At 35.8% G+C, this 72,089-nt stretch overlaps 5 protein-coding genes and 1 pseudogene across 6 annotated transcripts; 1 reads left to right on the top strand and 5 right to left on the bottom strand.

Annotated features, from left to right (window-relative positions):
* Positions 1-29,654: 29,654 nt before the first annotated feature.
* On the bottom strand, positions 29,655-33,344 carry LOC114535738. Its single transcript, XM_028557046.1, has 2 exons — positions 33,290-33,344; positions 29,655-30,465 (listed from the first exon to the last, which is right to left on the bottom strand). Exons 1-2 carry the CDS (start codon positions 33,342-33,344, stop codon positions 29,756-29,758), a joined length of 765 nt encoding a protein of 254 aa, XP_028412847.1. The 3' UTR covers positions 29,655-29,755.
* A 5,008-nt stretch (positions 33,345-38,352) lies between these two features.
* LOC114535758 lies at positions 38,353-39,542 on the bottom strand. Its single transcript, XM_028557067.1, has 2 exons — positions 39,357-39,542; positions 38,353-39,141 (listed from the first exon to the last, which is right to left on the bottom strand). Exons 1-2 carry the CDS (start codon positions 39,460-39,462, stop codon positions 38,432-38,434), a joined length of 816 nt encoding a protein of 271 aa, XP_028412868.1. The 5' UTR covers positions 39,463-39,542; the 3' UTR covers positions 38,353-38,431.
* Positions 39,543-43,168: 3,626 nt separating this feature from the next.
* On the bottom strand, positions 43,169-44,836 carry LOC114535759. Its single transcript, XM_028557068.1, has 2 exons — positions 44,561-44,836; positions 43,169-44,449 (listed from the first exon to the last, which is right to left on the bottom strand). Exon 2 carries the CDS (start codon positions 43,986-43,988, stop codon positions 43,188-43,190), a length of 801 nt encoding a protein of 266 aa, XP_028412869.1. The 5' UTR covers positions 43,989-44,449; positions 44,561-44,836; the 3' UTR covers positions 43,169-43,187.
* A 714-nt stretch (positions 44,837-45,550) lies between these two features.
* Positions 45,551-52,165, bottom strand: LOC114535757. 2 transcript variants are annotated; one of them, XM_028557065.1, is made up of 2 exons: positions 52,014-52,165; positions 45,551-49,535 (listed from the first exon to the last, which is right to left on the bottom strand). In XM_028557065.1, exon 2 carries the CDS (start codon positions 49,525-49,527, stop codon positions 46,003-46,005), a length of 3,525 nt encoding a protein of 1,174 aa, XP_028412866.1. In that variant the 5' UTR covers positions 49,528-49,535; positions 52,014-52,165; the 3' UTR covers positions 45,551-46,002. The 2 variants fall into 2 exon arrangements, with proteins under 2 accessions (XP_028412866.1, XP_028412867.1); XM_028557066.1 differs by lacking the exon at positions 52,014-52,165 and adding an exon at positions 49,957-50,033.
* A 4,250-nt stretch (positions 52,166-56,415) lies between these two features.
* On the bottom strand, positions 56,416-59,665 carry LOC114535737. Its single transcript, XM_028557045.1, has 2 exons — positions 58,058-59,665; positions 56,416-56,421 (listed from the first exon to the last, which is right to left on the bottom strand). Exons 1-2 carry the CDS (start codon positions 59,663-59,665, stop codon positions 56,416-56,418), a joined length of 1,614 nt encoding a protein of 537 aa, XP_028412846.1.
* Positions 59,666-65,353: 5,688 nt separating this feature from the next.
* On the top strand, positions 65,354-69,184 carry LOC114535736 (annotated as a pseudogene).
* The last annotated feature ends 2,905 nt before the right edge of the window (positions 69,185-72,089 follow it).

Below are 72,089 nucleotides of genomic sequence, written 5' to 3'. Positions count from 1 at the left end.
TAATACTATAACCCTACTTGAATAATTCTACGAGAAAGTGGAAATGAGCCGTCGACAACAAAAAGAGCAGATAAACGAACAACCAAAGTCAAAACTGCTTTCTTCTTAGCGTTTTTAGCAAAGTAACAGTGCCGGGTCGGATAAAACCGGTTTGGGTTGCTTAAATTTCGCGCCAAAAGATTTAAAGCCCCTTTGAACGTATTGCCCTTGAACGCCATGCTGATCGAACGATCGACAGATATTTTGATAAACATTTGTCGATTTCAACAAGCGAAAGAATCCGCACAAAATACTCGATCGTTGTGAAATTACTTTGTATACATCGAGCAATGGCATGCACGCATTTGTAGGTCAAAATGGTGGGATGTAGAATGCTTGCGAAAAGTACTCACCTCAAAAGGACAAGAAGAAACGTCCTCTTAGAACGTATTTACGAACCAATTTTCCGCTCCCTCTGTTGTTCGGTGCACATTTTTAAGCTCATTTTTGCTTCGATTGCAATGCAATTTGAACAAAACAAACTTTGCAGCATTAGGAACACGTCGATGTATTAAAAGTTAGCAAATGTTGCGAAAAAAGCGTATTAAAAAAGCGATACTTCTCGCATGCGAAATGCTCGCTTCGATGGCGGCCATTTCGCCTGCAAGACAAGGTTACCACATTTCCCATGATGCTTTGCTATAATGGGAAATGCCTATTGCAGTGAAGACATTTCAACGCGCTTCCGCAATCCGTGTTCGATGCACAAGCTATGAATAGAAGTATATATTAGAGTAAAAATAGAATAGAAAAATAGTAAGAATACAGTTCGTTTAGATGCGTAGCAGCATTGACCCAGCTTGCAAGTAGAGAACCTTGAATTGAACGATAATCTCGACCGCGGGCTTTATCGCTTAGTATCCACTATTCAGCAAAATATATCAGACAAATTAAAGAGCCTACACGTGCACGTGTCACACTCTCGAAAGTTTTGCATGAAAGTGCGTGAAAAATATAATGTTTTTAGCTTTGTCAAAGACTTTCGGTAAATACCCAAATGAAATCATTGAGTTTGTTAAGAAAAACGTACACGTTTTTACAGATAATCTTTTGTTGCAAGATTCATTTTCACTCGAAGCAAGACCGATAGTGTACTCGGTACACACGGCTAATTCACACAAATCCGTTTTATTATTGTTGATTTCTTTGAATGACCATTCGGTTTCATCTGCTTTTTTATAACAAACTAAGTAATGCATGTCATCGTCCACGAATACTGTCATCGTCGTACTTGTTCGTCTAATTTTGGAAATGTTTGGATCCTTCGTGTCGCAAGCTAAAAGCAACGAATATTACCATAAGGCCATTTCTACGAGTGGGATAAATAGGGTTTTACTTGAAATACTTCAAATAATTAGTCATTTCTTGAAATAATTAGTCATTGCATTGCAAAACAATGCACGTGTGTAATTACGTCTGATATATTGATAAATTTTAATAAATTATTGGATATATGGTATTTAAGGGTACATATCCGACCGGGTTTTACTCATCAGTTCTGCTGATGACAATGCCGGGACGCAGATTAGAAAGTCGCATAAATTACGCATGTTTACTTTAAAGGAATTATTGGCATACCAATAAAGAATTTATTGCTTCCTGCACTTGAGACTTTATAATAAAGTAGATTAAATACTTTAGTTTGACGCGCAGGTAATTTCCCTGGAATTCTGATGACATATAGGTAACGTGTGGGAAAGCGGAGATGAGGGTCAGTATAGATAAAGAGCAGAATGTGCTGCTCATATCACTATTTTCATATTGGCGACTCAGGTTGCAGATACTCGGCCGGTCAATGCAGGGGCACGACTGGTTGGAGATCTGTACCTTTTCCTTGCTGCGATTCTTATATGTGGGTTTCTTATATGCATGTTTTATATATTATTTGTTTTGCTGATTTTACAAGTCTGTCTGTGGATACCTTGTCATGACGGGGTGGGGTTTGTCTCCTTTACCCAAGGAGCCTTGTGGCGTTTAAATTAGCCCCACCTTTTCTGTGCAAGTTGTTTAGTAATTGAATTTATTGTTTGTTGATTAATAATTAATTTGTTGTTAAGTAAAAATTAATAAATCGGCATGTGCGTTAGACAATTACGCACATTGCCAAAATTATTCCAACTCTGTGTCTGAGTTGTTTTTGTACGAGATCTAGAACACAGAAAACAGAGCTCGTCATGACAAGGTATCTTTTAGATATGAAGGGAAGCGATAAAGGAATTATTGGCATACCAATAAAGAATTTATTGCTTCCTGCACTTGAGACTTTATAATAAAGTAGATTAAATACTTTAGTTTGACGCGCAGGTAATTTCCCTGGAATTCTGATGACATATAGGTAACGTGTGGGAAAGCGGAGATGAGGGGTCAGTATAGATAAAGAGCAGAATGTGCTGCCAATTCATTCTGCTCCTCGCTTCGACAAGGTCATTACAGATCAAATTTGAACCCGCCCTCCTCCCCGTTTTCTCACGCGAGCTTAATGTAAAGGTATATTAGTATATTCGGTAGGGCGTTTAAATTAGCCCCACCTTTTCTGTGCAAATTGTTTAGTAATTGAATTTATTGTTTGTTGATTAATAATTAATTTGTTGTTAAGTAAAAATTAATAAATCGGCATGTGCGTTAGACAATTACGCACATTGCCAAAATTATTCCAACTCTGTGTCTGAGTTGTTTTTGTACGAGATCTAGAACACAGAAAACAGAGCTCGTCATGACAAGGTATCTTTTAGATATGAAGGGAAGCGATAAATAAGAATTTATTCAAAACTATATAATGAACTAACAATGTGCGAGATAAGAAATTTACATTACGACTGGACAACGTCTTTATGATATCACGAGTTATCACGGCGAGGTAAATGTAGTGTAACTGTAAAATAATTAGGTTCCGTTTCTCATCTTTATTTTTTAAACATATTTCCTGCTTTCCGCAAAACGAGTAAAAGAGATTCCAAAACCGATGTAAACCTAAATTACTTTTAACACAGGGTGTGACAAAAAATTGCAACACACTAGGAATTTCCCAAGAAATCTTCTTCGTTCTTATGCAAAAATCATTTAGATTCTTTGGCATTTTAAACAGCTTATAATTGTATATTCAGTATTATTATATGACTAGTGTTTGTTTTTGTAAATCCTGCAATTTGATTGGCTGCTGACGAGGCGGGATTTTCCCATATTGCCCACGGGCAATACGCTCAATTTTTATTGACCAGATGTAATGGAAATGAATTATTATTCGTGTTTATGGTTTTCCCAAATTCAGTCATATAATAAATAACTTACTGACTTCGATTGTTCGGTCTGTACGGTAAAATATCAAACCTCGGTCGTGCCGTATTGACCTCGCTATCGCTCGGTTTGATATTTTACCGTACAGACCTCACTCTGTCAGTAAGTTCTTATTACTATATATTATATTCATGAGTGACAATACACATGAATTGAAACACCCTGTAAAACTCGACAAAATTTTGCTAACACGCTTTTAAAGAATTATCAAAAACCGCCAAAATAAGGTAATGTTCACCTGAAGAACTACCAGCATCTTTAGTATAAATCTGATTAGCCCCTCCTTTTCTTTCAGAAGTACATTCTATACATAAATATATAGTTCAGTTTAGTAAAGAAGCGAGTTAAAGTGGCGAACACCTCAATTTAGAATGGATGGCTTCCGTGCTATCGGACATTTTCAGAAAAGGCATACTAAAATTGGAATTTTTTTATTTGGAATTCGTTTCTTTTTTTGTTTACTTACCCTGTGGCTTGATTCCTGTCACTGCCTGACATACGATCCAGACTAAGACTACAGTTGCTTTCATTATCAGTGATCTATCTAAAAATGCAATCACTTAGTTTTTTAATTTTTAAATTCCGCGACATTTTCCACTTGGGATTGACCCTATTCAGGCTACAATTGAAAACTATTATAACCCAGCGTTAACAGTATTCTTTCGGCAGCACATATGTATACAATGCTATTCTACACATCCAAATAAAGGCCTCCACAGACAGCTAGCTAGACCGCTTAATTGAGGGGAGTGTATATTCATATATTCATGTTTATCTACCGCAGGAACAATAGCGACACAAAAAAAATCAGTCGGGCATAAGATCACATTATGAATATACACCCCCCCCCCCTCCCCCCCCCCAATTAAGCTTTTAGCTACAACCATTGAACTGTAAACAAACTGGAATGATAACCCAGGGAGGAAAATTGAAGCCAGTGCTTTTAACTTTTTCTGAGTTTTGAGCCGAAATACTTAACGCCTAATGTTGAGCCGTATATGAAATTAAAGCTATTAAACAGTTATATTTCGTGTAGAAATTTCGAGACTTGAGCTTAAAGGGAAATATCTAAAAAATATTTTAAAATTTTCCGGTTTTTTGCCGATTTGTAATTGTTTTTGTTTTTTTTAAATATATTTCCTTTGCAGTTTAAGTCTTGAAATTTCCACACCAAATGTAACTTCTCAATAGCTTTAATTTGACACACAGCCCAACGTCTGGCGTCAAGTATTTCGTCTCAAAACTCAGAAAAACTATTTTTGGCTTCAAGCTATAAATAGGGATGTTTGTCAGGAGTTATCGTTCCAGTTGTATAGAGTTCACTGGCTACAGCCCTGTCCATAGACTAAGAATTTAGTTGTCTACAACTATTTGTGATCGGATAAATGATACAACACATTGACGCTCAAATACTGATTTAGTAACCGAAATAGCGCGGAGATTAAAAGTAGTCGACAAATAAAACAAAAATTTTCACACACTATAGAAAAACGCCAAAAAATGAGGCCGTCGACAACTACGCAGTTTCCCTTTTCGAAAAGGCCCTAAGATTGCTAAAAAAGGTTATTTATGGAGGTTAGATGATGATCTTTTGCATTCGAGTTAGCGAATTTGAACGTCGAGGTACACGGTAAACGCTTGCACGTAATGACTGTGAACCAGGATATGTGATCATGAATTTACAAAGAAATGATTCTTTCTATTGGGGGCTTTCCGTTTCGGACTGAATTTTTTAACGATCGAAAGATATTCCTCGCTTGATTTTCTTTTCAATAGTGGTCGGTTAACGGAATCCGCTACGGTCGAATTCTTACAATTTCCAAAGAAGATAAGCTGAAAATTTTGTTTGATCAATAAATTCGGGCTGGCCATGGTGGAAAAGCCAAAAAGCTGGTTTATATACCAACGCGGTTTTTATATACGCACGTACACGAACAGAAACCTAAAATGCTTTTAAATTTTTATCATTTAACATATAGATCAACAAGTGCATAGGAAAATAGGCATGCAGCCACCAAAGCCACCAAATTCTTTCAATTTTACTACGTACGTACGTGCGTATAAAAAGCTTTAGGGCCTGTTTATATGATCCCGACATCCCGTCTAGCCGGGACGGGATGTTTTCATCCCGCTTAGCCGGGAAACTCGCCTAGGCGGGATGGCGTGTTTATTGGAATTCATTTTGTAGTGCAGGTTCCTTCGACGGCATGTTTTATTGTAGAAAACGAATATGCCAATATATACACATGCTTCTAATGTATGTTAATCGCGAATCATCCCGGCCAAGCGGGATGGAGTGTTTATATGGCAATTTCTCGTCCCGTCTAAGCGGCATCCCGGCAAGAAGTGCCGGGATCCCGCCTAGGCGGGATGGAAAAGTGGTCATATAAACACTAATTAGTGTTTGTATTACAAGCGGGATCTCGGAAACAGTCCCGTCCCGGCTAGGCGGGATCATATAAACAGGCCCTTAGTACGTGCGTAAAAAAGGCTTTAGTACGTGCGTATAAAAAGCTTTAATACGTGCGTATAAAAAGCTTTAGTACGTGCGTATAAAAAGCTTTAGTACGTGCGTATAAAAAGCTTTAGTACGTGCGTATAAAAAGCTTTAGTACGTGCGTATAAAAAGCTTTAGTACGTGCGTATAAAAAGCTTTAGTACGTGCGTATAAAAAGCTTTAGTACGTGCGTATAAAAAGCTTTAGTACGTGCGTATAAAAAGCTTTAATACGTGCGTATAAAAAGCTTTAGTACGTGCGTATAAAAAGCTCGTAAGTGGAAAGCAGTTATAACACAAAAAAACATTTCTTAATCCGACTACTGTGGTTAATTTCAGTTAGAAATACAGATGACTACAAATTTAATTTTTAAAAGCTTTTAGGAATTGAAAGAAAACGCTCAAATTCACTGACGCAGTGATTTTTTGTTAGCAGCTACAAGAACCAAAAAACGAACTTTAATTCATTTTAATTGATCGCCAAAATATAAGAGATCTAGAAAGATCGATAAATCAGAAAGAATCTGCGGTATATGCAAAAAAACATTACGCGGTATGGGGTGATGATACATATCACGAGATAGTCTATAGTTGTTACCAGGAGAAAATATCGCAAACACTTTCAAATGCTCTGTAGATAGTCACAAACATGCAGATGCTAAGAAAAGTGTGAACAGGAAACATATTTCACTGGGGCCGTTTGTTCAAAATTTGTTTTATTTGCTTAAACGGCGGATAGGTTCAAAATGGAAGACAAGATTATCTGCATGTTTATTGAGCAACTGAAAACTTGATTTGAACAGCCGATATTTCGATGTAAAAACTTTTATTTCAAATGGAATTACATATTTAATGCATAAAATATAGGTTCAGTCATGAGTTCATAGATTCAGTCATTATTGTATTACATACAAATACGCACTAATCATTTTAGAGATAAAGATTTTGCTCCGCATGCCCCAGCGAGATAAGATAAGAAAAAACATGCAAACGAAAGATATATGTTTTAAAATGTTCTTTCAGATGGGAGAATGAAGTTTAATTATCGCCCCATAAATGCGGGCAGTTTCTCAAAATGCAGCGCCAAAATGCCACTGAATATGAATACAAAATTACAATTACAGGAATTCAAGCCTGAAAGTCTAATTAAAAATAGCTGGTGCGACATTTGTCGACAAGAGAAAAAACAAGGATGGCAGCTAGTATTACAATTGTTTTGAAGTGATACTACATATATACAAACAGTCACGCAATATTTTATGTAAAGGTCCTGCCAAATTTCCTTCCAATTCTGCTGCAGAACAAATGCATTAAGCTTTGGCAAAGTAAAAGTCATGCAGTGATACTTTTAAACGTCTGATGCAAATTGTCATGCAATATGATTTTGGTCATTGCAAGGCATGTTATACGGTGCGAAGACTTGTACAACTTCTCGATATGGCGGATATGTCAGACGAGTTACATTCATGAACAATTGCACCGTACAACAGGGTCTTAAATCATTTGAGGTTATTCTTAGGTAAATACAACATACTCCCTTTTTGACACTGGAATTTATCGCTAGCAAAATATCCAATATCTTTTATCAAATATAGCAAATAACTAATTGCTAGGATTTGCACAAGCATATAAAAAAAATTACTTGATTCAGCTGATCGAGCGGATAATTGTGTACTACAGCGTATGTATATAACAAAGGAAAAATTAAGTTGCTACATTTCACAGAATATACGCGAATATTTAATATTGCAAGTAAACAAAAAATTTCGCAATGATATATAAACTGACATTTCCTGACCCTGCATCGTATTTCCCAGACACCAGTCATAAAATCTGCTCAGCCTTGCATTGGGTAAATACCATTTATAAATCAATTACAAAAAGTTTAAAGAGTAAGCTGGTATAGCGCTGTTGTTTACATAAGCCCGACTAGCGGTGAAGCGTAAAATTACTTAGTGAAATAAGTAAATAATAATAATATGAGCCAGGCAATCGTCATCCTGTTTGGTTTCAGAAAAACTTCTTTAATACCTCAAAATCATCTCATGCTTCGATCGTTAAATCTGGGGTAACCCGGCTCAGGAAATATCTTTGGAATTTACACGAAAACTACCGCTGTTTCAACGCATTATTGACAATTGATTGTAGGTTTCAAATCCTTGTTTGGATTTATACTTATGGTTATGAAATATGATTCCAATGAGCTCAACTTTAATTGTGTAAATAATGGACGAAATCTAAGACAACTTAGTGTAGTTTTAGTTTTGGTAAATATATCCTTGAATCATGCTTCACTTATGAGTTTTACGGCGACATATAAAGGCCTAATATACTTATACACCACACTCAGTTCACCTGAGGACCGGACTAAATTGAGAAAACACAAGATTAAATACAAACCTGGATTTTATGACGTCTATAGTATTGCCCACGGGCAGTTATAATTGAGATGCCAGATGTTTCAAGAAAATGTTTTAAGATTGCCGAAAGTTTTGATAACTGAGTAGCTTGTTCAGTTGTTGTTGATAACGAGGCCAAGACAAAAACAATGCGGTGCGGTGTTTCCACATATATTCACAAATTTTCCAGTTTTCATAAATCATACTCGAATTTCCTGTAATCTTGGCTTTGTACGCGCGTGCAATCACGGTCAATGGTGCAATCATGGAGTTGATGCATGCTTGATGGCAAAAGCGGGTTTGAAGGTTAAAAATAATCTCGATCTTTTAAACGGCTCTCGATCTTTTAATCTCGATCTTTTAAAAGGCTCTGTTCTGTTATAAAGAGGGAACAAGAATTCTCGGAGCGTTTTTTTACATAACAAGAACGCCAAAATTCACACAAATATTTTCCCCTGCTTTTTATTTATCTTATAGCCATTTTTAGCTCTAATTGGCCTTTAGTGTAATAGTCCAACTAAGATCTAGGCAACAAGAAGGAATTAAATCACCACAGTTTAAAAGAGCATACAGAAATTAGTATAATTGCCATGCAAGTTTGGCTGCAAAATCTCAAGTATTACCGAAAATATAGCCATGCAAAGTAGCCAATTTAATAATAAAATTGGGCACGGGTACCCATTTTAGCCGTGCCGTGCCGATAAATTTACTGTAGTGTAAACAGGGCTTTTGTGTCTTGTTTTTTAACAGCTCATGTCTTGAGTTTACAAGATGTTTATTTTCGGAGTATTTTTTCTCTTATATTTTATGTAAAGGTCCTGCCAATTTATAAAATGTTCATTTTGGTCATTGCAAGGCATGTTATACGGTGTGAACACTTCAACAACCTCTCGATATCGCGGATATGTCAGACTAGCGAGTTACATGCATGAACAATTGCACCGTACAACTGCAGGATCTTAAATAATTTGAGATTATTCTTATGATATTTCTGTATTCATTCTCCGTCCTACTCTCAATACAACCTACTCTCTTTTTGCCATTGGAATTTATCGCTAGCAAACATCCAATATTTATTTTTCAAATATAGCAAATAAATAGTTGCTAGGATTTACACAAAAATTTCGGAACGATATATAAACTGACATTTCCTGACCCGGCATCGTTATTAATGTATAATTGAAATTCCACATGTTTGAGGAAAATGTTTTAAAATTGCCGAAAGTTTTGACTCATTAGTGATAACTGAGAAGCTTGTTGTTGACAACGAGGCCAAGATCTGGCCAAGACAAGAACAATCCGGTGCGGTGTTTCCACAAATATTCACAAACTTTCCAGTTTTTCATAAACCATACCAGAATTTCCTGTTATCTTAGCCTTATACGCTCGTGCAATTAATGCATGGTTGATGGTAACATTTGGTAAAACGCGCAGGCGGGATGGCGAAAGCGGAGAAAGGGGTAAAACGCGGAAGCGGAGAAAAGGGTGAAACGTGGAAAAGAGGGTGAAACGAGGAAAAAAGTGCAAAACGCGGGAAATGATTATCTTTTTTGGAATAACATAATTTATGGAACAGTATATATATTTAAGAATGTTATGACTTTCTGTTTATGTACTTGTAAATTCGATAACATTGAGTGATTTTTTTTACGTGAAAACACTTTTTCGCTGCTAATGGTTGCTTTCCACTTACTTTATTTTTCATACGTACGTATGAATTAGAATGCTTTCAAAATTTTTGTGAATTTTTGTTATTTAACATCGATGTCAAAACGGAAAATAGAACGGAAGATTTATACGTTTACGTGGTTAAGAAAAGCATATGTGCAGGGTGTATAAAAAACCCCAAAAATATTCATGAATTTCAGTTATTATTTACGCTTTCCAATTAATTACACCTTTCGTATGTCATCAAAAAATGAACAAATTATCTTTAAATAAAATTGACAGTGCATTCAATGAGTCTGACGACGGCAGACGCCCCATTTTCCGGGCAACATGTCAGGCAACAAGGGATTTGCGCGGCTTGACTTTGGGAAATGGTTAATGAGTTCCGTATTACTGATCCATGCGTTTGGGCACATGAGCTTACTTCAGTTCACCTTTTATTCACTGTACTCTGGTTGTTTTAATTTCTGATATTTAGAGTTATTTTTCAAATAACATAAGAAAGGTAGCATTGGAAATCTGAAAACCCACCAAACAGAATATCCTAATTAAAAAAAAGTATGTCCTATCAAAATGAACAAATATATGTTAATAGCTTGTCTAGCCTCGCTGCGTCTTTCCCAGACTGTATTCCAAAACAAATACAAGGCAAACAAAAGACGCCATCGAGATACTTCGAGTACACAAGCCATGGGAATTGAGCTAGGCACTCGTGTCTACACTTTCGTAGCTTTCCTGTGTTATTAAACACATGAGGGAAAACCAAAACCCAAAGTAGGCTTCCAAACACTGCTAATGAAACGATACTTCTCTGCTGGGGAAGCCTTAGAAATATTGGAATAAATAAGCCCAATTTCCAAAGAAGAACAATCTTCCTTTGAAAGCACAGGTACTGTGTATGTCGACATGACATTAGCATTTCGCGCAAATATGCATATATTAAGAAATGTTCGGTGTATTTATAACTTTCACCAGTGCCTGATTAGTTTCCGTGGACTTAATTAACGGCCTTAAACCAATGAAAGCACGCTCGATCTCACTAGAGCACAAATAATTTGATTTGCAATTAGCCAATGATGGGCGATTTTGACTAATTCGCGCGGAAAATTTCACGCCAGCTGACTAGTGGACACGCGCAAAGACATAATTTATAAATTGCGCACGCAGTAGCTATGGTTACAATAAATTTCACTCCTTCTAACGCTACACGGTTGGCTCACGCGTGCATTAACCGTTATAACATTAAATAATTGCTTCTAGCAAATAGGTTATAGCGAGAAGAAAATATTAAGATTGTCATAAAGTTATATACATGGGTGAAAATGGTACTGGACAATACTATGCAGATTAGAATCCAGTGTCTTACCAACCATTTACCCATGCAATATTTACAATCGAATCACGATTTCCGTTAAAGTTACCTTAAAAATTAGAAATTCTTGACCTAAATCTTTTGACTTGCAACAACAAATTGTGGAAATTCGGTGATATGGTAGCTCATAAATAGTGCGTCTAAAAGCCATGTGCAATTTTTCTTGCAACTTGCAACGCAATTCTACTTTTGAGAGATGCAAATTAGTGAAGAGTTCTCGAAATGTAAGTGTAGGAAACGCTATGGAGTATAATAAAGACAAAATTTCGGTAGTAGCCAAATTTACATCTCTCAAAAGAAGAATTGCATTGAAAGTTGCAAGAAAAATTGCACCGTGTAATAGAGCCTTAACTAACCGTACCGGAAACAAAGTTCGTCTATTTGTTTCCAACATTTTAAATTAAAGTTCAAGAACCACGTACATAAAAGCATTATCGAAGTTTATCGATGTTTTTAAGCATTTTCACAGCATCGAAATTTGTCGATGTTGTTCAGCCAATCGGCACCAGATCCACGATAAAGACCAGTGATGTAATAACCTGCCTTGGAACAGTTTGACCATCCTTCTTGATCAAACGATGATCCAACATCTTCATCATAACACGATCCATACCTGTTAGGATGATTGTGTGGTTTGCAGCAGTAACCTTTGTTGATTTTACTTAGTCTTTTGCCATATCTGCGATAAAATCCGTTTAGGAAGTGACCCTCTGGGCAAAGATTCCATTTGTCATTCCTATATAAAAACGAGCGATGGTGGACTTTTATTGACTTTTATTTTTTGCAAGGATGAATCTGAATTCAGAAGAACTTCAGTTAATTATAATTGATTTGGATATTAACTTCCTTTTAGCAAATTTCTCATACTAGATATTATGTTTTTGATATAAAAAGGATCGCCACGCATGATTGATGTCGTTGTAGCACGCACGCTTTCTTAGCCAATCTATATTTAGTTCTGTACACAGTTGTGAATAGATTATTTATGATTTATCACTTGCATGCCCATAAAAGTAGTTTTTATGCTGAGCTTCTAGTCAGCTTTTCAATTTCGCTCTGTAAAAGATCACACAGGTTTTTTGCTTCAGACGATGTTCTAGACAACGTTGCTCTCCTATTACAACATTTATAGCCCTGTGCTGATTGGTTTCTATCTATCCAGAGGACAACCCGGACTATCCTCAAAACGCGTAATACATTAATTGTTCAAACCATGCAGCACCAATTTAAAGCATTACCAGAAATTGGTGACAAAATGGCTGTCACTTGTGCGCTAATAATGGCCTTCAAGTTTTACTATATAAAGTAAATTGAGTTAAGATATTAAATGCAGTGGTAACGTCAGAGCCATAGACTTTGAGCACTGTTTGCTGACCTTTATATATAGATGGATAGAACAGCTGTTTAGAAACATCATGGTAACCGAATCTTTTACCTTGGGTATTTCTGCAGTCCGCCCAATTTAAAAATATATTGCCTAAAATATTGGCCGTGTTCTCTCAACGAACTGATAAAATCGCTCACAATCATACGAACATCTCGATTCGGATTTTTGATGAATTGACGTGTAATATACCAAGAAATTTTGTTAAAGATATTGTCTTGCGTATTTCGTGAAATAATAAATATTTTAACCGTCTATATTTCCCAATACAACAAACTTTTGTGCTTTTACTAAGTATAATCTGCGACAAACCATTTAAAAATAGTTTTTTTAACAATCTAGTAATTTCAAACTTGTAATTACGTCACTATGTCGTTCAATTATTTCTGTGCTTATCATTAAATATGGTATAACAGCCGCCTATAAAAGGCAAAAACACATGTCGAGGTCTCGTCTTAATTGCCTTCGTCAGAAAAGTCTACGTAGAGGTAAAAAGAGAAGGACACAGATTTTGTACTGGGTAAAACTGAAAACTCGGGATAAAATATACCAATAGAAAGGAAAAGTGAAAAAGTTTGGAATACATTATGTTGTCAAAGATACGTCTCAATTGCGGACTAAATATAAGCAATTAAGGAAGCCTAATCCGAAACTATTTTTTGGGCTACATTTTGCCATGAACAAAAAAATGGTAAATCATATTATTGAAGGTAAAGTATTTTAAAAAATAGTCTTTCGTTTATGCTAGTCGCTTTACGGCAAACGGTATATCACGAAATGGGGACAGAGAACTCGAAATCTCATATCCGTGACACAATGATCACCAGAGGTAAAACGTCTTGCACGCGATCGGTAGCAAAGCTCTCCTTTTGATATCTTCCATTTAACCGGTATATAGAAAACCACATTTGTTGCAGGAGATAGAACGAATGTGTTGAATGAGGTTGGAAAAGTTGTACGAGAAATAGTGCCTGATTAAAAACTGTGAATTTCAAATACTAATTACATACTTTTCCATCGATTTCCCCCAGAAAGCTTCTTCACACTTTCCATACTGACCGTTGTACGCCGGAGTTGAGTTGCAACATTTTGCTTGCACAAGTAACGCTACGGAATGGGTGCCATTGTGAGGGGAGCGTCGATAAAATCCCGAGATGAAAAGATTTTCTTCGCCACATTTCAACCATTCTAACTTATCCAAACTGTGCTGCCATGGTACAATCAAACATGTAGGGGACGCAACTATATATAAATTGAGGTTGAAAAATTTCATAAACTTTTGGACAGTCATGATTTCATATGTAGTCTGGTACGAGGTCTCACAGAGAAATTAGAACCTGCATTATGATATCTAAGGGACCGGTAATTATTCATAGAAGGGGGGAGGGGAATTTTCTATTTTGTAGTTTTTGAAATTGAGAGCCCCCCTAAGTAAATTGAAATTGAAATTCTCCCCCCCCCTGAAGTTAAAATAATTCTTGTTGACCCCCCTTTCTCATAGATAATTTCTCTTTGTAAATACTTGCTGATGGAGAGTCAAGGACCTCATGGCATTTATTATCGATAAGATTACAAAGTGAACAAACTGAAATATGGTAGGAAAATCACATGGCTCAATAATTATAACGCAATATTGTGCATATCGTGTTCGCCAATTACCAACTTTGCGTCCACCTCGCGATATTAATTCTGGTGGATTACAAATATTATCAGCCTTTCCAAACCGTTCCTTTAAAATTAAAGAGTAATGCAATCCAGACTTGTATTTGTTTCTATGATTGTTTAATAACCATGTAAAATTAATAGTGGCTGTGGACTTGATATTGAACTTATGATATTGGAGTTATTCTATTTGAAAACTGGTCCTGGTCCTTTTTCGTGTTCTCAGATCACCTTGTTAATGGCAATATGGAAACCATATTAATTTGATGGCAGCCCACATTTTGACCCCCCCTTTCAATTACCTTAATAATTCATTAGCCCCTCTTTTAGCTATTGATTTATACCTATGACCCCCTTATTTCTCCCCGGCCCATCCCTTCTATAAATAATGACCGGTCCCTAAAGGATGATTTGTTTAATTAAATGCTTTTGCTCGTATTCATGTGCAGGATGTATAAAAAAAGGTAATCCAACTTCAACAAGCTATTGTTCGTAAACTGCTTAGTCTATAAACGAATTTTTTACACATTCGAAAAGATTGTCCGGCTTTTACCTATCGAATGACAGTTTTCATAACCAAATAGACAAAAAAATAATGAGCAAATACGAGGGTGTTCCAAAATGTTAGTAAGAATCGCATATTTAAGAATCGCTGCGAGTTTGGACTGAAACTATTGAAAATTAATGCCTTTGGGAATAAATAAAGAATGAATTTTGCTTTTGAACGTTATAAAACGTTGTAAAACCAGTGAAAGCAGTCAGTGGCGTAGGGGGCCGGTTGTTCAAAAGCCGGTTAGCTTAACCTTGGGTTAACTTAAATTTTCACATCAATTTGTTTAATCGCTCGCTTATGAAGTTGAACATGTTTTTTCATAGATATTTTGGGGATCAATAAAAGTCCTATTTTGTAAAGTCTTGAAAGAAACAGCGGTGCGGAAGCATATAAACCAAAACAGAGGAGTAAAATTTAACCCAGGGTTAGCGCTAACCTAGCTTTGAACAACCGGCCACGGGAGACGATGATCGGGGGGGGGGCACATATTCATATATTCATATTGTGCAAGATTAATTCCTTTTTAAACCCATTGTGTTTACAGGTCTGTTAACATGAATATATGAATATGTGCTCCCCCCCCAATTATCGTCTCCCGTACGCCACTGAAAGCAGTGACGTGTTTGTGATTAATTCATTTAATTTTTTTTTCTTTTGTTACTTCTTGCTTTAATTAACTCATTTTTACTCCATTTGTTATTTAAAAAGTGTCATTCTAAAGTTAAAAGCCTGATCTTCCTAAGTGTGAGACAAATTCGCTTATGGTCAAAGTAAATTCATGAATGATATAGCGTGTTAAAGTTGCATTGGAACACCAGAATATTAGCATAGCAAGACTAACTTATAAATCGTTAGGCTTCTTTTCTGGTATCTTAACTGGCTGCAGATGAAAGCAGCAGGTGAAAGGCTCTATTTAAACCTAGAGTTGACACGTCCCGTTATCTTTTTATTTCCTAGTATTGCTTTAAAACTTGCTCTATGCAAGACTTACTTTTCGATTGTTGTGATAGCGAACTTGGTGAGGTAGGATCCATCGTTTTCTAAAAAGCAAATTGCAAACAACAACGTATTTAACGAGAATTATATATAATTAAAGAAATACATTATAAACAGTAGATGTTTATGATTGCTTCTGAATTATTCCGTATTTCATTTTGCATGGCATGCAGAGCTCAAAATCTGTTGCTTCCTGGTAATGTGTATAGTAGCAGTTGTCTCCAGTGGCGGATGCCACTCAAAAGTGCAAGCGGGACAGCCAGATGATTTTAAAACGAAAAGTGCAGCTAAATAGTTACACGCTTCCGACGTAGTAAATAAGAATACAAAATTGCCAAATTTGCATGACTATATTTTCTGCACTTTAACAATATTTCACAGCCAAACTTGGCAATTTTACCGGAAGGGAAAAACACGATTGCGGTTGCCTTTCGCTTCCGAACAGAATGTTATCAACTATCGAAAACATGTTAGGAAATGTCTGTCAGCTAGAACGAGTTCGACCAAGGTTCAATAACGATGACAGCAGTGTACACGGCTAACGACTAGGGATTAACATATCATAACATTAGACTCTATAGCTAGTGGAAATCTTTGATGGAAAAACGACATTAAATCAATCAATCAATCAATAAATAAGTGTTTATTTCCTAAGCATTGCCATGGCTGCTTACATCGCAAAATATGCTTTATACCTCTGTCTAATATCCCAATGTTTCCTTTTTTTCAACCGGAACCGTACATAGAAATACAAATTTGGTAATTGAAGCACTGCCAAAAAAGAGCCAAAATATTAGTGAAATACATCGTTTAAAAGCTGTTGCTCCTAGATTCGTTTATATTTGTGAATATACTTCAATTTTGTCATTCAGCGGTAAAATATCTGTGTTGATATACTTTATAATTGATAATATACAGTACTGTGCAAAAGTTTTAGGCCCCCAGTCAAATTGTCACTTGTTAGTAAAATTCATGGTATTGCAAGACATGCTTGGTAGAAAGACTTGTAGTGGTACCGGTCTTGCACTTGGTACAGCCACCATAAGAGACTATTATTGCGGCACAATGCCCACTCATTGACCTAACAAGCTTGTTTGTTACATCTGGATCAACAGCCTCACGTGATGCGAAAATGGTCTCTTTCATTCTTCCAGATGTCGAGATGGTCTTCTATCTGACCTCTTCCTCACTTATTCCCAAAAATGCTCAATGAGGTCTACGTCAGCAATCTCTTATAGCCCTGGGCTGGTCAATATCACTTTCTTTCAGGCTCTTTTCTGAATGACATGGTGCCCCCATCTTACTGGAAGATATAATCTCCACGACAAAGCCATCTCATCTATTAGGAAAGTTCTAGATACAAGCCAAACATACCATTTTCCTTATCTAGTCGAAAATTTACGATCTTAGGACTCTCTAAAAGGTGGAGAGAGCTTTGCGGTTGAGACTTTATCTTTGAACAAGATAGGGCACTATGTGACAGAGAAAAAAGCCCCACCGAAAGAAATATCAATCAGTTCAGGGCAACGAAAGAATTCTGACCTAAACCTGTTCGAATATCTCTGGGAATAAGTGAGGAAGAGGTCAGATAGAAGACCATCTCGACATCTGGAAGAATGAAAGAGACCATTTTCGCATCACGTGAGGCTGTTGATCCAGATGTAACAAACAAGCTTGTTAGGTCAATGAGTGGGCATTGTGCCGCAATAATGGTCTCTCATGGTGGCTGTACCAAGTGCAAGACCACTACAAGTCTTTCTACCTAGCATGTCTTGCAATACCATGAATTTTACTAACAAGTGACAATTTGACTGGGGGCCTAAAACTTTTGCACAGTACTGTACATGTACCGATAAATAAGACATTAAGCCTAACTTGCAGACACAGTCAAGTAAATAATTACAATTTAGATATTTAATTCGTTCTACTTTGCTGAAACACTCTCTTGATGACGCGCCATTTTTGAATTCGAATATAAATTTTTGAATTTGAGAATAAGGTATAGTGGAGGATAATGAGGGACAAAAATGCAAAGTGATTATTGTTCACGATTTCTGGCCATGATGAAGAAGAACTTTTGACTCATATAGTAATAAAATTACTGGAATATAACTGAAAATTTGTTTGCAATGGTAGCAAATAATGACAGCAATAAAATTTCACCTAGATACCAGTTACTTTTAGCACCGGTTGCAATTGACCTAGATGAAGCTCATTTGACCTACATTTACCTTGTTAATACTCTCATAATATGTCCATTCTCCCGACAACTTATCGTCATTTCCTTTAGTTAATCCTTTGCTCAGTTGGCAGGTGATTGCGTAGCTATCAACGCTTTTTTGCCGGTAATTGAATCCGGTGCAATTGTGCTCAGTGAGGCAATGAAAGGAGCATTCTGTTTCTGTGAGAACTTGAAGACTACGAATGACATCCGCCGAGTGTAATGGGCCGTTCGCTAAAAAAGGATATCAGTAGAAATTTAGGCTTTTTATATGAAATGAAATGGCTTGAATGAAGTGGTGAAATAATTCGTATAAAAGTATTGATATATACGAATATACATGAAACAATAGCAAAGTATTAACATACAGGAGCCTGACTAGAAGTGCGATTCGATCTACTTGTTTTCTCATGGAATTAAATTAAAGTGGAAGACAAGTCCGTTCTGCGCATCAGCATTTTTCCGACTTTAGCCCCGTTTGCACTACAAACAATTTATTGGCACGGCACGGCTAAAATGGCTTTCTGTGCCAATTTTATCCATGCGCGGCCTTTGTATTGTAGCCTGAACAATGATAAAATTAGACACGGTACCAATTTTAGCCTTTCCGTGCCAATAAATTGACTGTAGTGTAAACGGGGCTTTTGGTGATAACAATGTGAGACCCTTTGAGGGTAAAAGTGCACAGTTTCGCAATGTAAACACTACAGTTTTATATGTTCGGAAAGTACATCGTTTTCAATGTAAAGAAGTTAAAAATGTAAACTTTTCACACACACACACACACTTTATGTATAATGACTAATGACTATCACCTGTGTAGTCAAAAACTGACACTCATTGAGTGTGACGATTAAAAGTCGCTTCATAATCAACAGAGAGATTCGAGGTAAAAACCCCTGAAAATTAAGTTCTTATTCGAGTGGAATATCGTTTTGGCAATTTGTTTACATTTTTTACGTCCATTTTATAGTGAGATTCAGAAAATAATTCGACGACATTAAAAACCTTTTTGTGGAATAAAAATTTCAAATTTCATCGACCGCTGCATTTTCAACTAAAAAATGATCTATATACAGTTCAGTCCAGAAATAACACTGCGGTTGCGGTTGCGGTTCGGTTGCGGTTGCGGTCGACCGAAAAAAAAGTTTACAACACCCGCTAAAAGACGCTAAGAATATTAAAATAGCTTATAATGCACGACTTTAAAATGGCGTGTGAAACAGAGATAAATATCATACTGTAAAATTTCACACCATCGATATCATTGCAAAATCAAAGCTCATGTTAGAACATGCGCTTAACATTTTTCCTATTTGCTTTGTGTGTCTTCTAGCAATATTAAGTTATGAAGCATAAAATGCCACAAGCTGTAAAAACAATCCTTTGATGCTTCGCGATGCCCTATTAATCTGTTTTGGTTGTTATGCACCGAAATTTGCATAATCGACATGCAAGAAAGTTTACAGTTTATCCGGCCTAAATAAAAAAACGTGTACGGTCTTAACAAAGGTATCTCATGACCATGTGCAAAAACGATATGGAAGGCATATTTCGCCATTATGCGAAATATATTCAGAAGAATAAACCAGTTGAAGTTAAAAACTTCCCAAGTCATAAATATGTAACGACCATGCATGCACGTTTCAATTGCTGTCATTTAGCTAAATGTCGTTGTTTAGAAGGCAATCTTTGTTTAATTCCTGCCACTTCAAATCCTTTTCGTTTTTCATACCAGTCAAGTTAGAATCGATCCTCTGATGCGAATCCGATTTTGGCAAGCTCCTTCCGCAGAAGTTACCCGACGCGCAAGCATACTAAACTCTCCCCGAATCATCGAACTTAGCAAAATCAATTTGTGCGAATAACGGTAAAAATTGCTCAAATATTCTATTACTTCTGTCCTAACTCTCCAGTCCAGATCCTATGTTTTATCCCTCGCGTGCAACGTTTTTCGCAATGCCAAAGTGGCGATCGCAACATTAATACTTAAGCGAATAATGAAAATTATATTACAGTCATAAGACGGCTCTTTTATGTATATCGGCTACTTTTGCACTTCAACTATAAATGTAGTGTGTACGACTAAAGGTTATTCAACATCAACTTGCTATTGGGCGTAATTCATTTTATCAAAAAGTACAGTTTTAGATATCAAGATAAACCAGGGGCAGGCTTTTAGCTTAAACGGTGGATAAGTTCAAAATGGAAAACAAAATTATCCGTTTATTGGACTAACGGGCTGAAATATTTCGATGTGAATAACTTAATTTTCAAAGGAAGTACATATTTAATACATAGGATGCAAGTTCAGTCATTCACAAGGTCTATTAGAGTATTTTTAAACTTTGGCTTATCCACCGTTTAAGCTTAACGCCTTTCGAACAGCCGGCCTCAGACCTTTCGCTGTTAAGTGACACATTTCCCTGCCCAGAAAAAAAATAGACGAATACCACGATCTTGTCCGCTCCTATATGGATTTTTTCTCAAAAGGAAATATGAAATGCGAGAAAATATTTCGAAATAAACGGGCCAGGCTTTTGACATTTGAAAGACGTACTGTATGTATGGCGGGAAAAAGTCGATGTAAACTGCGTAAGCTTCTAATTGAAGTAATTGTTGTCGTTTGTGTTCATTGTCACAAGTGTTGTATTTTAAGGTTAAATATTTATATGAATAGAAAATAACTTTAGGAATATTTATGAATATACTGTAGAGCCTAGCGAAAAGCACAATTATTGTATTGAACAATTTTTAAAGATGAAAATGAAAATTGGCCTACCGTTTAAATAGCTTTCGAGTAGAGATCTTGTACGTTTCGAGGAAAGTTCATGTACGTGTGTATTACTTGTCTATCGTTAATGCCGACAACAAAAATTGCTAGGCGACCTATTTTAAAAAAAAATACTTCATTCTGATGTTAATTACAATTCCATATGGTTATTTATTACTTGGAGAGTGCGTCAAAACCACTGAGCTATACTCATTGAGATGAATAAATCTGGAGTGCGTACACGCCATCAAAAGTGCCAGAAAAAAACTAGCGTCAGCAGAGGTCAAAACTTTCACGCGGGCATCCACTGACCACGATAAACAACGTACTGCAGGGAAAAATTAAGCCAAAAAATTTTCTTTGTTTTGCAAAAATGCCAAACCGCGGCGAAATTTCTTACTTTTTTCGGTTTTTTAAACACGGAAATTGGGATTGTAGCATGCACCTGTTGTCACTTACTATAAAAGTATAAAAGTGCAAAAATAGTTTTTTATAAGATATGTTTTCCACAAATCATCATTGTTTTTTCTAAATAATATAAATACGAATACGACAATAATAATATATAATTTAATACATAATTTTATACGTGTAAAGATAGCTATATTATATATCTCTTAGACTCATAACATCAATTGCCAACTTTTAATAAAACCTTGACTTTGATAAAAACACTATAATTTTTCTACTGATAACAAGCGGCCTTACCCTTACGAAAAAAACACATGCGAAAACCACATGTGGAATCACATGTGACTCACATGTGAAATTGGAACCATTATATCACATGTGGTTCACATGTGGTGGTATCACATGTGGTTCACATGTGGTAGTATCACATGTGGTAGTATCACATGTGTTTCACATGTGAGTCACATGTGGTTCAGTACATGTGGATCTGGAACAACCACATGTGGTTCACATGTTAGTCTGTTTCGACGTTCACATGTGGTTCACATGTGATCCACACAAACTACTGCATGACACCTTTAATTATCATTAAATCACTCAGACACAGTATTACAAGGTGAAGCAAATTAATGCACATATATTAAAAACCATATTACAAAATGAAGTGAAACATTTGACTATGTTAAAGAGTAAAAGATACATCTGTAAATATAAAATAAAATGAATTATACTACTATAATTTATTATACTACTATACTATAATTTATTTAGTCATCCTACTGTCCTTAATTGTTGCTAAGATCTTCCTGATGCTTTCTTCGGTTTTCCATTGACAGCCTAAACTCTTTGCACTCTTGTGTCATAACAGCTTTTAAAATTGTATCATTTGCTTGAGGAAATTTTATGATGACAAAAGCTGGAAAAAATATAAACAGGATTGTTAATTAATAGCAATTGCAGTTCATCGCAAACAATAAATAATTTAAAGTCGAATATAATTTCAATGCCTACAAAATAAAACATTAAATGGAAAGTGAGAATGTTATCTACTGTATACAAAAACATTAACAAAATAACAATCCATTCTTCTGAGAAACTGCTGTTGTTCATCGTCACTGACAGTGAATAAGGTTGTGCAGACCTAGGGAATGGCTAAGGGAAGGAATGGCTGAGGCAAGGAAGGGGCTTGAATCTTAGGAAAAGATGGTGGAACTTTGATGGTGTACATATTTTCTTGGTTTCAGCAAGTGCTGCTAAAACTGCCTCTTTAAAGTCTTAAATCCATCTGGCCATGTCGCTCAGTTGGTAGTTCCAATCTGATACTGTGAGGCTTTTAGACCCAGCCAGAACATACAAAATACTTGAAATATCATATGTAAAAATACATTAATTTCTTCTAAATTATGTGTTTAGAAAAACAAAATACCGCTATACTGTATACAGAATATTGCTACTGTTTATAGGAATCCAAAGGTTATTAAATTAAGTTAAGGTGCAAGGGGTATTCCCTAATTTAGACCATATTGTGTACCGGTATATATCAAATGGTAATATGTTTCAAACCTTTATATTCTTCTTTGGTTTCTTATTGTCAGCACTGGTCACATCTAATTGCCTCTTTTTGGCTTTATTATCATCACTGTTATTATAACTGTTATCCTCCAACTGCTCAATTCAAGCTATGTTTTCATTAACTCATTCTTGCTATCTGTGAAAAAACACAAATACTCGCTTTAGAAAATTTATATATAGACAAATATATATCCCAGTCTCAGTTATATATCCCAGTCTCAGTTGGAAGGACATGTTGATCTAGAAAAAACTATAAACAATATATTTCTAGCGCATATAATGTCACTATGTTCTGCTTCTTTCTTTGCTAAAACATTATTACACCGCTATTGAGGATATTTCCCGGCTATCACTAGTGTGTACGAGCGAAGTATTTATACGAAGATGAATGATGATTGATAAAGTTGAATAAACAATCTTCTGATTACAATAATACAATTTGATGCGGACCGAGCTTAGATTATTATTTATATTATTATTTAAGTGTCACTGAGATTCTTACCACTTTCTGCCAAAACGTTTCAAAATACGATTTCCATGCCGTCTTTGGGGAATTCATCTTTGAGTATCGAAACAAAACCATACGATCCTTCTCCGGATGTTTTAGCATGCACACTTTTGTCTTTAAATAATATATTCTTTCTTTAAGATGCTTGTTTTATTTGACTCAATCCAGTGAACCAGCACCTATTTCATTTCGAATCGTATTAGGAGAGTGACAAATATTATTCTTTTATGTCTTTTATCAAATAAAATTGCAATCTCCTCGTAGAACAGCCAAGAATGTCGTTGTAAAAAATTTGAATTTTGAAACAAATGCGCAACCTCGTTCCCAGGGTTTTCGCCTAATGTGGCGTAACACTTGTCGGTCGTTGGGTTATTACACCGGTCGGAGATTGGCCTCAGATTTATAAATATTATTAGGACGAATGTATTATTACAACGAGGCTGAGTTTACTATTCGCTCATAGCCAACGAGGCTGAGTTATCTTATTGTTTTATTGTAAACTATAGCATTTAATAAGCAGCAGAATTTTGATATACTGTAAATAACCCGACATATATAGACAATCCAATGAATCCACAAGACATCTTCTGAATTGTCTTAATCAGCAGGTTTTTGATGTAAATAACTTTATATGTAGATTACCAAATACGTTAGATAGAGATTAATTGTAAATAAGAAGACAACTTAAATATACAGTGTTACTTAAACTGAGCAAAGCAGTAACTATTATTTAGATGATTATGCACGTGTATTTGGGGAATAGGTATGTGGTATATGTATGCATTCACATTACAGAAGTTTGCTGATTCATTATAAGTTTGAAATACATTTTCATGTCAACCACATTTCGTTCACATAGGTTTATACATTTTCACATGTAAGCCTTGTGTGATCGCATATAAACCACATGTGGTCACATATGAACCACTTGTTTGTAGAGTCATTTCTCATGTGAACCACATGTGTATCTCATATAACCACATCTGCATCACATGTGGTTCACATGTGCCCTCCATAGAACCACATGTTTTCACATGTGAACCTCATGTGTATCCAATATAACCACATGTGCATCACATGTGGTTCACATGTACCCTCCATATAACCACATGTGAACCACATATAATCACATGTGATCACATGTGCTTCACATGTGATCACATGTGAAGCACATGTGGTTCACATGTACCTTCCATATAACCACATGTGAACAACATATAATCACATGTGATCACATGTGAAGCACATGTGATCACATGTGAAGCACATGTGATCACATGTGAAGCACATGTGAAACACATGTGGTTTGCATGTGTTTTTTTCGTAAGGGTAATTTTTCCCTCTTTACTTTTTTTGTATTTGTCATTGTTGCAACTTGCACAATATGTAGCACATTTGCCGTAGTTTATAAACGATATTCGAATGCTCCTCCTTGCTATTTTTATTGCTTGAGATTGTTTTCTGCCGTTTTTCTGAAAAAAAAGGTAAAATGAGACTACAGGAATTTCATTTCATGCGTGATTACACTGATTGTTTATATATTTATATCTATCTACGTGCACGAAATGTAAAGTTGATTTAGATATACCACATTTTTACCAAAATGAGTATGCATTACAACATACATTCTATTATACTGTACACAATGAATATTAAAATACTATTACAATATAAAGGTCGGACTTTGAGAAAAACGGTTGACTGATTAAGCGTTTCTGTATGTAACTAGAAGAGGTAGTTTAAATATGTCAGTGAACAATTTCATCATGGACAATGTATTATCAGGTATTTGACAAGCAATGCAATAGTAAGTTTGCATATTCATTACAGTATATCACCTCCCATAGATTTCCAAATGAAGAAAAGCATCTCGAAGAAAGAAATCTGTGGATAAAACAAGTACAAAAAATGAGACCTCCTGATTTTGTGCCAATTTTTGCAACTTATATCAGTCATATGCAATTGTAGTGTATAGGTATTAATTGTAACATATTGTGGGTTTTTCAATAGACATCGAAAGCACAATTGCAGTGTTGCTGCTTCAGCATCATCTAAAGGACAAGAGTTGCAACAACCCACTTTTGATGATATGCTCTGTAAGTATAATTGCTGTTACAATTTAAATTTGGCTATCCCACTCTCTGATTATAGCATCCCTAATAATATATAGTAGAAAAGACTCTTAGCTCTGAAAATGGCTAAACAAATAGATTGCAATGCTGCCTATTTTATTGCGATACTCTTGTCTTACGTACATACACCATGTGATTTTATGTACTGCCAGGGGAAGAGTCTATGGGTTAAGTAACTCAACTAAGAAATTGTTGTTAAATATTTAAATAAATACTTAGTTAAATATTTCTCTTTTTTCAAGGATGACGACTCTATTGATTGTGAAATCAGTAAAGCAACATACCCAATGCTGATTGGACTTGGTGATACAAGGCCTGGATACCCTTGGTAATCGCTGTTGAAGGACAAGTTTTTACCGATGTGTTAAAAATAAACATCCTAAAGGCAGTTTCTCTATTAGTGGGAAGCTTCTATGTCCTAAATATGGAATACAAACCAGGAGCATCAAACATTTATGCTTTTATCGAGGCTGTGCTTATGGAAAATGGGCAACAGGCCAGAAAGAGAGTTTCTGTCCAAAAATTCGTCAAGGAACTTGGTATTGATTGTAGAAATATGTAAATATTTTACTGAAATTGTATTGTATGTATTCCTGCATGATCAGTAATTGTATGTATGTAATTGTATGTATGACCATGTTTAATATATTAATCTTTTTTAATTTCCCTGTGTATGTGTCATTAATTAATGTTATGTCAGTATCTGATTAGTGATGTGGGAATTGTAGTAGCTAAAAATATCTTTAGACATAACACTAAAAGTGTGCTTGTTTAACACCATATCTAGTGCTATTTGAACACCCAAAGGTGTTATGCTGACACCGAAATAGGCGTTAAATTGACACCGAGCATGGGTGCTAATTTAGCACCTATACCATGGTGTTAAAATAGCACCTCCATGGGTGTTATTTTTGCCATATTCATTCAACACCTTTTTTGGTGCTAAATTGACACCTTCAAATTAACAGTGAACCAAACATATTCCACTATGCTCCACACATTTCAGAAATGGCGGATGTGCTGAAAGGGCCGAACTAAAATCAAATGCTGTTCGAACATAATTTTTCATCCCTGAAGAGGGACAGGTATATATAGTAAAACCAAGATACATTATGCTACCCTGATTACATGAACTAGCTGGGAGACAAGATCTAATGTCATGGGAGGAACTTTATCTCAGCAGCACGTGTTCAGTGTAAATGTCTACTAAAGTTTTTTCAAAGAGGTTCACTTAATTAACAAAGCTTGCTGCATTAAACGTTTACTCCTTTCATACCTATACATGTCTGTATTATGATAGTTTGATGTACGTTTCAACTTTGTTTTATTCCCAATCCATCCATTATTTGAATTGATCAAAAACAAGCCAAAGCTTCTAATGGTAGAATCAGAAAAGCATTAAACATAGAAATCCCACCTGCAAAAAAGCTATCACCATGTTCAGAGCCATTTCCAAGTCCAGAACAACCAACGCGTTCCAAACTATTTTCAACAATTCCAAACTACCAAATCCACAAAAAATATCCTTGATTTTGCAGAATTTGACTAATTTTTCTGCACAGTTTAACCCATAATATAAAATAGGTATAATTTTCCTTTAATTTCAGAAGAAACTCTTGCAATTTTGCAGAATGGAAAATTTACCGTTTAGTTTAGTAGTAGTTTAGTAGATTTTTGCAAACTGTATATATTTCAAACTTGAAATCAATTAATATATGAAAATTTAGAGAAAAGATTAATTTTCCCCTTTCTAAACTTATATTTTCTTTAAAATGTGAAAGCTATGTTTAAAAAGAACAGGAAAAATAAATGGTTAAATTATTACCAAAAACAACTCTGCATGAATTTCACTGATTTACTCGCACAGGCACGATTATAAAAAAATTGGCAAAATGATTAGAAAATGGGACTCCCAATTTCGGACACCCATTTTGTTTGCAATAAAGTAAATAATCATGGCAAAATGACTACAAAAAGACACCCATTTTGTTTGTAATAAAGTAAATAATTATGAAAAAATGGCAAAATGACAACAAAAAGGGACTCCGAATTTCAGACACCCAGTTTGCTAATGCAATGGGACAATCATAACAAAATGGCAGACTGGTTACCAAAATGCATGGACTCCGAATTTCGGATGATGTTTCAATATTTTATCATTGAGCATTTACTTGACTATCGTCGTGCTGCTGTTTCAAGATGCTTTATCAGTGAACATTTACTTAACTATCTTCAGGCTGCTGTTTGAAGATGATTTATCAGTGAACATTTACTTAACTACATTCGTACTACTGTTTCGTATGATTTATCATTGAACATTTACGTAACTTGCTTCGGGTTGCGGTTTCAAGATTGATTTAAAGTGAACAACGTTCCTATTATACTTCCGCTATTCTACTGATGTACAGATTATGATTGCAAGATGCCCCCTAACTCGTCATTGCCGGTCCCAAACCCGGCTAAAAAAGGAGGAGAGTTGGTCAATGGGTCCGAAACCTTTTTCCATAAATGACCTATGGAGCAACTGAAACGCCTATAAATGAGTTCAATGTTGTCGGATTTTTTTCTACAGCAGGCGCTTTATGATTTCTGGAGCAGAATCTGTAATACTACATTACATCATGGAACAGCGCGTGATATTGCCATCAGTGGCGTATAACTAGAACGATAATTGGGGGGTGAATATTCATATATCCAGTTCTGCATTACGGATTTCTTTTGTAATTACAATAATTACAATAGATATCCGTCGAGCAGAACTGAATATATGAATATTCACCCCCCAAATTATCGTTCTAGTTACGCCCCTGATTGCCATACGTGTCCTGCCATCGTCTGTGGTTTGGAATTGTGGTCGCGTGTATATATGTAAGTGAGGTGATTGTCCTCTGATGTTCTGATATTTAGTAGAGAACAAAGTATGTTTGAATATTTTTCTGTTATTGTTTATGATGATTTTTTACTTTCAGGACAGAGTCCGTTGCTCAGAACCCAGGGAATGTCATTTCTGGGGTTCAAATTCCGGTCACACTGCTCTTTTTTAATAAAAACTGGGCTTTTCCCAATAACTTTTCAAGTCGTAAGATTGGAAATTATTCTTGAAGATATAAAATAAGGCGTTTCGTGACTATAAACAGTAAAGAATCATTCTTTTATTGCAACAGATGCAAGTTCTATACTGTTTTCATTGCTGTGAATGAAATGGCTTGCATAAAGTTTTGTATAAAAAGTCCTGCGTGAATTATGCTTGAATGGAAGAATACCATAGTATTTCAATTTAATGGTGAGAACAATCCTATGTACAGCTCTTTTCGTTAAGAAACGGTCAATAGTTTTTTATAAGTGAACACCCGCAAACAAAGAAACTTCGCTGAAATTCGTGTGATATTTGTCAACATTCATGAAAAGAATAAATTGAATATTCCTTCTTTCCCTCGATAGAGTCAAGATTTTCTAAAGAAATTTCCTTAGAAGTGAAAACGCTGCATGCTCCGGCCTGTAGATCATACTGAGTAACAGAAACCGATCAGGAAATATGGAAGTTTTGCGTTGCGCGCGCATCAGTGATAAGAATGGAAAGAGATAGTTCACGTTATAGCTGCGTATATGTACACCAACCCTTGTCTCCGTTTCCCACCTGCTGCTATACATACATGTAACATATCATCAGGAATCCGGGGACATATTCAAGTGTGAAACTATAAAGTATTCCGTACATTCTAACAACTGTATAATTATTCAAAAAGCTCACTCACACTCACTGAGTGTGATATAGAGGTTTTTTCATAACTGATCAATGAGAAATTTCATTCTTACTCAATGGAAAGATTTAAGGTAAAACACTTAAAATCAAGCCCTTATTTGACTGAAAGTACCATCAAAGTATCTTCCACTCGATATGTTTGAGTGTTAGTGTGGTTTTAGAATACGGGCAAGCTGGCGTAAGTCTCATGTGCTGGAAAAATCAAATCAAATCTCATTCGTAATGCCATAATTCATTTACTTCTATCAAATAGAAGAGTCACAGAGTCAAAATTTTTGGCTCTAGGTGATTTCTAGGCCATTGCATTTCATTTTGTGACACTACGGAAATATATTAGCCGCATCAAAAGAGAACCAGGGACTAGACAAGGAAGGGAATATCAAAAAATATATATCTGACTAGGCGATTTGAATCATACTTATATGAAATTGTTCTCCAGGTTTTTATTGAAACCATGACCAAAATTTGGCGTCAACTTATACATAAGAAGACAGGAGAACTATCTCTAAAAACTAAACGATCGGTGCAGTTTCGTTTTTATAGCCAAAATCGTAGTCGACTGGATCCTCACCACAAGCAGAGCGGAAGAAATTTAACTCGTTGATTATGCCTTCGTTAAAAATTTTCTGGGAAGCATCTTTGTCTCCTTCAGTGAAAAACTTGTTAGCGAATGTCTGGGCACTGGAAGAACCGTCGCCTAGATTATCATCCACCCATGACCGGTAAACATTCGTTTTCTCGACTTGATTATCAATTTGCCCAGCAACCCAGGGCCATAACATGTCACAGGGTAGGATACCGATAGCGAGGTTCTTGGGTTGGGTTTGAGCAAGTTTCATTTGAAAGGCTACGTATGTTCCGACTGCTGGGCCCATGAAGATGCTCGACGTGCTAAAAAGGTTCCATTCAGAAACGAAATAACTGGAGTAACTTGTGAAGCTTTCGGATCTTCCACGATAAAATAACGCGAAATCGGGAGGTTGTTCGCCTTGCATATTTTCAGCGGCGGTGTCAAAAGCCTTCACTGCGTCAAATACGAAAGCTGCGTCCTGCACCATGTATCCGCCATACTGCTCCGGTTCCAGAGTATTGTTAATAATACCCCGGAAGAACTTCGTTTCAAGCACAGCATTGCGTACGTTAACGCTAAATGAATCTTCAAATAAGGATTGTGCGAATGTCAATCCAGTTTCAGAATCTTTCAAGCGATGTCCTTGAATAGCTAGCAAAGAAAATGGCAATATTCACTTAATCATGATTTCAAGTAATTTTAGTGACATCATGCAGGTTTTGGTGTCTTAAGACTAATTTCTCTATTAAAAACATATTGGTATGTAAGTTTAAAAAGGGTGCACAAATTCGCATTCCCCGTGGGACGTTGCCTTCGGGGATTCTTCCATAAAACATTCGCGCCCATGGAAGTCCACCCGGCCCTCACCTTTTTCAAATCGTCAAATGTGATTCCATATTATATCTGCTGCACTCAGCCCGTTTTCTTGGAAATAATTCGAAAAGCATCAAACTTTTCTTTTAATGGACTGTATAATTATATAGCGGTGCATGTATGCATTAAGGCGACAAGTTATTTTATTTCACTCGTACTAAATTCGTTTTTAAATTAGATGTACACATGTATAAAATAGTGGGTTCAAATCTTGCTTGTTAGGCCAGACACACTGGATGATGCTGCCCGTGGCGCGTGGCATTTTCTCGAAAACACCTGGACAAGCCAAGACGTCTTCAGCTAAATTTTGATTAGAACGCTTGCTTTCTTTATGTAAACATAGTTCAAAGTATTAAAACATGTTAACTCGAAAAACATGGGCGTGAAACGGGAAATCATCTAAACACGCTTGCTTGGTGCTGTGTAAATGTGTACCGTGTAGATGCTGTTCGCTGTACTAAGAAACTGTTTGCTGTACAAAGCGGTTCCCTTCATTTCACAAATTGCTTAATTTCGTGCGCAGTGAGCTTTTAGGAAAAAAGGTGTGTTTTTCAAAGTTATGAAATAACATTGACCTCATCTAGCTGGCTTGGCCCGAGTGCAGTTTCTGGGCATTAATGCTCCGCTGTGTTTTCCTTAAGCGCAGTGCGGAAAATGTTAGGACAGCGCATTACATTTTCGACAGACACTGCACTCAGACAGACGTTATATACTATTATAGTATTAAAAGACATTTGTCAAGCAAATTTATATAATTAGACAATACAAGAAGTGTTTATATTGAAATTAATTATTGGACTTATAATTTAAATTATATATATATATATATATATATATATATATATATATATATATATATATATATATATATATATATATATATATATATATATATATATATATATATATCAGTTCAGTATCAAAGGCATAGTATATATATATATATTAATATATATATATATATATATATATATATATATATATATATATATATATCATTTCAGTATCAAAGGCATAGTATAAGTGTTAGCAATCATTTATAAGTAAACAAACGTTGGATAATTTCTGCATAGAGCTGATAAAAGAGTCTTAGTGATTCAAATATTTCAATCTACCTTTCAATTTACTTTTATCTTTGAGATCGGGACAAATCAACTCAGCTCAGCTTCAGTTTTGGCTGTTCTTTTCTTATTCAACTCAACTCCGCTGTCGTTTATTACCATTTGTGCGTTCAAGCTTGCGGTGTGCGGTTTTAAAGAGTCGGATGGATGGCTCAAAACATCTGTTTAGCATTTCAAATCATTTATCACGCCCCCTGTCATGTTTGGACAATGGAATTGACATGTTTTTGAGCTTAACACTTTGTTACGAACTTTGCTGATATCTAAAAAAGTTTTCTAAGTTAATTTGCATATGATTATGAAATTTTTAACTGTGCGTAAAGGTGTGTAAAGTTTGCTGATACCGACTGTAAGACCTTTCTAGGGTAAATAAAAACGTGCCGTTTGGACTGCCAAAACATGTCAGTTTCACCGTGCATGAAAATGGGCGTACATGAAAATGGGCGTAGCAAAACGTACGCTTTGAGGCGGTAAACGTACGCTTTGAAACATCAAACGTATAGGTTTTTTAACCGCTTACGCGCAAGCTTGAACGCAAACGGTAATATTTATAGTCATTGCCGACGTGCAGGAATTTCAGCAAGAATTAGATCTCTTTTTGCTGTTTAAGTAGTTCCTTTATTTAACCAAATCACAGTAGGTGCTTACGTTCACATCACCAAACGTGAAAGCAGTAGAGACTCACTCAAAGAAGAAGAATTTTGAAGCCTCGATTACAACGCATTTTTTTCAAGATTGTCTTCAAACGCATCATTGACTTCTTCCCTGCGTCTTTTTTTTCGAAATAGCAGCAATTTCTGCCTCCACCGAGGACAACCGGCGCTTTACTAGAGTTGTTCAGGGCGGATTTTTACCGCAAGTTGATGTTGAATATTCTAAACGAGAAAGATAAATTAAAACAGGATATTCATATCTTTCTGATTGTACGGTCTACTGGGAGAATAATTTTCGTCATAGAAATGCTTACGAAGCGATCGAATCAGACGTTTTCACCCCCAATTTTTAAAAAGGTGATAAAAATTATAGTTAATAGTTACATTTTCATTCTAAATGAGGACCAAATTAATTACCGTTGTCTCACAACACACAGTTCCAATATCGCACACAGTTCCATAAAGTCTTAATGTGGCAGAACTAATCGTGATATGGCAGACAATTATTACATATACTGTAAAAGTTTTCATTCGTGCGCAGGAAAGAATATTTTCTTAGAATCTTCTCATGCACCACTAAGAGCAATTTTTACTTCACTTGCTGTGCACTTATAAACAGTACTGGAGGAGTTAGTGTTGAAATACAGTTTGAACAGCAATTTAGTTTGATAAGGAATCTCCGTAGTCATATAATTATATACGTAATCAATACAATATAGGTGCAAATTTCATCCTTATCAATAAACAAGCACAGCTGCTGAATTTAGGAGTATTTAATTATTTTAGTTCAAAAAGTAAGATCAAATCAATCGACAAAAGCTTTCTTACTTTTTCCAAAGCCTGCCTTTTTTCCAAAATCTCTTGAAAAGTTTCCTCTTATCATAACTTAATTTGCATCCGAACCTTAACAATATAACCATCATTAAATGCGTATCTCATGCAGTGAACAACATCGTCATTTCAACCGATCATTTTATACACAAAATAACATTAATCCGTAAAAATTATTTCATTTGCAGTTTTGTTTATGATTGCCATAGTAAATTGTCACCAATTTTTAAATGATATAGTCTGCTTGACGTCTTAATACCATTTCATTGCAAATCGAAGTAGAAGTTTCCACCACCAAATCTTAATAAAGTGCATGCTGATACAGCTAATGGTTACATTTTAGTTCGAAAAGAAGACCAAAATTGTCTAAAAATATAGCGAGCGCCCACAGTTCCAATTTCAAATGGAAATTCACTTAAATTGCTCAGCGAGTCAAGACAGTTCCAATAATGATACGTTGTCGTGTGAGAGTTTTGTGCGTTTTGATACAGAAATAACACAAACCAATCTAAAATGAATAAAATCGCAACACGTACATATACAATGTGTATACTTGTTTAAAAAATCTGGTATACCTATAAAAAAGAACAGCTGCTAAATTTCTGAGTATTTAATTATCCCGTGTATACTGCCCTTGAACGTTATTGTCAATCATGTTGTATCCGAGAAAGTGGTCGTTTTGAAAAGATTTATCATATGAATGACTAGTTTTATTCACAATTAATTTTCCTGTTGAGATTATAATAGCTGCATTTTAGTTCAAAAAGTAAGATCAAATCAATCGACAAAAGCTTTCTTACTATTTCCAAAGCCTGACTGTTTTCCAAAATCTCATGAAAAGTTTCCTCTTATCATAACTTAATTTGCATCAGAACCTTAACAATATTACCATTATTAAATGCGTATCTCATGCAGTGAACAATATCGTTATTTCAACCGATCATTCTATACGCAAAATAACATTAATCCATATAAATGATTTCATTTGCAGTTTTGTTTATGATTGCCGTAGTAAATTGTCAGCCATTTTGAAATGATGTGGTCTGCTTGACGTCTTAATACCATTTCATTCTTCATCGAAGTAGAAGTTTCCACCACCAAATATTAACAAGTGCATGCTGATACAGCTATATGGTTACATTCTATTCGAAAAGAAGACCAAAGTTGTCTAAAAATATTGCGAGCACCCAGTTCCAATTTCACATGAAAATTCACTTAACTTGTGGGGCAAATCAAGACAGTTCCAATACTGACACGTTTTCGTGTGAGAGTTTTGTGCGTTTTGATACCGAAATAACAAAAACCGATCTAAAATGATTAAAGTCGCCTCACACAATGTGTATACTTGTTTTAAAAATTTGGTATACCTATAGGCCAGCATGCACAGTTGCTAAATTTCTGAGTATTTATTTATTCCGTGTATACTGCCCTTGTACGTTGTTGTCAACGTTGTATCCGGCGAAAGTGGTCGTTTTGAAAAGATTTATCATATGAATGAATAGTTTTATTCACAAATAATTTTCATGTTGAGATTATAATAGCTGCATTTTAGTTCAAAAAGTAAGATCAAATCAATCGACAAAAACTTTCTCACTTTTTCAAAAGCCTGACTGTTTTCCAAAATCTCATGAAAAGTTTCCTCCTATATTATCATAACTTAATTTGCATCAGAACCTTAACAATATAACCATCATAAATGCGTATCTCATGCAGTGAACAATATCGTCATTTCAACCGATCATTCTATACGGAAAATAACATTAATCCGTATAAATGATTTCATTTGCAGTTTTGTTTATGATTGCCATAATAAATTGTCAGCTATTTGAAATGATGTGGTCTGCTTGACGTCTTAAAACCATTTCATTGTAAATCGCAGTAGAAGTTCCCACCACCAAATTTTAACAAAGTGCATGCTGATACAGCTAATGCGGGTTACATTTTAGTTCGAAAAGAAGACCAAAGTTGTCTAAAAATATAGCGAGCACCCACAGTTCCAATTTAACATGAAAATTCACTTAACTTGGTCTGCGAATCAAGACAGTTCCAATACTGACACGTTGTCGTGTGAGAGTTTTGTGCGCTTTGATACAGAAGTAAGACAAACCGATCTAAAATGAATAAAATCGCCACACGTACATATACAATGTGTATACTTGTTTTTTTTTAAAATCTGGTATACCTATAAACGAGCACAGCTGCTAAATTTCTGAGTATTTAATTATCCCGTGTATACTGCCCTTGTACGTTGTTGTCAATCATGTTGTATCCGAGAAAGTGGTCGTTTTGAAGAGATTTATCATATGAATGAATAGTTTTATTCACAATTAATTTTCATGTTTAGATTATAATAGTTGCATTTTAGTTAAAAAAGTAAGATCAAATCAATCGACAAAAGCTTTTTTACTTTCTCCAAAGCCTGACTGTCCTCTAAAATCTCATGAAAAGTTTCCTCTTATCATAACTTAATTTGCATCAGAACCTTAACAATATAACCATCATTAAAATTAATGCGTATCTCATGCAGTGAACAATGTCGTCATTTCAACCGATCATTCTATACACAAAATAACATTAATCCGTATAAATTATTTCATTTGCAGCTTTGTTTATGGTTGCCATAGTAAATTGTCAGCTATTTTGAAATAATGTGGTCTGCTTGACGTCTTAAAACCATTTCATTGTAAATCGCAGTAGAAGTTTCCACCACCAAATCTTAACAAAGTGCATGCTGATACAGCTAATGGTTACTTAAAAAAGAAGACCAATTTGTGGAAAAACATACCGATCCAAAATGATTAATGTCGCCTCACACAATGTGTACTTGTTTTGAAAATCTTCTAAATCGATAAACGAGCATAGCTGCTGAATTTATGAGTATTTAATTATTCGGTCTACTGCCCTTGTTGTTTTCAATCATGTTGTATCCGAGAAAGTGGTCGTTTTGAAAAGATTTATCATATGAATGAATAGTTTAATTCACGATTAATTTTCATGTTGAGATTATAATAGCTGCATTTTAGTTCAAAAAGTAAGATCAAATCAATCGACAAAAACTTTCTCACTTTTTCAAAAGCCTAACTGTTTTACAAAATCTCGTGAAAAGTTTCCTCTTATCATAACTTAATTTGCATCAGGACCTTAACAATATAACCATCATTAAATGCGTATCTCATGCAGTGAACAATATCGTTATTTCAAGCGATCATTCTATACACAAAATAACATTAATCCGTATAAATGATTTCATTTGCAGTTTTGTTTATGATTGCCGTAGTAAATTGTCAGCCATTTTGAAATGATGTGGTCTGCTTTACGTCTTAATACCATTTCATTGTTCATCGAAGTAGAAGTTTCCACCACCAAATCTTAACAAAGAGCATGCTGATACAGCTAATGGTTACATTTTAGTTCAAAAAGAAAACCAAAGTTGTCTAAAATTATAGCGAGCACCGACAGTTCCAATTTAACATGAAAATTAACTTAACTTTCTGTGCGAATCAAGACAGTTCCAATAAGGACACGTTGTCGTGTGAGAGTTTTGTGCGTTTTGATACAGAAATAACACAATCCGATCTAAAATGAATAAAATCGTCACACGTACATATACAACGTGTATACTTGTTTTAAAAATCTGGTATACCTATAAACGAGCACATTTGCTAAATTTCTGAGTATTTAATTATCCCGTGTATACTGCCCTTGTACGTTGTTGTCAATCATGTTGTACACGAGAAAGTAGTCGTTTTGAAATGATTTATCATATGAATGAATAGTTTTATTCACAATGAATTTTCATGTTGAGATTATAATAGCTGCATTTTAGTTCAAAAAGTAAGATCAAATCAATCGACAAAAGCTTTCTCACTTTTTCAAAAGCCTGAATGTTTTCAAAAATCTAATGAAAAGTCTTCTCCTATATTATCATAATTTAATTTGCATCAGAACCTTAACAATATAACCATCATTAAATGCGTATCTCATGCATGTGAACAATATCGTCATTTCAACCGATCATTCTATTAATAACATTAATCCGTATAAATGATTTCATTTGCAATTTTGTTTTATGATTGCCGTAGTAAATTGTCAGCCATTTTGAAATGATGTGGTCTGCTTTACGTCTTAATACCATTTCATTTTTCATCGAAGTAGAAGTTTCCACCACCAAATCTTAACAAAGTGCATGCTGATATAGCTAATGCTTACATTTTAGTTAAAAAAGAAGACCAAATTTGTTTAAAAATATAGCGAGCACCCACAGTTCCAATTTTACATGAAAATTCATTTAACTTGCTGTGCGAATCAAGACAGTTCCAATACTGACACGTTGTCGTGTGAGAGTTTTGTGCGTTTTGATACAGAAATAACACAAACCGATCTAAAATTATTAAAGTCGCCTCACATAATGTGTATACTTGTTTTAAAAATTTGCTATACCTATAGGGCAGCACATTTGCTAAATTTCTGAGTATTTAAGTATTCTGTGTATACTGCCCTTGTACGTTGTTGTCAATCATGTTGTATCCGAGAAAGTGGTCGTTTTGAAAAGATTTATCATATGAATGAATAGTTTTATTCACAATTAATTTTCATGTTAAGATTATAATATATAGCTGCATTTTAGGTCAAAAAGTAATATCATGTCAAATCAATCGACAAAAGCTCTCTTACTTTCTCCAAAGCCTGAATGTTTTCTAAAATCTCATGAAAAGTTTCCTCTTATCATAACTTAATTTGCATCAGAACCTTAACAATATAACCATCATTAAACAATCATTTCTAAATAAGTGCCTTTTAATGACTTTTAATACCTTAGCTATATCTTACTATTATAATGTTTATATTATGTAAATAATTTATCTGAAATATAATGTCAATAATTTAGCTAAGCCTTATGCAATGTAAAGTCCCACGTTTGTTGTAATGCAACATTCTAATTTTAATAAAGACTTATATATACATACATCAAAAGAGGCCCAGGGACTATACTAAGAAGGCAATATCAAGAAATATATATCTCACTAGGCGATTTGAATCATACTTATATGAAATTTTTTTTCAGATTTTTATTGAAATCATGACCATAATGTGGCGTGAACTTATACATAAGAAGACAGGAGAACTATCTCTAAAAAACTAAACGATCGGTGCAGTTTCGTTTTTATTGCCAAAATCGTAGTCGACGGGATCCTCACCACAAGCAGAGCGGAAGAAATTTAACTCGTTGATTATGCCTTCGTTAAAAATTATCTGGGAAGCATCTTTGTCTCCTTCACTGAAAAACTTGTTAGCGAATGTCTGGGCACCGGAATAACCATTATCTAGATTATCATCAACCCATGATCGGTAAACATTCTTCTCCGGGACTTGAGGATCAATTTGCGCAGCAACCCAGGGCCATAACATTTCACAGGGTAGGATACCGATAGCGAGGTTCTTGGGTTGGGTTTGGGCAAGTTTCATTTGATAGGCTACGTATGTTCCGACTGCTGGGCCCATTAAGATGCTCGACGCGCTAAAAAGCTTCCATTTAGAAACGAAATAACTGGCATAACTTGTAAAGCACTCGGATCTTCCATGATAAAACAGCGCGAAATCGGGAGGGTATTCGCCTCGCATATTTTCAGCGGCGGTGTCAAAAGCCTTCACTGCGTCAAATACGAAAGCTGCGTCCTGCACCATGTATCCGCCATACTGCTCCGGTTCCAGAGTATTTTGAATAATACCCTGGAAGAACTTTGTTTCAAGCACAGCATTGCGTACGTTAACGCTAAAGGGATCTTCAAATAAGGATTGTGCGAATGTCAATCCAGTGTTAGAATCTTTTAAGCGATGTCCTTGAATAGCTAGCAAAGAAAGTGGCAATATTCACTTAATCATTATTTCAGGTAATTTTAGTGACATCATGCAGGTTTTGGTGTCTTAAGACTAATTTCTCTATTGAAACATATTGGTATGTAAGTTTAAAAAGGGGGCACAAATTCGCATTTCCCATGGGACGTTGTCTTCGGGGACTCATCCATAAAACATTCGCGCCGATGGAAGTCCACTCGGCCCTCACCTTTTTTATTCAAGAATTCATTTTGAAAACATTGCGGTGCGTAACAAAAAATGTTGGTCAGTGACACAACCATTGTCAGGAGTAGAATTGCCTGTGATGACGTCATCGTAATCAACTAAAATGTTTAAAATTCAAATTTAAATTTTAAGATATGTTGCATATATTCTCAAATAATTCTCGCATCCTGTAGTGCGGATGTTTAGTTTCCGGTCACCTCTTAGAGAATATATTGTAAAGTTACATTGAGTTTCTCGTGACGAAAGGAAATATGATGCCATAGATAATAAGGCATGGATGATAAGACTCGTTCACCTCTTATGAACTCGTCTATTGTGGAGTTTTCTCAACTGCTCTCGGTTACGTTTTACAAATATATAAATTCAGCAATAACCATTCAGCTGTGGTGATATTTCCTTTTCTTTAGCTAGATGGTATAATTAGTCTGAAGTACAAGTAGTCTATTGATTGTTCACTGATGTTTTTGTAAGGCATTTTTATTCTTTAGCTAACAATCTGTCTTTGGCAAATCACTTTTCAGTCAAAGCTAATTAAATTTTCGAGCTTGGTAATATACAAAACTTTAAACACTAGATATGTAACATAATTATGTGCATGCGTAACTACAGATTTGTATCAAGGCTGTTGTGTCGACAGATTCAAGTCGGTTCAAAAAGATTCTCAAAATATGTATATCGCTGTATAAGGAAGCTATAAAGACATGACGTGTTCATTCTTAATTAAACGGCTCAGCTTGATGTGCTTATGCAATTCAAACGATAGGTAATGAGATGATACACCTCATTAAGCCTCATCATCGTCTCATTATCCATTGTTTCAATTGCATTCGACGCGACCAAAATGCGATGTTTAACCTACTGTAGGCATAACATTCCAATAATGAAACTAAACACTGAATGCTACCTATAATATTACCATCGGCCGTCGTTCAAATATATTATCTCTTAGTTGATTCAAGGCTTTCGATTTTGCGATGTTCAAAAACGTTTGGTACTTGACAGTAGCATTTCAATGCTGCACAGGAATCATGTTTTAAAAATAGTTACATCGCATTCCTCCTTGCGTCTTATGATTATTCGAGCGTGCATTCATTATTCAAGCGTTTTAAAACAGGAGTTATTTGCCGTAGCGAATAATAAGTTTATTGCTTGCGTGTATTATTCTTAGTCTATTTGTAGTTTGTAGATAACGTTATAGCTATATATGGTAGCGCACGCGTAGAGCAATGGAGGGAAACTCTTTTGTAAACTGGCCTATCTATAGATTTGAGTACAGGGAAACTTTGTTACGTTTGGGAAAACGTGCTCTCCTGATTTATTCCTAGCGGAATGAGAAAGTTCAAGGCTATTCGCACTTTGCTACAGTTAAGTAATATTCCCCTCACGTGCATGGAGCATGTTTCACGTGCACAGTCAGCATACCTATATAAAGAGATCCGAAAGGTTCAAGGTCATTCTATATTTGTTTTCGTCGAAGCAAATTCGGAAGTTTTCACCCGACCCTCCCTCCCTTTCTCTAGGTTGTGAGCTACGATAATTTCTATGTAATTATGATGGTGTGGGCGTTTTTTATTACCCCACCTTTTCTGTACTGTACTAAAATACGAACATTGTAACAATTAGCTATAATTTGTTACTTTTGGTTGAATTAAATCGGCATGTGCTCCGGCACATTGCCATTATTTTATCCAAAAAGTGTCATTGTTTATTGCAGTTGCATGCCTTTAATTTGCCCAGAAAACAGAGCTCACCAGTCTCGGAAACCGCCGGCACTTCCTATAGGGTTCGTAGTTGAAACGGAAGCGATAAAAACATTCTTTTAGAAGGCTTTCAACGATTTTCATTTTCATATTCCATATTTTTTTCAAATCGTCAGGTGTGATTCCATATTATATCTGCTGCACTCAGCCCGTTTTCTTGGAAATAATTCGGAAAGGATTAAACTTTTCTTTTAATGGACTGTATATAGCGGTGCATGTATGAATTTGAGGGACAAGTTATTTCAGTGATCTCACTCGTACTAAATTCGTGTTTAAATTAAATCTGTACATGTATAAAATAGTGGGTTAAAATCTTGCTTGTTAAGCCAGACAAACTGGATGATGCTGCACGTGGCGCGTGGCATTTTCTGAAAACACCTGGACAAGCCAAGACGTCTTCAGCTAAATTTTTATTAGAACGCGTGCTTTCTTTATGTAAACAGAGTTCAACGTATTAAAACGTCTTAACTCGAAAAACATGGGCGTGTAACGGGAGATCATCTAAACACGCTTGCTTGGTGCTGTGTAAATGTGTACCGTGTAGATGCTGTTCGCTGTACTAAGAAACTGTTCGCTGTACAAAGCGGTTCCCTTCATTTGACAAATTGCTTCGTGCGCAGTGAGCTTTTAGGAAAAAAGGCGTGTTTTTTAAAGTAATGAATTAACATTGACCTCACCTGGCTTGCCCCTGAAAAAGCCAAGTGCAGTTTGTGGGCATTAATGTTCGGTGTGGAAAATGTTAGAACTGCGCATTAAAAGTGTTTATATTGGAATTAATCAATGGAATTAATCATTGGAATTAATCATTTTTTGCATATTAGGTTCGCCCAATATGCAGACCAGGAAATAACCAGCGACATGTCTTTTATGGACACAAACGTACACATGCTTTGAAGTACCAGTCATGTTTGGTTCCTAGTGGTTTCATAGTATAAATATGGTAGGACCTATGGGTTAGTATGTTCAGTTAACTATAGAAACCATTGGAATGTACACTGGCGGTCAAAAAGAACTGCTCAAATGTTGCTATTATCGTATGTAACAGGAATCGTGACAATCAATCTTTTATTGTACACTAGCGGTCAAAAAGAACTGTTTAGATACAAATTCATACAGAAGAAGCGAATATAGGAGAGAGCTTCAAAGGATTTTTGGACAATTCTCTTATTCCAAACAATATTTCAATAATGTAATGCAACCTGCCACACTTCCAAGATATAGTCAAACAATGGTTGCAGGAAGAGGGAGTGACAGGAATGGATTGGCCTGCACAATCAAAAGGTCTTAACCCTATTGAACATCTGTGGGACAATGTGAAAGCGATAGTGCAAGAAAGGAATTAATTCATAAAGCGTCCCCTGATTTATGCGTAGCTGTAAAGACTGTCCATAGGATGAATTTCTTTTGACCGTTAAGATTACCACCTTAACAGAAAGCATTCCACGCCGGTGTAAGACCATCATCAATTATAAGGCCGAAGGAGGGTCAACAAAATATTAATATTTCATATAGCTTAGCATGTAATCTAGTCTATATTTACTCTTATATATTGTTAGAGGGACAGTTACGTTCATTTGAGAGCATTTTAACTTGTTTTGAGCAGTTCTTTTTGACCGCCAGTGTATAAGCATCTCATTTCAACTAATTAACATATTCACTACTCTACATTTGCCTTTTTATAGAGGAAAAAGACATGATGCAAGAATATTTGTTGAATCAGGACTTTACCAATAGTTGCAAGCATACTCTTTTGATGCCACTAGCAAGCCGTTATGTATGTGTGGAGATGCATACCCTGTCACACAGCATGTGCAAGGATCTTTTAAAGGGGCACACTTGACCATGGAACAACAAGCTTTAAACATATCCACGAGCAAAGTGCAAATTGCTGTGGAGTGGCACTTTGGTAGGATTAACTTGATTAACTGACACAAAGGATTAACTGTGTATGAACAACAAATTAACAATGTAATTTTAATTATGCTTGTGTTAAAACAATGTAACAAGCATTTGCAAAATATTTACTTTTTTGAACCACTACCATTTTGAATCTCTCAAAACTCATAAAAAATGTAGCTGTATCTGTGAGTTTTGGACTTGCATCTGTGTTGGCATTTTCTGCTGTTGTTCATAAAAACCTTGTTTTTGATTCTCAACCTGAATCCGCATGAATTATTTTTGCGATTCACTCGCTTTTCTCTCTGTTGTACAAGAAGCATAGATTCCTGCTGTTGCTGCTGGTCCACAACATGATTAAACATTTTGTGTCTTTCGTTTTCTACTTCAATACGCTTGTCCTCCAAAGCTATTCGCTTTACTTCCAATTCATTTTCAGCTTTCCTTCCTTCTTCTATGATCTCTTTGAGTACCGTGCTCTCTCTCTTCATCTGTTTGGGATGTTCTTTCATTCTTTCCATTGCCTGTGTCCTTATATCTGTGATTATAAGTTTTTCTTCATTTTCTATCTTTTGCTTTTCGTTAGCTTGTGTTGCCAGCTCTGCAGTTGCATCAGTAGATTTTTCAAAGGTATCATACAAAAGTTGATCAAGCTCATCATACTCAGCATCAATTCCTGAAGCAGCCAATTCCTGTTTATCCTTCTTCACAAACTCATCCATTAATTTTTCATGCTGTGTGCGCACACTTCGCTGTCTCACATTAAAAAACCCAGAATGAGGCATTTGATTTAAGGTATTGGCAATTTTGCTCGACACATCACCCCTTTCTTTTAATCCTTTCTTGCAACGGTAAGGTTCATGAGCGAAGACTTCTTTCAAAAGCAGAATGCTGTGATCACGTTTCCATCGAAAAGGTTTTTTGATTGGTGTTGTTCCAGATGCTAGAAAAACCATCATCAGTTACTATCATATAAGCATAGAAATGTTCAAAGGATTATTCAACCAACATAATAACAATTCAACAAATAAACTTCCTATATGAAACTTTCTATGGCAAATCCTGCGTCACAATGACATTTCAAAGCCTTTTTATTTAGTTGTTTTAATGACTTAAATATATATTGTATATCGTATATATCATATACATACAATTTTGTTAAAAGGAATAAATAGATTTTTTCATAATTCTGTAAGAAAACATACCATCTACTGAGTTACTTCAATATCTACTGTGCCCGGGGCTGTGCCTGTGTTTGCATTTGAACTAAATATTAAGCATTAAACGAATATCAAGGTTGTAAAAACATTGTATATCAAACCTTTAAAGGCGCGAGTACTGACTACTTTAGATACTGCGTACAATACTTGTTTACTAGCGGCTGTATTCACTTCAAAAACTTTAATCACAATCCCTAAGTCTAACCAAAAAAAGCAGAAACATTATACAATTAAAAACTAAATAATATTTTTAGAAAACTACAGCAGAAAATGACAATAATACAGTAAATATAATTCAGTACTTCGCCTACCTATCCACTTCCATTTTCAGCCCAAAAACGGCACTCGCAACTTACAGTGTTATCACATTTTGGACGATTGTTACATCTGCGTATGCGCATGACTGAGTATTGGTATCGGTACTCGTAGCGGAAGTCGATCTTAACCTCATATGCCCGACTCAATCGAGACATGTGGAAATCACATCATCGCGGTAAATACTTATCGGCATTGCCAAAAGTTGAAGTCGAGGCTTATGGAGCGTGCATGGTTAGAAGATGAACGATAAAGACATAAAAAACTGTTCTTTTAAGAGCCATCAAATCTATAAAAGAATGTTAATGAAATATCGAGATAAACATATAAAATCACCCAATCATAGCAAACAACAACATTTACAACCCCTCGCACCGATTCGCCCAAAGTCCTTTCACATACACGATATTATTATATGTGTATAGAGATTTATGCACAGCAGAATGATGAAATAAAAATCATATTTCACTGTGCCAATAAATTTCATGCAATTTGATTGGACGTACGATGTTTTTCACGTGTGAAAAAATGCCATACACGGCTTTTGATGGGACGTACGACATTCTTCACACGTGAAAAATTGTCGTATGTCATTTTGGCGGCAATTTGTTTACATTTTCTTTCAAGATGGTGTCGAAATATAGGAGTGAGATTCAAAACATAATTCTCATATTCAAGATATTTTTACATTCAGCACATTCTCAAATCTTTCGGAAAGAATGTCTAACTTCTATTGAACAAAATTACAAAGAAACTGAACGGTAATAAATATGTTTTCATGCATAAAGTTTCGATTTTGTTGCTCGCTGTGTTTTTGTATATTAAAAGCGTGTCGTTATCAAATTGATCTCTATACACATTTAATAAACAAATTACTTCATGGTTGGCTCGTTTGTACGATTTTTATTATGCACTCGTTGCGAAGGATCGCAAACTCACTCGTTCGCTGCGCTCACTCGTTCGTATTGCGATCCTTCACAAAATAGCCATTTATCCCTTCGCTTAGCTCTAAAAAATTGGCTAAATCTTTAGTTGTTCGTGCATTTCCGAAAATAAGCGGTATTTTTTTGCCCAAAAGATCGCAAATATTCACAAACTGATTCAACGGTAATAGCGGATAATAGTTTCCGACGGTTCGCGAATTTTTGAGTCCTCGGAAGATATCGTAGTTACGTCACATTCTTACTATCTATCTATCTATCTATCTTACACAGACGATGACATAAAGGATTTTGCTTAATGAGCAAATCCTTAAAAAATTACAACACATTTCAGGAAGAAGAAATTGAATGAACCGTATGATATCGATGTTTAATATGTGGGCTCCAGGTGAATATAAAAATAAATGTTGAATTCGGTTTTCACCTGATTTTGAGAATTATCAAGAAATTCTAATAAATTTTCATTATCACGCTAAACCTCATACAATAATTATTGATTACTCGCCGCAAATTGAATTTCTTGAAACAAGGAGATCTTTAATGATGCCGATTACCTTTACCAATATAGCAATCTCAGGATGGTTCGGTCCTAATTGCTCGGATTGAATTTTCAGCGCCCGTTGATAATAATCATAAGCTTGATCAAAAGCACCTTTTTGGCTACACGCATATCCTAGGATGGTGTATGACTTGGCCACGTCAGTATTGCTCGGTCCTAATAGCTCTAATTGGATTTTCAGCGCCCGTTCACAATACACTTGAGCCTGATCACAATCACCTTTTCCGATACACACGTTACTCAAGAGGTTGTATGAAATGGCAACGTCAGTATGATTCGGTCCTAATTGTTCCAATTGAATTTTTAGCGCCCGTTGACAATATTCATTTGCCTGATCAAGATCACCTTTTTCGAGATATACATTGCCCAGGTTGTTGTATGAAGTGGCAACGTCAGTATGACTCGGTCCAAATTGTTCCAATTGAATTTTTAGCGCCCGTTGACAATATTCATTAGCCTGATCAAGATCACCTTTTCTGCTACACACATTACTCAGGTTGTTGTATAAAATCGCAACGTTACTATGATACGGTCCTATATGTTCCAATAGAATTTTTAGTGCTCGTTGAAAATATTCATTAGCTTGATCAAGATCACCTTTTCTGCTACACACATCACCTAGGTTGTGGTATGCAGTAGCCACGTCAGCATGGTTCGGTCCTAATTGCTTTAATTGCATTTTCATCGCCTGTTGAAAATATGCATTAGCCTGATCAAGATCACCTTTTCGGGTACACACACGACCAAGGTTGTTGTACGAAGCAGCAACGTCAGTATGATTTGGTCCTAATTGATCAAATCGAATTTTCAGTGCCCTTTGAAAATAATCATTAGCCTGATCAAGATCATCTTTTTTGAAATACACATTGCCCAGGTTGTTGTATGAAGCAGCAACATCAGTATGGTCTGGTCCTAAATGCTCTATTTGAATTTTCAGCGCTCTTTGATAATAATCATCAGCATGGTCCAAGTCACCCTGATCATCACACAACACACCCAGGCTATTGTATGAAGCAGCAACATCTGTATGCTTTGGTCCTAATTGCTTTATTCGAATTCCCAACGCTCGTTGATGATACTCATTAGCATGAAGGAAATCGCCCTTAACATTGCACAACACTCCCAGGTTGTAGTATGAAGTAGCCACTTCAACATGGTTTGGTCCTAATTGATGTAATCGAATTTTCAACGCCCGTTGATAATAATCATTAGCCTGATCAAGATCACCTTTTTCTTTACACACATTAGCCAGGCTGTTGTATGAACCAGCAACTTCAGTGTGGTTCGGCCCCAACTGTTCTAATTCAATTTTCAGCCCCCGTTGACAATAATCATTAGCATGATCTAAATCACCTTTATCAGTACACAACACACCAAGGGCGGCGTATGACTTGGCGACTTCAGCATGATTCGGTCCCAATTGCTCTAATCGAATTTTCAGTGCGCGTTGATAATATACATTAGCCTTATCAAAATCACCTTTATCGCTACACAACACACCAATGTTACTGTATAAAGTTGCTACGTCTGTGTGATTCGGACCAAGGTGATTTAATTGAATTTTTAGTGCCAGTTGAAGAAATTCCATCGACAGTTCATACTGACAAAAGCGATAAAGTGTGCTCCCCAACGATATATACATTTGAGAAATGTCAGCTTTTTCAAAACGTAAGCTTAATAAGTATAATGCTTGATCGGGAAAATGAATGTTGTCAATAATTTCTTTGTGAAATGCTTTCAAATGCGGAATAGATTTGATTTTATCTTCTCTTTCACTAAAGTAACTCATTATTTTGACAACCCTGTAAATGTGAGTTAAATTTTCTTCCTCGCTTGTACTTTTGTTTTCCGTATTATCTTTTTTAGACTCATCAAAAAGACAAAATGTTTTGACGGCTTCATGAACAACACGATGTAGGCGGACATCACCATTGCTACCATCCTGAACAAACAGCGAGGAGAGTTTTATTGCAGTAATGACATCCTCCGCATCTACCTCCTGTTGCTCCTGAATATATTTTACAACAAGATCAAGTGGTAATGGTTCAAAAGATAACAAAGAGAAAAGGTTGAAAGCGTGTTCCAGGATTGTGTTATTTTCTGCACATTTTCTAACCGCTAGCAACACTGCCGTGCTCATTGTGGAGGAATATGCCGCTGAATTCATTTGCCGAAGACGTTCCTCCGTTAACCCCCTTTTACCCTTCTCAAGTTTTCGTAAATAATCTCGCCAAGAAAAATCTGGACAACTATTGGTTACTTCTCTCATATACACGGCTGCCGCGGCCATTGCCAGTGGTTGACGATCCAACTTCTCCGCCATCTCATCTAGTAATGGGCCATTGACTTCGGTACACGATAATAGAACAAGCAGCTGGCGACACTCTTGGTCATTCATTCCATGAATAAGTGATATATGCTTAGTTGAGGTGCTGTCTTGTGGAACAGCATTTGTGTTTTGTGTTGTTAATATAACTTGGCCGTCCTTCCAAACTTCGTCTCCCTTCAAAGGCAGTAGTGGGGATATGAGTTCTAGATTTTCCACATTGTCAACGATGATCCACCACTTTTTCCAATTTTTTATTCTGCAAGATATTTGCGATCTTAAATCTTTTATTTTTTCTTCTTTAGGTTTAGATGAACTTGAAACACTTTGCAATGCGCTCTCGTTACAATTCAGCCGACGACAAAAATCTTTATATGAATGAAGAAGAGAATCTAAATCTTTTCCGTTCAATGTCATTACAAACATTGCTTCGTCTTTCCCATGAACATCTTTGCAAATATCTTCACAAACTTGTCTGGCGAGTTGAGATTTTCCACTGCCTGGATTCCCAGAGATGTACAAATATGTAAGTTTGCCATCGTTATGACTGCGCAACTTTTCAAGGTCTTCTCTTATCTCGTGTATCTTGTCAGAACGGTAAACGACTTCATGGGCTGGTTCAGGGGGAAGAATTGTAAATGACGCAAACAGGTTTTTTATTCGAACGACTTCGTTGATTGACAGTCCCAATGCACCCAATGCATTCTCAACTTTTGTTGTCATGGTTTGAAAGTCTTTATTAGTTAGCGTTTTGTCAGGTATATTATGAGTTATTTCATTTCGCAGTTTTCGAAGAATGTCGATTTCAGTCTTTTCTGTTGTACTAAGACTACAACCGATTGAGTTGGAATAAAGAATTGCATCAAAAAGTACGGTACAATCCCATTCATTTGTATTTCCATTTTGAAATTTGGACTGAAGCATGGTCTTATTTGGTCTTGTTCGTTTTTTCTCCAGATTAAACAACTGACTACCACTGACGTTGGTGTCATCCCATGCTCCAAGAGAAGCCTGGTAACGTTTGTTCCATTCATGAATAAATAAATTCCTCAACTCCTTTCTTACAGCATCAGTGAGAATATATTCCGCTCGAATGTAGTTTTGACTTTCCTCGCTTTCCCACGGTAGACCAGACATTGCTGATCCTAGAAATTAATTTAAACGTTTTAAAGAGCGAATTTGAGAAGTCTTTATGAAAATGTAGCCTTGTTTAAAAAAACGCATAAAGAAACAAAAAAAAATCGAATTTCCAACTAAATAGGACTCAGGTAGTCCATTCTTCATTACTCTTTATTGAGAGAGTTTTGCCATATTTGCTATAACAATATAGATGGATTCTACTGCGAAATATTGATCGCGCAAAATCAAGTACCGAGTGAAAACTTGGAATAGACGATTCCCTTATTAAATATTCGAAGCGCTTTGCATTATAGTTATCGCGGTATCATAAATATTCAAGATGACGGCTTTGAAAGAAATTAATCAAAATATTGTCAATATTCACATCTAGTTGTGTAGCGTTAACTTGAGTTTAATAAACCAGACTTATTTTTCGACGACAGTTACCTTATCGTTATCGATATAAATATGGTTTTGTTCATACTGCTGTCCAATAATGTCGTGCTCTGACTGGGAGACCTTTCCCGAACCGGGCCAGGTGTGTGGTGGCTAACTCCGGCCTGCCCTTCGTGCTGGCATTATCTTCTCTGTCTTTTTATCCCTCAGACGTTCCTGACTATCATCATCATATATACTTGTCATCAGCATGATGAGCTGACCGCAGTATGTAAGGGACTCCAAATACCAAGCATAAACTTAGAAGTTCTTGGATGCCTTAGAGCAGATAATCTTTTCTATATGCCTGACTTATTTGAGACATGTGGGAATCACATCATCGAGGTAATTGCTCATCGGCATTGCGCAAAAGTTGAAGTCGAGGCATATGGAGCGTGCATTGTTAGAAGATGAACGATAAAAACAAAAAACGGCTCTTTTAAGAGCCATCAAATCCATAAAAGATGTGAATGAAATATCGAGATAAACATATAAAATCACCTAATCATAGCAAACAACACTACATTTACAATCGCTAACACCGATTCGCCCAAAGTACCTTTTACAAACACGATATTATGAAATGTGAAACTAACGTGTACATTTGGTGTGACGTCATTGTACGCTAATATACACCACACATGTTCACGTGAAACTATTGTGTATTCCCACATGATGTTCGCGTGGCAACCTACTGTGACGTCAATGGCGGCATCCCTTTCATCCGTATATGGGGGGGGGAATAATCTACCGCCAAAGCCACATTCAAAACAGCTAATCTTGTATTTTAATCATTTGGATTACCTTTCGATGCAATTACATACTATATATACATAATTCAAAATTCCTGTTCCGTAGATTAGCATATTCCTGCAGTAAAGCTAATTTGCATAATAACGGTGCTTATGCGAAATATCAATTTCGTAAAAAGGGCCGAAAGAGTCAATTAATTAATCCGTAGCCTTTTCCCTGTAGGAACACTGGGGCTGATTGCACGAAGGCTGGATAGCGCTACCCACAGAATTGTGATTTTTTCAACCGTTCTAAAAATGCTTGAAAAGCAATAAAATTTCATCTTTGGGACGAAAAATTATTAAAGAGAATCCTCAATTTAAGAATGCTAACATTTTATCAAAGTTATATGCAACAACAGGAGATTTTAAAAGCATGTGAAAAAGCCACTATCCGGTGGATAGTGTTATCCAACTTTCGTACAACCAGGTCATATATAATGTTTTGTTGTTGTTTTTTTGGGCACATGATTGTGTCTGTTTTGTTACAACGTATGAACCTTTTAATAAATGTTTGGAAGGGGTTTTAAACAATATTTGAATTTCGAACGTTTGAATGATGGAAATTAGTCATATGGTGTTTTTGAATATCGTGCTGATTATCGTGTTCAATGTCGTGTTGAATGCGGTGCGCACTTAACAGTGGTATGTGACTCGAAACCAAAATAATCAACACAATATATATCAAATATGAACCTCGATTTTATTTCATGTTCTACCAGGATGGAATTGTTCTATTACCCAATGTGTTCCTTGCAAATGGTCTCAAGATATCATTTTGATGTTTGAATGATTATATATAATCATTATATAGATAACTTAGAAATACCCAGACTCACTCTGCTGTTTTGTCTGATAATTTCAAAATGAAACGAATATCGCACACGGATTTCCCCTTTGTTATTTGTAGAAGTTTTGGTAGGCTGCCGGTTATACTATACAGAAAATGTCGAGTATGATTTCAAGTGTGATTTTACGTTTGATGCCTTCACATTTTGAGGCCGTGTATGCGATAGCTGTCTCTAAATTCTAATCAAATGGTCGACAAACACTATCGCACTATGCTTAACACAACTCCCTCAATTTTGATAAATTTATGGACAGTTTTCCGCCAGGAGGGAGAGAACTCGGATTATAGAAATTATTTCCCATCGCTTAAGTCGTAAAATATATGTATATATATACGATCACTAGGTAAAAGTAAAACGGCAAATTTAGCACAATGAAATTTAACAATTTCATGACCAAAACAATGAACACAATATATCAAATACGAACCTCGAGTCTATTTCATCATAGAAACGATGGAATTGTTCTGTTACCCAAAGTATTTCTATCAACGACACAGTTTTGAATGATTACTCAGAAATCAAGAGCCGATGAGCCAGTCTTCACCGTCTAGTCATTTCAAGACGAAATTAATTCGCATAAGGATTTATCCTTTGATATTTGATATCCTATTTTCAAGTATATTGTAACATTTTAGTGATTTTACGTCAGATTAAACAATCATCATCATCATCTAGGGCCTAGGCCTATTGCGCCAATGAGGCGCACAGGGCCAGTGGAGATTAAACAATGACAGCGTAATATCCTGCAGGATGCTGGATTTCTAAATCGTTATATCGTTTTAGTTCTAGCTTTGGTTCTAGTCATTCAGATAATCGATTTATTGATGTCTTACCATAAGAATTGAAGCCGAATGCACCTCGGTAATTTTATTATTGCATTATTGCAATAGTCTTAAAGGGGGGGGGGGGTGTTCAACGGGTAAATTAAGCTAGCGCACAACGTTATCTCAACGTTATCTAAAGGTTTTATTTAGGTTAAGTCATGACTGGACTTTATTTAAAGATCATAGGTTTCATTATGAGCAACGACCTGAAGTGGAATTGCCACGTAGAATACATTGTTAAAAAAGCTAGTAAGAAGTTGTATTCTTTAAGAATTTGCGAAGAGCTGGGGTCTGATGAGGCAGTCTTGTATGAAAGCATAATTTTTAATAAGTCTGTCTATGAGAAGGATATTAAAAACAATAATAAGCGTAAAAGAACACAACTGCCCAATGGAGTGTATAACCCACCCCAGATTTTGCTAAAGTAATGCGACGAACTGAAATCAAGAAATTAGCAAGCAGTTTGAAATCTGTTCGGGTGAAAGCTATTTAGGACGGTTGCTAGAGTCAAATGATTGTAAGCCGTATGCATTTGAGGTTGCCCACCAGAATCTTCAATACTAAAAGAGACACACTGAATCCTTCACCATGAATCTTAATGACACTGCTATCCGTGATGAAGTTTTAGATCATTTACAGTCCATTTCAATTTAATCATTTAATACTTGCAGTGATGCAGTAAAGGAATTAAAAAATGTTGTAAATATTACACACTCAGAAGTACTCCAAATTGGATCAATCTTTTACAGTGGGAAATGGTTTGAGGAGCGCAATAAGAGACTCACATCATTAAATTTAGGTGCAGTAGTTAAGAGAAGAAAACAATTTTCCCAACCCCGATGCTTAACAAAATTTAAAACCCGTTCAAACAGGCTAAACGTCCTGAACCCTGCCAATGGGGAAAATATAAGGAAGAAAAGGCTATTACAGAATACTTGGCATTGGTGAAGTTAAGTGACAAGTGTCCTTTGTCAAAAAAGGATGCTTGCATAGAGGAAGCATGCAAAGACAAGAACTTTTTCTTGGGCATAAGTAATGGAAAAGTCCAAATGAAAAAGACACACAACTATTTCTATCAAATCCAAGGCAGCATGGCAACACAAGCATGTAAGTTGGTGCAACTTTGTCGTTTTTACCAATAATGATTTACATGTTGAAAGAATTCGTTTTGACAATGTTTTTATTCTCAATATTTTTTATAAGAATTTTGATTGATAGATCCTGAGCAGTTCATACAGATATACAATATTGTACAAACTCTTTTTAGAGTAACTTATGTTAACACAAAGCACAAGAAAGTAAATTACTTGAACTTGCAATATTAGAAGTCAAGGCTCAACTTTAACCGTCTAAGATTGTTTTTCTTTAACGGTCGGGGGCAAAACAATGTTAAATAGGAGCAAACACCCCACATTTGGTCAAGGTTATCAGCCAGTGTCAATGGTATTACTTGGTGTAATATTCTATAGTTTTTTATCCATGCAATTGCTCGCTCAACATGCACCCTAACAGATGCAATTTTTCTAGTCGTGGCTTCATCTTCCGCTGAAAGTTGAGGTTGTCCTAGGAATGGTGGGATATTTAGGAGTACCGCATTTGGCATGTCAGAGTCAATATCAAAACCTCTGTCTGCAATAAGTTCATCTCCTGGCTCTAGTAAATTTGGAATCCCACAGTCCCCAGTGATTTTTTTGTCGCTAGTTCTACCTGCGTATAAGCTGGAAACAAAACTTGGATACCCATTTGGTGAAATTCCAATCAAACCCTTGGCAATGTTATAATTCTTATAGCTGGAAAATGTGATAGACTGGCTTGTGTTAAGACTTTCTTTTAAAATCTTAAAGCATGAAGGCATGAAATCTTGAATGAATTTACGACGGGGCAAAATTGGGAGGGTGCAAGGGCGTTAATTGATGCATAAAGGGAATACAGGTTTTAAAAATATGAGAAACACTGCTTGTCGAGATATTAAATCTATGAGCAATATCTTGTAAAAGTAAGCCCAAACGTAACCTTGTCAGCACAAGGAATAATTCCTTTTCAGGGGACATTGATCTTTTGTTTACCACAATTTGTTTGTGATGTTGAAGTTATAGGAGCAGTGTTGGAACCATGATATACAAGGTGTTCACAGGCCGGAGAAAGGTACTCATAAAAAGGTTTAAAACTTGAATATTTTGGAAATCCAGTATAAAATCTAAAATCATTGCTACTGCCTATGAATCTTTCTAATCGGAAGGCACTTAATTGTACTTTTTTGATATCTTCTTCATGCTGTTTTTGTTGCTTCTTAATTTTTTTTTCAGCATCCTCAATCTGAACGCCTGTAGAATTAATTAATCTCGCTAGTGACTGCATCATCTCTTATTTCTTTACTAGTTTAACATGATGAACATTGTAAATAATTATCATTGTCAACTGTTACTCTGCATTGGGCCTTTTTCTTTGTTTACTTCTTGTTGCAAAAATTGTTGGAATTTGGTTAGTATATGTCTTCTTCCATGCTCGGATATTTCCTTGCATTCGATCACACAGTTGTTTTGTATGTTCGCGCATTAAAATGGTATTTGGCGCCTCGTGAAATTGACAACCTATGTCGCATTTGTGCTCGAATTTACCCTGAACTGTCTTTTCATCAGATTCCAAAGAATCCTGATATTAAAAGAAAAAGGGGGTAACACTTTTAAAAAAAAATGGTAATAGTGTAAGAGATCCCAGTTTCAGCCATACGGTGTGTTCAATGCATAATGTGGGATCATATTTTGAAAAAAAATTTCAGCCGATCGCATAATGAAAGGCCGACTCACGATCTGCTTTTGTTGCGGATATCTAAATTTCACCTAGTAAATTCTGTTCTGCAAAGTGTGTTTTCAAAGCGTGTCACTCTCGGAGTAATTTCTCAGCTGATAATAGATAGAAACTGCTCAAAATCTCTCAGAATACAGAGAACAGCGCCCTTCTTATTTTGTATAGGAAAAAGAAACTCGATTGAAGCAATAAATAGTCTAAAAACTGCCTATATTCCTCCGAAGGAAATCGCCCACTCCAGCGGCCATTTCGTTCGAAAGCAACCTACAACCTCCTACCATCATGCCTAGCGGCGCGAAATCTATAATACAAGTTGTCTATTTACTGATTTTCGTAAGGCGTTTGATTTATTCCACCACAATATAATAATCAAAGAGCTCGTTAATCTAAATATTTACTCAGTGTTCATACGTTGGATTAAATCCTTTCTTATGAATAGAGAACAGTGTCCGAGGATTAATAATCTACGTCCCTCACGCCTCATAGCATTTCTCGAGAAAAAGCTTGGGCCCATACTCTTTACCGTTTTGATAAGTGGTAAACCCGCTGATGAGAAACTGACAAAGACAAATTAGGTTTCTGGATGAGGCCCACCGCTGTTAAAATCATTGGCCATTGTCCACCTAGCGTTCTGCATAGTTGTGGATGGAATTAGTACGCATCAAACAACTAAATCCACAAGTAATAACTTAGTCATAAGCTGTTTATTGAAAAGAATTATTATTTCTATTATGATTATTTACGCCAAGACGGCTGCAATAATTTTGTACATGTTATAACTGTTGCAACCCTTCGAGATTTGAACCGACATTTTGCACACATTTTGCGAGAATTAAAGAAAGTGCTTCAAACTAAACGCAGTTCAAGGAACGTTTAAAGCATATACATGACTTTGGAAAGATATCACTTTTTTACCAGTGGCGTAGCCAGCCTGACGATTTAGTCATGCTATGCTATCATTATTGATTTCTTCCGAAATTCATTGTTTTCACAGTCAATGAACACCAAAATATTAGCATAGCATGACTAAATTGTCAGGCTAGCTACGCTACTGTTTTTAACTAAATTTTATTTTAGGCATTTTTAAATATTTCTCATCAATTTGCGAAAATATCTGATAGAATCTGATATGTGGAATATACTTGGTTATCCATATTTTTAATTTTAAAAGCCTTATAATTGTGTTGCAATATAATTTCACACCTAGAAGAAATTGAATGAACCGTATGAAATCGATGTTTAACATCTGGGCTCCAGGTGAATATAAAAATAAATATTGAATTTGGTTTTCACCTGATTTTGAGAATTATCAAGAAATGCTAATAAATTTTTATTATCACGCTAAACGTAATACATCAATTATTGATTACTCGCCGCAAATTGAATTTCTTAAAACAAGGAGATCTTAAATGATGCGGATTAACTTTACCAATATAGCTTTTCTTCTACACACATTGCCCAGGCTGTTGTATGAAGTGGCAACGTCAGTATGATTCGGTCCTAATTGTTCCAATTGGATTTTTAGCGCCCGTTGATAATATTCATTAGCCTGATCAAGATCACCTTTTCTGCTACACACATTGCCTAGGCTGTTGTATGAAGTGGCAACGTCAGTATGATTCGGTCCTAATTGTTCCAATTGAATTTTTAGCGCCCGTTGACAATATTCATTAGCCTGATCAAGATCACCTTTTCTGCTACACACATTACTCAGGTTGTTGTATAAACTCGCAACGTCAGTATGATTCGGTCCTAATTGTTCCAAATGAATTTTTAGCGCCCGTTGATAATATTCACTAGCCTGATCAAGATCAGCTTTTCTGCTACACACATTGCCCAGGCTGTTGTATGAAGTGGCAACGTCAGTATGATTCGGTCCTATATGTTCCAATTGAATATTTAGCGCCCGTTGATAATATTCATTAGCCTGATCAAGATCAGCTTTTCTTCTACACACATTGCCCAGGCTGTTGTATGAAGTGGCAACGTCAGTATGATTCGGTCCTAATTGTTCCAATTGGATTTTTAGCGCCCGTTGATAATATTCATTAGCCTGATCATGATCACCTTTTCTGCTACACACATTGCCCAGGCTGTTGTATAAACTCGCAACGTTAGTATGATTCGGTCCTAATTGTTCCAATTGGATTTTTAGCGCCCGTTGATAATATTCATTAGCCTGATCAAAATCACCTTTTCTGCTACACACATTGCCTAGGCTGTTGTATGAAGTGGCAACGTCAGTATGATTCGGTCCTAATTGTTCCAATTTAATTTTTAGCGCCCGTTGACAATATTCATTAGCCTGATCAAGATCACCTTTTCTGCTACACACATTACTCAGGTTGTTGTATGAAGTGGCAACGTCAGTATGATTCGGTCCTAATTGTTCCAATTGAATTTTTAGCGCCCGTTGACAATATTCATTAGCCTGATCAAGATCACCTTTTCTGCTACACACATTACTCAGGTTGTTGTATAAACTCGCAACGTTAGTATGATTCGGTCCTAATTGTTCCAATTGTATTTTTAGCGCTCGTTGACAATATTCATTAGCCTGATCAAGATCACCTTTTCTGCTACACACATTACTCAGGTTGTTGTATAAACTCGCAACGTTAGTATGATTCGGTCCTAATTGTTCCAATTGAATTTTTAGCGCCCGTTGATAATATTCATTAGCCTGATCAAGATCACCTTTTCTGCTACACACATTGCCCAGGCTGTTGTAACAAGTGGCAACGTCAGTATGATTCGGTCCTAATTGTTCCAATTTAATTTTTAGCGCCCGTTGACAATATTCATTAGCCTGATCAAGATCACCTTTTCTGCTACACACATTACTCAGGTTGTTGTATAAACTCGCAACGTCAGTATGATTCGGTCCTAATTGTTCCAATTGAATGTTTAGCGCCTTTTGATAATATTCATTAGCCTGATCAAGATCAGCTTTTATTCTACACATATTGCCCAGGCTGTTGTATGAAGTGGCAACGTCAGTATGATTCGGTCCTAATTGCTCTAATCGAATTTTCAGTGCGCGTTGATAATAATCATTAGCCTGATCAAGATCACCTTTAACGCTACACAACACACCCAGGTAACTGTATAAAGTTGCTACGTCTGTGTGATTCGGACCAAGGTGATTTAATTGAATTTTTAGTGCCAGTTGAAGAAATTCCATCGACAGTTCATACTGACAAAAGCGATAAAGTGTGCTCCCCAAAGATATATACATTTGAGAAATGTCAGCTTTTTCGAAACGTAAGCTTAATAAGTATAATGCTTGATCGGGAAAATGAATGTTGTCAATAATTTCTTTGTGAAATGCTTTCAAATGCGGAATAGATTTGATTTTATCTTCTCTTTTACTAAAGTAACTCATTATTTTGACAACCCTGTAAATGTGAGTTATATTTTCTTCCTCGCTTGCACTTGTGTTTTCCGTATTATCTTTTTCAGATTTATCGAAAAGACAAAAGGTTTTGACGGCTTCATGAACAACACGATGTAGGCGGACATCACCATTGCTACCATCCTGAACAAACAGCGAGGAGAGTTTTATTGCTGTAATGACGTCCTCCGCATCTACCTCCTGTTGCTCCTGAATATATTTTACAACAAGATCAAGTGGTAATGGTTCAAAAGATATCAAAGAGAAAAGGTTGAAAGCATGTTCCAGGATTGTGTTATTTTCTGCACATTTTCTAACCGCTAACAGCACTGCCGTGCTCATTGTGGAGGAATATGCCGCGGAATTCATTTGCCGAAGACGTTTCTCCGTTAACCCCCTTTTACCCTTTTCAAGTTTTCGTAAATAATCTCGCCAAGAAAAATCTGGACAATTAATGGTTACTTCTCTCATATACACGGCTGCCGCGGCCATTGCCAGTGGTTGACGATCCAACTTCTCCGCCATCTCATCTAGTAATGGATCATTGACTTTGGTACACGATAATAGGACAAGCAGCTGGCGACACTCTTGGTCATTCATTCCATGAATAAGTGAGATATGCTTAGTTGAGGTGCTGTCTTGTGGGACAGCATTTGTGTTTTGTGTTGTTAATATAACTTGGCCGTCCTTCCAAACTTCGTCTCCCTTCAAAGGCAGTAGTGGGGATATGAGTTCTAGATTTTCCACATTGTCTACGATGATCCACCACTTTTTCCAATTTTTATTTCTGCAAGATATTTGCGATCTTAAATCTTTTATTTTCTCTTCTTTAGTTTTAGATGAACTTGAAACATTTTGTAATGCGCTCTCGTTACAATTCAGCCGACGACAAAAATCTTCATATGAATGAAGAAGAGAATCTAAATCTTTTCCGTTCAATGTCATTACAAACATTGCTTCGTCCTTGGCATGAACATCTTTGCAAATATCTTCACAAACTTGTCTGGCGAGTTGTACATTACATATGTAAGTAAACAAAATAACCACTGTCATCATTTATCACCTGAAGAGCTAAGAGAGCGAAAACGTTTGTGAATAAAGTGATATTAAAAAATACAAAGCAGTGGTTATGTTCGAATAATATCTCTCTAGTTGACAAGCAACCTTTTTCTATATATATATATATATATATATATATATATATATATATATATAATATATATATATATTATATATATATATATATATATAATCGCCCTGATCACAACCGATCGCATACGAATCCCATTTTTTTGGGAATACCAACGTGATTGCATATCATCAAGTTGGTGGGTATACTGCATAAACCTGTAGGAATATGTTTTATTAGTTTTGATGCACGATTCTTTGAGATGTGACATTCAAAATCAAACTATCCACCAACCACACAATAGGTAGCGTATGTTGAAATTCATGCTTCAGAATAATTGTCTGATAATAATTGTTTTGTCGTCTGTCTATTTTCCCTCTTATATCGAGACATTGCGCGTGTTAATGTTTCTGTTACAAGTTGATTAAATTGTTATTTGTCACTATTTTTATTGAACGCGATATCAAAGCCAGAAGGGAAATACCCCAACTTTCAATTTATCACAGAACCATGGTACTGTTCTTGCCTTCTTGTGTTTGGGCAAAAAAACAAGCAGTTGGAGTAGCAAAAGCTATTGCGAAGGTTTGAGAATCACGATACAGGATTTTAAAGACATTTTATGTCTTTTATTTCATTCGAATGCAATATCAAAAGCGGGGAATTTCCCTTTCAGTTAGTTTCCTGTTTGCATACACAAAAGCTTTTAAGGTAGCATATATAACAAAATTCGTCTCGTTTTCGTATTCAGATGAAATAGACGAATTGAGTCATTGACAATCGCTTCTCATTTTCTGATAATGTAGACCTCGCTTACGAGTTATGTGAATATCTTGGCTGGTAAAGAAACTACGTAAACTTCATCGTGAACAAAGATGAAACATTTGAAATAATATCGAGGTTTGTACTAGTATTGTGTTGATTGTTTTGGTCATGTCTCGATATGTAGACGACAGATCAAATTATTTGAAAAATATTTTGCAACTCAGATCAGTTTGTCTAAAGTTTTTACCGCCCCCATGATTTTACGTGAAGCGTTTATTTCCGTCCTTATCACGGGATTAAATTATTTTCGGTGCGTGAAATGGGGAATTCAAATATTAGCGAGAGCCGGTAATGTTTAAATCTAAGCGGCGGATTTCGTGAATTCTTTTGCGAAATAGCGTGATTACGTGATACAAGCTGCTCCAAAAATGGCTTGATCCCACAGAAAATATCTCAAAAGTGTTTTTTGGACCCTTTCTGACTTTCTATTCATGTTTGATGTTGTCATTTATTTTGTCGAATTCAATTAGGCATGCTCTCTTTTAGCCTCGGCGTGAACGTGAAATTTTCTTCCTGTTTTTACGTGACGCGTTATTTCGATTATTTTGGGGCGTTAATGCGTGAATTCGTATGGCTCTTGAGGACCCTTTCAAGGCTAAAAAGCCGGGCTAATTTTTTGTTTATTTTCAAACAAAACACAAAGTAATGCCTGGTCATATAAATAGCGTGTGTTGATAAAAAAAAAAAACTAGCGCATATTCCGCACCCTTGTTTGAAGTCGCGGAAAACACTTAGCTTGTCACATGATGGTCGAATTATGTGGGCAAGACGACGGCATCTATATTCAATACCTTCAGAATTTGTGGGACATAGTTATTTGTTTGTTGGGCAGTTTTGATTACCAGAGAGCGATATGGGAAGTGTGTACTTGAACTATATTTTAAAACCTAATTATAACTATCATATTTATGGCTTTAAATGAGCGACTAGAACTACAATCCTGGAAAAAAATTGTAGACTTTCCCCCCCCCCCCGTATACAATATTTACGCGAAATATCTCGGCAAATGACTTTATTTCACTCAAAATTGCTCCTCGGGGATTTGAGATGCACAAATGATGCCGGATAACGTTTGTTTCAAAACTTGTTATTTGTGGAATGCATGGCTTTAGTGAACATGTAAATTACATCATTGTAAGAGCAGAGTTATCACATCGTTCACTGATTGTGTGAGTGTGAGACGATTTTACTCACTTTGGATCAGTTCATCTCTATTTTTTCGAAACAAATCTTGCTATTACAATTTGTGAGTGGTAGAAACTACAAATTCGCTTGGTAAGTATTTCAAAACAACCATTATCTTGAACAGAACGCTAAAGCTTACAAAGTCAGTAGACCTCATAATCAGCATGATATAAATCTCATATTATAATCATCTTTCTTGTTTAGAATCTGAGTTAGAAAGTGTATATATCATCAAGTTGGTGAATATTCTTATTAGAATATTAGTTTTGACGCATTATTCTTTGAGACATGACACAACTCATAAAATCAAACTATTCACCACCCACGCAATAGATGGTGTATGTTGAAATTTATCAGTTTCGCTTTTATTCAATATATTTGTATACTGCATTCACTGCTCGGTTAATCGTAATTAATAAGGCGTCATTTTATTCTTTATTGTTCCCTTACTACCTGATGCATGAAATCTTTGGTGATTGGCAAAAAATATATATATCCACCTTCACGATATTTTTATACTCGCATAATGGCATTAATCTGTCATTGTCCTAAAGTAGGCAGAATGTGTATTTTAATTTTGAATATTTCACTGGCATTTCTCGGGTGTGAGGTCTGATAATCAGAGGTTTTCCATTCGAATCTCAAACACAGTCCGGCTGAGCCCAAACGAAATGTACATGTACAGATATACAAGACGCTTGTTTAAGATGCATGTTTGATGGTAACGTTTGTTTCAAAATTTGTTATTTTGTGGAACGTGGCTCGAATTTCGGTTACTGTAATTAGTTACTATAACATGATTTTCAAATGACAGTCAATTTACTAAATTTCGTTACGAGAGGAGAAGCTTTGTGTATAAATAAATATATTTGTGGATATAATAGGGCGAAATATTCGTTTCGTTTGGTTGGCGATGACAGATTTAGATTGTCAAGTAAAAACCCAACAATGTCTGCAATATTTTCGTTATTTTACATAGTTCACGAAATTGCGTAAAATGATCGCACGAAATGACGCCTGCGTGTTTTGAGATACACAAATGATGATAACATTTGTTTCAAAACTTGTTATTTGTGGAATGCATGTCTTTAGTGAACATGTAAATTACGTCATTGTAAGAGCAGAGTTGTCACAACACTCATTGAATTGTGTGAGTGTGAGACGATTTTATTCACTTTGGATCAGTTCATCTCCTCTTTGCTAAATGTAACGCATATCCATTACACTCACATAACATGAAATAAGTGAGTGGTAAAAAGTACAAATTCGCTCGGTAAGTATTTCAAAACAACCATTATCTTGCATACAACAACAAGACCAGTAGACCACGTAATCAGCATGATATAAATTTCATGTTATAATTTATCTTTCTCTTTTAGAATATGAATTAAAAAGTGAAGAATATATCATCAAGTTGGTGAGTACTTCACAAACCTATAAGAATATGTTTTATTAGTTTTCGATTCTTTGAGATATGACATTCAGAAGCAATGTATAAAATCAACTATTCGCCACCCACGCAATAGATGGCGGATGTTGAAATTCATTAGTTTTGGAAATGAATATTTTATTCACTATATTTGGGTTTCTTGAAAGAACTTATTTACATAGTTCTCAGAGTTAATAAAACCAGAACTGTTCGGTTCATCGCAGTCAATAACGCGACATTTTATTATTTATTATTTCTTATTACTCCTTATTACCTGAAACATGTAAACTTTGGGTGATAAAGAGAAAGAATATATTCACCTTCACGATATTTTTCTACTCGCATAGCGGCATTAATCTGTGAGTGTCATAAAGTAGGCAGAATGTGTATGTTTTTCATTTTAAATATTTGACCGGAATTTCGGGTACAAGATCTGATTATCAGTGATTTTCAATCCGAATCTCAAACAGAGTCGTGCTGAGCCCAAATGAAATGTACAACAGATATACAATGACGCTTGTTTTAAGATGCATATTTGATGGATGATGGTACAACGTTTCTTTTAAAAATTGTTATTTGTGGAACTTGGCTCAAACCTCAATTAATTTATGTAGTTACTATGATATGATTTCAGTCAACTTACTAAAATTCATTACCAAACGAGAAGCTTTGTGTATAAATAAATATATTTGTGGATTAGAGAGCGAACTGATATTCGTTTTGTTTTGTTGGTGATGGCAGATTTAGATTGTCAAATGAAAACACAACCATATCTGCAATATTTTCTTTATTTCACATAGTTCACAACATTGCGTAAAACGATCGCAAGAAACAACGCCTAAATGTTTTGAGATACACAAATGATGATAACATTTGTTTCAAAACTTTTTATTTGTAGAATGCATGTCTTTAGTAAACATGTAAATTACGTCATTGTAAGAGCAGAGTTGTCACATCATTCACTGATTGTGTGAGTGTGAGACGATTTTATTCACTTTGGATCAGTCCTCTTTTTTTCTAAATGTAATGCTTACCCATTACACTCACATAACATGAAATAAACGAATGGTGAAAACTACACATTCGCTTGGTATAAATATTTTAAAACAACCATTATCTTGCACACAACAACAAGACCAGTAGACCGCATAATCAGCATGATATAAAATTCATGTTACAATTCATTTTCTTTATCGTTTAGAATACGAGTAAAAAAGTGAAGAATATAATTATATCATCAAGTTGATGAGTACTTTATTAACCTATGAGAGCTTGCAATTGTTTTATTAGTTTTTGACGCATGTTTCTTTGAGATATGACGATCAGAAAAAAACGTATAAAATCAAACTATTTACCACACACGCGCAATAGCCAATACATCGCGTATGTTGAAATTCATGCTTCAGAATAATTGTCAGCCGAATCACGATGAGTTTTGTCTTCAGTTTATTTTCTCTTTTATATTTACACATTGCTCGTGTCTAACTTCTGTTACACACAAGTTTATTTAATTGATTTTATAACATCTCATTTCCTTTGAATGCAACATAGAAACCAAAACGGAAATTCCCTTTTTAATTAGGCGGTTATAAGGCAAGTTACTCGAACTAAGAAGAGTGATAGAGGTTTCGGCAATTTGATCTTTTTTCGAGCTAAAAAATAACAATTATAATTGCGTAATGAAATGAGTGGTGAAAACTACATACTTGCTTAGTAAATCCTTTAAAAACAACGATTATCTTTCACACAACAACAATACCAGTAGACCGCATAATCATGCAGCGTGGTATAAATTTCATGTTGTGATTGATCATTCGTTTTTAGAATATGAGTTTTAAAAAGTAAAGAATATATCATCACATTGGTGAGTACTTCACAAAACTATAAGAAAATGGCGTATGTTGAAATTCATGCTTCAGGGTAATTGTCTGTCTCATCACAATCATTTTTGTCATCTGTTGACTTTCTCTCTTTTATTGAGACATTTCTCGTGTCTATCTTCCGTTACAGACAAGTTTTTAAAATTGATATTATTCATTATTTTTATTCAACGCAATATTGTAGCCGAAAAGGAACTTGCGAAACTCTCAATTCATTAATCAACCATATATAGTATACAACTGATTCTTAGCCTGAATCGCATTTAAAAACGTTCTTTAATTTTTAGCGGCCAAGAATGTCTGGTATTCCATGGGAAAGCGAGGAAAGACAAAACTACATTCGAGCAGACTACATTGTCAGTGATTTTGTGAGGAAGGAATTAAGGAATTTCTTTATTCAGGAATGGAACAAACGTTACCAGGCTTCTCGTGGAGCATGGGATGACACAAACGTAAGCGGTAGTCAGTTGTTTAATCTCGAGAAATCAGGAGCAAGAGGAATTAAACCAATGCTTCAGTCCAAATTTAAGCATGGAGATACAAATTATTGGGATTGTACTGCACTCTTTGGTGCAATTCTTTTTTCCAAATCGATTGGTGCAAGCCTTAATCCAACGCAAAAAACTGAAATCGATAATCTGAGAAAACTACGAAATGAAATAACTCATAAACCTGAAAAAACGCTGGATGATGCCGACTTTCAAAACAAGACAACAGACGTTATAAATGCATTGAATGCATTAGGACTGTCAAGCAACGAAGTCGTTCGAATTAAAAACCTCTATAAATCCTTCCAAATTCTACCTCCCAAGCCATCTCATGAAGTCGTGTCTCGTTCTGACAAGATACACGAGATAGAGAGGAATCTTGAAAAGTTGCGCAGCGATAACGACGGCAAACTTACATATTTTTACATCTCTGGGAATCCCGGAAGTGGAAAATCTCAACTCGCCAGAAAAGTTTGTGAAGATATTTGCGAAGATGCTCATGTGAAGGACGAAGCAATGTTTGTAATGACATTGAACGGAAAAGATTTAGATTCTCTTTTATATTCATATGAAGATTTTTGTCGTAAGCTAAATTGCAACGAAAGCGTATTACAAAATCTTTCGAGCTCTTCTAAAGCAAAAGATGAGAAAATTAAAGATTTAAGATTACAAATATCCAACAGAATTAAGAATTGGAAGCAGTGGTGGATTATCGTCGACAACGTTGAAAATCTCGAGTTCATTGCCCCACTACTGCCTCTGATGGGCGGCGATGTTTGGAATAACGGCCAAATCATAGTGACGACACAAAACACAAATGCAGTTCCTTCCGACAGCCTGTCAAGTAAACATATTTCACTTTGTCTCGGTATGACTGACCAAGAGTGTCGCGAGCTTCTTGCCCTGTTATCAAGAACAGACGTCAATGATCCATTACTATATGAGGTGGCAGAGAAGTTAGATCGTCAACCGTTGGCATTAGCCGCTGCAGCCGTGTATATGAGACAAGTCAACGAGATTCGTTCAGATTTTTCATGGCCAGATTATTTAGAAAAGCTTAAAAGAGGGAAAAGAGAATTCACCGAAAAACGTCTGAAGCAGACAAATTCAGCAGCATATTCTTCCACCATGAGTGCAGCTGTGCTTTTAGCTGTTACAAAATGTCAGGAAGAAAACACAATTCTTGAACACGCATTCAACCTTTTCTCTTTGATATCATTTGAACCACTACCACTTGATCTTGTTGTGAAATACGTTCAGCAGGAAGAAGAAGAGTTGGATGCCGAGGATATCATTCTTCCAATAAAACACTGCTCATTGTTTGTTCATGTGGGAAATAAGGAGGGAGACATCCGTCTTCATCGTGTTGTCCATGATGTGATCAAATTGCTCTGTCTTTCGAAAAAAACTGACATTGGCAATTCATCAAAAGATGAAATATCAAATGAAGCGCAAAAATAAGAAAAGTAATTCACGACGTTACAAGAACATTGTATTCTTTCAAAGATAGGAAAGATAAGATTAAAATAATTTCACATTTAAAATCATTATTCACAGAAATTAACAAATTTTTCCAAATGAAGGGCTATCCTCAATGAGCTCAGCATTTGATGAAACTGAAATCCGGAAAATATTTTCTTTTTTTGGAGAAATTCTACACGACTTTTTCGAGTTTGACTCTCGTTGAAAATTTTCCAGCAGAAACTGAAAATTGCATTACAGCAATTAGGACCAAAGAATATTGACGTTGCCTTTTGCTACACCAGTCTGGGTAATGTGTATCGTGATAAAGGTGATCTGGACCAAGCTTATGATTATTGTCAGCAGGGTCTGAAAATTATATTAGAACAATCAGGAGAGAAAATTTTTGACGTTGCTAGTTCGTACATCGCCTTTGGTAATGTGTGTAAAGTTAAAGGTAATTTTGAGCAAGCTAAAGATTATTATCAACGAGCACTGAATATTCTGTTGGAACAATTGGGGCCAAACCATGTTGATGTTGCTACTACATACCAAAATCTGGGTGTTGTGTGTAGTGATAAAGGTGATTTGGAGCAAGCTAAAGATTATTATCAACAAGTGGAGAAAATTCTATTAGAAAAATTAGAGCCAAATGATAGAAAATTTGCTAACTTATACACCAACCAGGCTAGTGTATATCTTAAGGAAGGTGATTTGGAGCAAGCTAATAATTATTTTCAAGCTGCCCTGAAAATTCTATTAGAACTATTAGGGCCAAATCATATTGATGTTGCTACCTTACACATGAACTTGGGTGTTGTGTGTAAAGTTAAAGGTGATTTGAAGCAAGCTAGTGATTATTACAACGAGCGCTGAAAATTAAATTAGAATATTTAGGCCCAAATCATCATGTCGTTGCTGGCATATACAGCAACTTGGGTAATTTGTGTAAAGATAAAGGTGATTTGGAGCAAGCTAGTTATTATTACAACAAACGCGGAAAATTCGGTTAGAACAATTGGGGCCAAACCATGTTGAACTTGCTAGTTCATACAACAACCTGGGTACTGTGTGTTATGCTAAAGGTGATTTTGAGCAAGCTGATAATTATTATCAACGAGCACTGGAAATTCAAATAGATCAATTGGGACCAAACCATGCTGACGTTGCTGCTTCATACAACAACTTGGGGCTTGTGTGTAAGGGTAAAGGTGATTTGGAGCAAGCTCGTGATTATTATCAACGAGCGCTGAAAATTCAGTTAGAACAGTTGGGGCCAAACCATGCTGACGTTGCTAATTCATACAACAACTTGGGGCGCCTTGTGTGTGAGAATGAAGGTGATTTGGAGCAAGCTAACGATTATTTTCAACAAGCGCTTAAAATTCAATTAGAAAAATTAGGGCCAAATCATATAACAATTGCCGACTTATACAACAACCTGGGTATTGTGTATCGTAAGAAAGGAAATTTGGAGCAAGCTAATAATTATTATAAACTAGCCCTGAAAATTCGATTAGAACAATTGGGGCCAAATCATAGAGATGTTGCTGATTTATACGAAAACTTGGGTAATATTTATAGGGATAAAGGTGATTTGAAGCAAGCTACTGATTATTATCAACTAGCGCTGAAAATTCGGTTGGAACAATTGGAGCCAAACCATGTTGACGTTGCTTCATTATCATTGAAACTGGGTCTTTTGTGTTTCTCAACACGGGATCTGGATCACGCCAGAGATTGTCTTCAACGGGCACTAAATATTCAATTAGAGAAACTAGGACCAAATTGCGAGCATGTTCTTGTTTCCTACCTCTATCTTGGTGCAGTTTGCTTTGAAAAAGATGATCTGGAACATGCTAGCGATTATTTTAAACGATATAATGAAATCATGTTGAAAGTTTTAGAACCCTACCATAATGGTTGAACTTCTCCTCATTGCGATCAGAGTATTGTGTGCAGCCATAAATTACGCTTCCATGAATCATCGCTATTCCCAGGAAATAATACATACGAGATTCCGTTTAAAAAGATCCAAACATCGTTTTGGATGCCTCATAAACATAGATTTATAAACAGGAAGGGTCATGAAATTATTCAAAAATACACAAGTTCTTCCTAGCTTTTTTGCTCATGATAGCAACAGTTGATTTACTAAACAATATCCTCAAGCAAAATAAAGAGAAATATTTCAATTGCATGGAGTAAAGCCAGGCACACATGATCTGATTTTTAGTTGGCCGACTAAATCTATGCGTGTGCGATGTCATTTTTAGGTGGCTTTAGTCGGCTGACAGCAATCTGATATATCAAAACAGTTTGATGTTGCCAACTAAAATCGATCCTACGACAAAAATCGCGTCGTGTGCGCCTGGCTTAATCATAATATAAAGTAATATGCTATAAACAGACACGAATATTATAACATGCATCGCAAACTTCAATATAGCTAATGCAAATTATCAAACTCTCCAACGAGTGCTGAATAAGAAGGCTTATATAGCCATTCTAGTGCATTTTACGACGGGACGGTGAGAGTACAAGTTCATAACCATAATATACTAAGCACAGATAGATTATAAATAAATATTATAAAGTATTGATGATTGTCAGGCGACACGGAAAAGCTGCATGCTTGAAATCGCACGAGGTTGAAGTTGCCACATGGAACACTCGTTAATCATTAAACATTTTTAGTATATTGCTGTATTAAACCTTTCTCGTATCAGAATAGCAGACAGTTCTATAATAGCCCTAAAATCGAAATTGTATTCAAGATTTATTACTTTATGATCAAATTTTATAAGTCTTTAAAAGTGTCTTTTCCACACAATTGGCCGGAAAGAAATTACAATCAGAATTTTCTTGTAGTCCTAAAGTTAAATCTATTTAATAATGCGTATTTTATAGGATATAAAAGATTCATTTGATTCGACCATTTTCAAGAATAATGGGCCCGAGATCTACTACTAGAGACGGATCATCCGTCCGGACGAACTTGGGCAAGCAAAAGATACTTCGCTGGTCTTCTAGTTCGTCTGTGTGTAAACACGAGCAAACGGACGGATCGAACTGATTGGTTTCATTACGTCGGAACATTTTGAGTTTCTTTAATTAAATTCCTTTTCCATTCTGTGGACACGGATTTGTGTACGTTACCCGTATTCGTAAACTAGAAACGGGCAATTTTAAAAACCTCGACAATATTTACACTCGGTAACATCTTCTCTTTTACGTCAAAAGGGTTTCAAACACCGTTAATTTAGAATAGAAATTAACGCTTAACATTTGGAGCATATTTCGAGTTCCCTTTGATCATATTAACCGAGCTTCAAAGCGATAAACTAGATAAAAACGATCTTGAAAGCAGATGAAAACCACGCCCATGTGCACATAGCCTGAGCCTACCGCGCTCCCCAGACGAACATCTTTCGACCGACTCAAAAGACTAAAATTAAGCATAGACGAAGTTATATGAACCCCAGTAGTGGACTAAACCAGGCCTAAGCCTTGCTTTACGTAGTGTAATCCCTTTGGTGTGGACGTTTGCCTTACATCTATGGCGACGATCGGTACGAACTGGGTACGAATTTCTAGTTGGCGTTAAACACGAGTTTAAGTTCTCTTTTACATAAATTAAAAAAAGTTGTGATGTGCAAACCGCTGAAATTCTAGGCCAAAGTCAGGTGTCGAAGTGTAAGTGTAAACATTCCGTACTAAAAAGATCTAGGCTAAAGCCATGTCAGGCTCTTGTAGTGTAAACACGGCTTAATTGATAGTCCTGTATGCATGATATGGAACAATTTCCCAATTTGAGAGGCACAAGTCAGCCCATCTCGTTACCTCATGCAGCTGCATATACAAATATTAAACAATGTAACCATGCTTTGGTTATGATGTCAAATATTTTGACATGGATAACAACGCTGTTTTTATGGTAAAATGCTTCGGTCCTATGTAACGTTTCCAGCATGTTTGGCGCTCATATACAAACATTAACCAATGACCATGCTTTGGTTATGATGTCAAATATTTTGACATGGATAACCACGCTGTTTTAATGGTCAAATGCTTCGGTCCTATGTAACGTTTCCAGAATGTTTGGCGCTCATATACAAACATTAAACAATATAACCATGCTTTGGTTATGATGTCAAATATTTTGACATGGATAACCACGCTGTTTTAATGGTCAAATGCTTGTCCTATGTAAAGTTTCCAGCATGTTTAGCGCTCATATACAAACATTAAACAATATAATAATGCTTTGGTTATATGTCAAATATTTTGACATGGATAACTACGCTGTTTTTATGGTCGAATGCTTGTCATATGTAAAGTTTCCAGTATGTTTGGCGCTCATATACAAACATTAAACAATATAATAATGCTTTGGTTATGATGTCAAATATTTTGACATGGATAACCACGCTGTTTTAATGGTCAAATGATTGTCCTATGTAAAGTTTCCAGCATGTTTGGCGCTCATTTACAAACATTAAACAATATAACCATGCTTTAGTTATGATGTCAAATATTTTGATATGGATAACCACGCTGTTTTAATGGTCAAATGCTTCGGTCCCATGTAAAGTTTCCAGTATGTTTGGCGCTCATATACAAACATTAAACAATATAACCCTGCTTTGGTTATGTTGTCAAATATTTTGAAATGGATAACCACGCTGTTTTAATGGTCAAATGCTTGTCCTATATATGTAAAGTTTCCAGCAAGTTTGGCGCTTATATACAAACAATAATTAAAGATAGCATCGAAATTTATCGATGTTGTTCAGCCATTGACCAGATACACGATGAAGACCAGTGATCTAATAAGCCTTGGAACAGTTTGCCCATCCTTCTTCGTCAAAAGATGATACAAGATCTTCATCATAACACGATCCATACCGGTCAGGATGATTCTTTGCTTTGCAGCAATAACCTTCTTCGATAGTATTCAATATTTCGCCAGCAGTGCGATATAACCCATTCAGAAAGTAACTCACTGGACATAAATCCTTCGTAATAATAGAAAATATTAACGGATCATTACACTACATTCTGGGGCACATTGAATATAGAG

Source organism: Dendronephthya gigantea, unplaced genomic scaffold (genome assembly GCF_004324835.1).
Source record: "Dendronephthya gigantea isolate DGI-Jeju-01 unplaced genomic scaffold, DenGig_1.0 000123F, whole genome shotgun sequence".
Lineage (NCBI taxonomy): Eukaryota > Metazoa > Cnidaria > Anthozoa > Malacalcyonacea > Nephtheidae > Dendronephthya > Dendronephthya gigantea.
The sequence above is the reverse complement of the archived record's forward strand: the minus strand, read 5'-3'. Positions and strand labels throughout refer to the sequence as shown.

Bases quoted from the DNA above. Each gene is read 5' to 3' on its own strand.
- LOC114535738 (XM_028557046.1), bottom strand. From the start codon at position 33,344: ATGATAAGAGGAAACTTTTCAAGAGATTTTGGAAAAAAGGCAGGCTTT. The intron at 30,466-33,289 runs GTAAGAAAGCTT...TTTCTTTGCTAG, and splicing joins AAAGGCAGGCTTTGGAAAAA to CTATTCAAGGACATCGCTTG.
- LOC114535758 (XM_028557067.1), bottom strand. From the start codon at position 39,462: ATGACGTCATCACAGGCAATTCTACTCCTGACAATGGTTGTGTCACTG. The intron at 39,142-39,356 runs GTGAGGGCCGAG...TTTCTTTGCTAG, and splicing joins TGAATTCTTGAATAAAAAAG to CTATTCAAGGACATCGCTTA.
- LOC114535759 (XM_028557068.1), bottom strand. From the start codon at position 43,988: ATGATGGTTTTTCTAGCATCTGGAACAACACCAATCAAAAAACCTTTT.
- LOC114535757 (XM_028557065.1), bottom strand. From the start codon at position 49,527: ATGTCTGGTCTACCGTGGGAAAGCGAGGAAAGTCAAAACTACATTCGA.
- LOC114535737 (XM_028557045.1), bottom strand. From the start codon at position 59,665: ATGACAGTGGTTATTTTGTTTACTTACATATGTAATGTACAACTCGCC.